We start from the raw sequence: 71,668 nt of genomic DNA on the forward strand, positions 1-71,668 counted from the left end.
TCCCACTTTCGGTTCCCAATCTCTTCTCTTTAAGTCAGCGTAACTCTTCTGACGACTCTGAGCTATTTTGAGTCTATCCCGGATCACCTCGATGACGTCTTGTCTCTCCTTGATGTAGTCCGGTGTAAACTCCTTGTTTTCTCCGATTTCAAACCAACAAATTGGTGATCAACACTTCCTTCCGTACAATGCTTCGTACGGTGCCATCTGGATGCTACTCTGATAACTATTGTTATATGAGAACTCTGCTAGAGGTAAATGATCCTCCCATGAGCCTCCAAAGTTCAGAGCACAAGCTCTAAGCATGTCCTCAAGTATTTGATTGGTCCTTTCGGTTTGTCCTCCGGTTTGTGGATGGTATCTTTGTCTTTGAAATCCAACTTGGATCCTAAAGATTCTTGTAGTTGTTTCCAGAATGCTGATGTGAAAATTGAACCTCTATCTGAGACTATCTTCTTTGGTACTCCATGCTTACTCACAATTTCCTTCACATAAATATCCACAAGCTTTTCTGCAGTACCTTTGTGTTTACGGCTATGAAATGAGCACTCTTGGTAAGTCTGTCCACTATTACCCATATCATATCCTTCCTCTTACTAGTCATTGGTAAACCAGTAACAAAATCCATTCCTATTTCATCCCATTTCCATTCCGGTATCTCTAGTGGTTTGAGTAATCCCGCAGGACTACGATGCTCGCCTTCACTCGTTGACATGTATGACATTCCGAGACATATTGTGCTATTTCTCTTTTCATGTTGTTCCACCAGAACATCTCCTTCAAATCCATATACATCTTAGTACTTCCCGGATGTATGGAATAAGGGGTTTCATGTGCTTCTTTTAATATGATTGACTTCACTTCTGGATCATCTGGTACACAGATCCTTTTCTGGAAGTATAATGAATCAAAATCCCCTAGATGGAATTCCGATGGTCTTCCTTCGCCAATCCTCTTGATTTCCTCTTGGATGAACAAATCATCCGCTTGCTTTCGGATAATCTCATATTTCAAGTCTGAGTACATCTCATCCATAATCCTCATGGTTGCTATACTTCCTTTGACGTCACCTTGAATAAACAAAATCTGAGCATCTTCTAACTCTTTCCGAAGTTCCTTTGGAATCTCCCATTCCGTAGGTTGATTCTCCGTACTCTTCCTACTTAGGGCATCTGCTACTACATTAGCTTTGCCTGGTGTATAGTTGATCTGAAGGTCGTAATCCTTAATCAACTCCAACCATCTCTTCTGTCTCATGTTTAATTACTTCTGGGTGAAGAAATATTTCAAACTTTTGTGATCGGTGTATAACTCACACTTGGATCCATATAGAAATTGTCTCCAACTCTTCAAAGCATACACAACTGCCGCTAACTCGAGATCATGTACTGGGTAGTTGTGTTCATGTGGTTTTAACTGCCTTGATCCATAAGCTATTACCTTCCGATCTTGCATAAGAACACATCCAAGTCCATTCTTGGAAGCATCACAATACGCCGTGTAATCCTTTCCAGGTTCCGGAACTGCTAACACCGGTGCTGTGGTTAACTTATCTTTGAGTGTTTGGAAGCTGACTTCACACTCATCAGTCCACACAAATGGAGTATTTTTCTTGAGTAACTTGGTCATTGGTCCTGCAATCTTCGAAAATCCCTCTATGAATCTCCGATAATAACCTGCCATACCAAGAAATCCTCGTATCTCCTTAGCATTTTTAGGTGATTTCCATTCCAATACGGACTGAACCTTGCTTGGATTCACCGCTATGCCTTCTTTGGTTATAACATGTCCAAGAAATTCAACACTATCTAACCAAAATTTGCACTTGCTAAACTTCGCATATAGCTGATGTTCCCTCAAAGTTTGCAGAACTATCTTCAAATGCTTGGCATGTTCTTCTTTATCTTTGGAATAGATTAGAATATCATCTATGAACACTATCACAAACTTGTCCAAGTACTTCATGAATATCTTGTTCATCAAATTCATGAAAATTGCTGGTGCATTTGTTAGTCCAAATGGTACAACCAAGTATTCATGGTGTCCATACCTTGATACAAACGCTGTTTTTGGTACATCCTCCTTCTTGATCTTGATTTGATGGTATCCTGACCTTAAATCTATCTTTGAGAAGACTCCTGCTCCTTGAACTTGATCAAAAAGATCTTGAATTCTAGGTAAAGGATACTTGTTCTTCATAGTTACATTGTTCAAATTTCTATAATCTCCACACATTCTCTTTCCTCCATCTCTTTTATCCACAAAAATAACTGGTGTACCCCATGGTGACACACTTTCTTGAATAAATCCCTTCTGTTCCAGTTCATCTATCTGAGCTTTCAGTTCCACTAACTCCTTTGGCCCCATCTTATATGGTGGTTGTGCTATTGGTGCTGTGCCTGGAATCAGATCGATTGTGAATTCTATCTCTCTATCGGGTGGCATTCCCGGTAGTTCCTTAGGAAATACATCCTTAAACTCATTCACTACAGGAATATCTTCAATTCTTACTTCCTTCAGGCTATTTAGTTCCAATCCGATTTCCAACTCACTGTACTTATCTCCTTGGAACACTATTCGACCTCCGATGGAGTTGCGAAGTGATACTGTTTTGTCTCCACAGTTAATCACCGCTCCATTTTCTGTCAACCAATCCATCCCTAAGATGACTGATATGTTCTTCATGGGTATGATGAATAGGTCCGCGAAATACACACAGTCACATATGGTTAGGACTTGTGCTTCTTTCACGTGGGTTACTAAGATCGTTCCCCCCGCGGATAGAACAGTTATAGGGGTTTCTAACTTAGAACATCTAAGCCCGAATTTTTCCACAAATTCCAATGCAAGAAATGATGTGGTTGCTCCAGTATCAAATAATACTTTGCCAGGATGAGTAAGAATGCTTAGCGTACCTAAGACTGTTTGATCCGACTCTTCCGCTTGTTCCAAAGATGTGCAATTCAGCTTTCCATAAGGCTTTCCCCTCTTATTGTTGTTGTTGTTGTAGTTGCGGTTGTTGTTGTTGTTGTTGTTGTTGTTGCGGTTGTTGTTGTTGTTGTTTCCACCTCGTCCTCCAGAGCTCTGTCCGCTCCAGGACGCCTTGTTTGGACAATCCGGCTTGATGTGTCCATCCTTCCCACAACCATAGCAGATGATTCTGGGTTTCTGACAATCCTTCTGCAAATGACCTCTCAGGCCACAATTGTTGCAGATGATCTGGTTAATTGGGTTCTGACTCTGACCTCCCCGGTTGTATTGATTACCAGTAGTAGGTCGGTATCGGGGTTTGAAACTCCGATCAGGTGTTGGTTTACTGATTGGGTACTTCCTTGGCTCTATACGAGCCCTCTTCCTCCTGTCCTCCTGGACTTGCCTGTAGTCATCCTCGAAAGTGATTGCCGAGTCAATCAGTTCCTGGAATTCGGCAGTCCTTGCCAACCTTAGTTGCATCTTCATGTATGGATTCATGCCTTTCATGAACCGCTTCTTCCGCTTCTCCTCGGTATCTACATCCTCAGGTGCATACCTGGATAACCTATTGAAATCCCGAACATACTGCATGATTGGTGCAGTATTCTGTCTTAGTTCTTCAAATTCCCTCTTCTTCAACTCCACCACGCTGTCCGGAACATGAGCATCCCGAAACTTCTTCTTGAACTCTTCCCATGTGAATACCTTATCTGGAGGGTGTACTGCTACAAGGTTCTCCCACCATGATGCTGCTGGTCCTGACAACAGATAAGTGGTATATCTGATCTTCTCCTCATCGTTGCAACCAACGGTCTTCAATTTTCGTTCCGTATCCATGAGCCAATCTTCAGCGTCCATTGGTTCTGGAGCTGATGTAAATGGTAGTGGTCTTGCATTTTGGAAGTCCGATAGAGTTACTCCCTTGCCTTCATTACCCCTATCATTAATGACATGGGTAAAGAAATCCTGCGTGTTTTTGCTCTGGCTTTCCTGGTAACGCCTCCTATCCTCCTCCATTGACCTCATATACTGTTGGAAGTCTGGGTGCAACATTGGGTGTGGTGGTGGTGGTGCGTTCTCTGCTCTAGCTGCTGCATCTGCCTCCTCTTTCTCTCTGGCTTCCCGCTCTCTGCGAGCCTCTTCGGTTTCTACTAACGCCATTTCCCCCTAGTCCTGTAACAAAGAGCGATTACTCATAATTACACCATGCAAATGTTTTCTGAGCTCAACTCATTGCCCAGAACTAGTCACACAATGAAATCAAGAAGCAAATCCAAAACAAACATTTATTATGTATATACACCGTATAATACATAACACACTCACAAACTTATATTACATGTGGTACATATAAACCACTTATTTGGCTCAAAGCCCAAGCCAACGGAAATCTAAAATACGTTCTAATACAATACCACCTAGATTACTTTATTCTTCATTGGAGCTCTACTCCTCCTCATCATAGCTCGCCTCCGCGTACATCCCTGGGGTCCATCCGGTACAACGGTTTGTCCTCCGAAGACCGTCCGGAATGAAAGTTCTTCCCGTAGGTATGTAATCTGAATCGGACGAAGTGCCGAGACAGAGATCTGTCATGCCAAAGTAACTAGATAAAGACTCATACATATCCCCAGTGGAATACAGCTCCTCCTCTCCAGTCATCCATGGAGGATTCCTATTCACTTGACCCCTCATCTTCTTCTTCTTCTTTTTCTTTGTTCCAGAACTCTCACCTACGACGTACTGGGATGTTTTGGGTAACCCCATCTCCAAATCTAAAGAAATGGAGTTGGTGTCTTTCTCTTTCTGCCCATAGCTTTGGTTAACATTCTGATTAACCGCATCACTCTCATCTCCTGTATCACATGGAATTAGCTCCTCCTCATCACCGAAAGGTTCCCCGAAACGCCAACCCATCGAGTTCTCGATCGGTGACTCCGAGCAGTTTATGTTCCATGAATGGTCTCCCCCATATCCGGTATCATACGATGCTGACACGTGTGGATAGTGCGGAACAAAGTTAGGTGTAAGTGGATCTCTTGTAAGTGGATTTCTCTTGGACCACTGGTCACTCAAATCTACATCGCTGTCTGGGTTAAAGAAAGGTGTAGTATGTTGTGGTTGTGCCCTCAAATCACGCATCCGAGTTTGGACTTTATCAGGGTCCGTGAACTCAGCTAGCATGTGGTCAATCTCACCTCTCATCTTCATGTGTAGAAGATACATCGTGGTCAATAAAGACTTACAGCTATCCATATGCTGTGTCTTTCTTCAGGACTTCTGTGTGCTAACACCAAATGATTCAGAGTAGGATCCTCATCTTCCTCGGCATGAGGTATATGAGAAAATTCTGAACATAGGAGTTCTACTGACTTATGCTGCCTTATCTCAAGGATTGCCTTGAATAGGCCCATATGGTAGGCTGTGGTGATAGTTTTGGCTTCTCCGTATGGCATTATACGACTCATCAGCAGTTTTTCCGGTAGTTGGACCGATACTCTGCACTTGGCTAGGATTTCCCCATCATAGTAGGTATACGTGATAACAGGTATCCGTGGATCACAATGAAGTTCCTTCAAAGATCCCACACAGGAGAGCTGTTATTGGTCCATCATAATCACCGAGCCAACCCTCAACCTTCCTCAAAGTCCTCTTAGGAAAAGTGTTCGCCATTATGGCTGTATACAAAAGCAAAATATTAGTAGTGATAATGCATCATAATAGCTATAATAAAGAATTATCGCACTAAAATATATGGTTTTGCTATTCTCAAGTGAATAGTCACCATATTTCTAGAGAATCCTTTACTATTTCTACTAGACTCCTACAGGTTTCTTCCCTATACTAGGTTTTTCCAACCTAAGGTTGCAACATTTGCTCTGATACCAGCTGCGGTGACCCAGCATACCACTGCATGTTGTAGTATACAAGTCGTTGATATGATCTTTGCGAAGGGACTTCTTCACAATTTTCCATATCCCTCAGAGTGGTACAACAGAAACATTGCAGGTCATAACACTCCATACTTTATTACAAACATTGCCTTAACAAGTTGGTATTCTCACAGGTCCTATGAGAACACCCTAAGATACTACTTAAGTACGATTACAACTCATAACAAATATAAAGAGCTCAACAACTTATTTAGGTAAGTTCTACGTTGCTCGGCTCTATGATGCTAAGGTATGTCACTACTCCTCCACCTCCGTGTCATCTGGTCCGTAGACTATCCCATAGTCTACGCCTTCCACTCCGCCTGTAAGATCAGGTTCTTCGTAGACCAGCTCGTAGCTTCCTTCTGGTGCTCCATCGTTGATAGCCTCCACATCCGGATCACAGTCTAGCAAGGGTGTCGAAAGAAAGTGAGTACAGAGGTACTCAGCAAGTTCTAAAAGAATAAAAGGTGTTTGATGCACTAGCTACGACCATTGATCAGGAAATCGCAGGTTAATGCATGTTTTGAAAACATTTCTTCAAAAGGTTGCTTTTATTATGAAAACTATGCCCGTCGGTCTTCACGGAGTTGACCAGAACTTCGTGGAGTTCCTTTCTGCGCGTTCAGCGATTCCCTTCCGGAACAAGGAGTGACAGCCACAATTTGATACACTCTGCAGAGGTGCGTTACTTTTCCCACAAGAGATCTCACCCTTTTTGCCATCCGCAGGGACTTGCCCCCGTTCACACTTCCTTTGGTGTGAGGCCAGGTATAAAGATCCAAGCCCACACCGCCTTCTCCGCGATTGCAAACCCACCCTTTTGTCCAACCGTACACCTCCAGTAGACTTCCCCCGATAATACGGCTTTACTCATGGTGTACTCCGGACAATCCCTCATAGATCGTAGAGCTTATCATCACTAATGGATGGGGATTTAAAAGGATTTCCCAACCTATTGCGGCAGTGCCTCCAGCACCCCACCGTCTCTCCGATTCGTTGGCGTGCAGAAGGGAAAAGATACATCTGGCTTTTCCAGAGCCATTATAGATCTCATGGTCAACGCGGTTTGTACGGCGCTAGAATCAACTGACGGCATTGGTAATTAATCCTAGGGTGATATAACCCATTGCAATGGAACCTCCACCATATCAACACATACCATGGTTCCATTGCCAGCCACATAGTCATATTCATAGTTGGAAAATAACATTTCATTTGCGATGCAGGAATGATAAGTATATAGCTTTGCATTAAAGTAGTAGAAAATAATCAAGTTGACATGAGCAAGGGTGAACTTGCCTGTGGACTGCGAGATAGTGCAGTTCAATGCAGTTGATGGAACCTGGACCTCGGGTTCTGTAAGAAGCATCATTGTCCGGTAAGGACAATGTTATAAAAATCCAAATAATGCAATCATGGATGGATTATTTTATGTTGAATCCCTTTACCCCAATGAGTTATTACAATTTAGGGTTGTATTTAAGATTTATGTCTTTGACGGTAATTTTACAATTGATTTAAAAGTATTAATCATTGTGATTCACACAAAGTACAACAATTCAAAGTAAAATGATTTTACTTGATGATTACCTTAGTCATTCCAAAATAATTTGAAATTATAGAGTGAACTCTATAGTTTTTGGAATAAAAAGGAGTATAGTATTTTTCTTGGAAAAATACCCTTTTTCAAAAGAAATGATTTGGAATAGTAGAATTTCATTTTGAAATGTTTGAAAATAAGTATTTAAACTTATTTGAGATTTTTCCTTGAATTTTAATTACAAGGAAATAATAATCTTTAATTCCAAGTTATTATTTAAATTCTGAAAATTCATAATTTTGAATTTGTTTCATAACTTCCATTTCATATTTTATTCTGGTTAAGATTTATTTTTCATTCATAAATCCAATTTTTATTGGATTTTTAGAGTTGTTTATGATTTATTAAAATTTGGTAAAGTTTTGGTCTTTTATTAAATGTAAAAAGACCAAAATACCCCCCTGGACCCATATTGGGCCCAGCCCAATAACTTAACCCAGGGACGGCCCAATAAGGCTGGCCCCCTTTTGGGTTCGGTGGCGCCGAAGCGGCCCACCTCACTCACTCTCACTCGGCCCTCTCACTCGCTCGTCTAACCCTAACCGCTGGCGACTCCCGTGGCGATGTCGTCGCCGCCATGGCCGCCGCCTCGCTCCGGCCATCGCCGTGCTACTCCGCCATAGCCACCTACCGATCCTGAACCGCCGCGTGCAGATCTATCGATCTGTCCGTGCAGTTTTCCCCTTCTCGTCCTCTCCTGGCGAATCGCCTCCGATCTGGATCCCGTGGAGAATCGCCACGACGAACTCCGGCGAGATTTCATCCTCGCCGATGATGGTACGCGCCTGGGGTTGACCTGGCGCGGTGCTGCTTGCAGTATTCGTGCCGTCACCTCAGGTGCTGCTACGGTGGTGCTGGTTCGTGTCTGGTTCGCCGGCGTAACGTCGGCGCCTACCCTGGATTTGCAGCTATTAGGGCCGCGCGAGCACTGCCTCGCCATGCCCTAGCCTCTGCTTTCAGGCGCAAGTAAGTGTTGCATCTCCTCTTCTCTTCTGTGCGCCTCCCCTTGTTACTGTTCTTCTTCCTCCTCATGCTCTGCTGCTCTCTGGTGATCCTGTGATCACACAGAGCCATGCTATTCCTATGCAATTTGTCTGTGCTTTGATTAATTGCAAGTTCATGACACAGTTACCATTTACTGGTACTGGCACATGCTGCTTTGCTTGCTGTTCATGTTGTGCTTGCTTCTCTGCTGCTCCTAGCTTGCTCTACACTTGCCATGATCTACTGTGCTTGCTTAAGAGCTATCTATGTCATGCTATGACTTGCTTGTGCTTACTGGTATATCATGCTTGCTTGTCTAGGTGTACTTGTGTTGCATCTGTGACACTTGTGTGTGTGCCAGAGGTGCCTGTGATATGCTCCAGTACTACCTCTGCAAGCCAATGATCCATTGAATCATTCCTTGCTTGTTGGCTAACTTCCCTGTCTAGCTTGGCTTGCTATAATTGATCCATTTGATCAATTGATTGTCAGTGATTGCTTACTGGCTAATACTGTGGCTATATGAGTTAATTATCTGGTGATGCTGATGCTCAAGCATCACTTTGTCTTTGTTAACTTACTTGTGTTGTTGCTTATCTTAGCTACCTAGACTTGTTCTAGTGGCTATAGATTAACTGTGTTGCTTAACAGTGTGCTACTGTCATGCTTAGCATGGATCTGTGATAAATTCATGCTTGTATTACTTAAATTATGATGAACTGCTTATGCAGTGATGATTAAGTTACTTGCTTGCAAATGATTTGACTGTTCATGATTATCTAGCAAGCAAAATAGAATCTGAATCCATTTCTGGATAGTGATGTGATATATTTGGCTTTCTCTTATTTGATGCTAAGTGTGATGTGACCTCAGTAGCCTTGCTACTGACTGGTTGCTCACCTGGTTGGTTGGATCTTGTTGGCTACTCATCTTTGCTTGCATATTTGGGGATCATAGTAACTATGAATGCCAATATGCTTGCCTGTGAAGAAACCTAGGGTTTCTGATGGTTGTATGCTTAGGATTCTTGTATAGTCTTAGCTGCTAATCTTTGCCATCTCTTGGTGCTATCTATGCATCAATTTCGGCTAGTGTATGCCTCTCGTGCATATATGCTAGTTTCGTGTATAAGATCTGTACCTAGATGCTTTCTATTTTAGTGGCTTTTGAGCGGCAATAATCCTTGGTGAAAACCAAGTGATGATCTACCCATATGAGCATCTGCTCATCCCATGCTTATTCATGCATATGATGGATTAGATCCATTGGATCTTTTCCAGGAACTAGGTATACCTTGTTCCAGCTCCTAGAAAGTAATGCTTTGTTGATGCAGACTTGGGTTTGTGTCACAGCCCTTCACCTCCAGGTCTTGGATGATCTTCTCAGTGTCACCATGATTTACGGTGGTTGAGTGGGTGTGTGTGTTGGTTCTGTTCTTGCTCAAGAAGCTGGATGAACTGAGCTTGTTCTTGCTTCACCCTTACCTGGTGAATCTTTATCTGGTCGACTGGTTATGATTTCTAGGGTTTGTGCCCCTTTTATATGAACCCTGCTTCTATCCTTGCATTGACACACAAGCCTGGCTTGCTTGGTGACTAAGCTGATGCATGGCCTTGCTGCTACTGCCCAGCACACTTGAGCTGTGTGCTCTCATATGCTGAAACTTGAGCCCCTGGTGTGTGCTCAGGTTTGGTCTGCTGCTGCCCTTATCTTGTGCTGTCCATGGTTTTGGACAAGCACAAGTGTGCATGACACTTGGTTCTGTCCAAACTGAATCTTGCGTTATTTGCTAACTGTCCAAACTGAATCTTTGGCTAACACTAACATTCTGGCTAGTGTTGATTCTTTGTTTTGCAGGTTTTGAAGATGGACATGACCATGAAGAAATACTTCAAGTCATATAGTCTAGGTTTTAGTTTAGGAATCATATTGTAATCTTCATTTTTATTTCTGTTTATTATTCATCAATTCTTGTATCAAGAATTTTGTAAAGACAATGTAATTTGTGTTGTGATATCAATAAAGCCCAAGTTTTTGTTTATGAGCTTTTGATTTATGTAATATTTATATTCTGGAATATACATTGTATTTATGATTCACTTTGAAATTCAAAGTTGTTTGAATTCATAAGTTGTGTTTAAATTATGCATTCCTTTTATATTGTTCAATGCTTATTGTTAAATGTATTAACACTTGTCAAATGAAATCAATTCCCCAAATCAACAAGATACAAAAGAGATCATGTCGAAATTTCCCTAACTCACATTGCCTAACCCTAAGTGCAAAATGAGAGAGAACCTCGATCCCTCTTAGGTTTAGTTGCAATAAAGCGCGAAAATTTCCCCCGTTTTGCGATGAAATGCACATCCCAATTCTAAATCTACCCTTCGTTGTTCCTATGTTCTGGGTTATTACATGCATTAAGTATGGTGCGTAATGTAATCAACAACAACATCCTTAGACATAGCATCAATGTTTTATCCCTAGTGGCAACAGCACAACACAACCTTAGAACTTTCATCACACTGTCCTGTGTCAATGCAGGCATGAACCCACTATCGAGCATAAATACTCCCTCTTGGAGTTACAAGCATCTACTTGGCCAGAGCATCTACTAGTAACGGAGAGCATGCAAGATCATAAACAACACATAGATATAACTTTGATAATCAACATAACAAGTATTCTCTATTCATCGGATCCCAACAAACGCAACATATAGAATTACAGATAGATGATCTTGATCATGTTAGGCAGCTCACAAGATCCGACAATGATAGCACAATGGGGAGAAGACAACCATCTAGCTACTGCTATGGACCCATAGTCCAGGGGTAGACTACTCACACATCACACCGGAGGCGACCATGGCGGCGTAGAGTCCTCCGGGAGATGAATCCCCTCTCCGGCAGGGTGCCGGAGGCGATCTCCTGGATCCCCCGAGATGGGATCGGCGGCGGCGGCGTCTCTGGAAGGTTTTCCGTATCGTGGCTCTCGGTACTGGGGGTTTCGCGACGGAGGCTATTTGTAGGCGGAAGGGCAGGTCAAGAGGCGGCACGGGGGCCCCACACCACAGGGCCGCGCGGCCAAGGGGGGGCCGCGCCGCCCTAGGGTGTGGCCCCCTCGTGGCCCCTCTTCGTCTCCTCTTCGGACTTCTGGAAGCTTCGTGGCAAAATAGGACCCTGGGCGTTGATTTCGTCCAATTCCGAGAATATTTCGTTACTAGGATTTCTGAAACCAAAAACAGCGTAAAACAAAGAATCGGCACTTCGGCATCTTGTTAATAGGTTAGTTCCAGAAAATGCACGAATATGACATAAAGTGTGCATAAAACATGTAGATAACATCAATAATGTGGCATAGAACATAAGAAATTATCGATACGTCGGAGACGTATCAGTATGATTCTTAACCTCAACTTATTCATCCAATGTTTGCACATATGTTTATCGTTGTTGTCTCACTTTGCTCTAGGTGTGGCAAGCTTTGGAATGGTACAAAAGCAACAATGGAGAAAATACCTTTGCCTTCCCTCATTGTTGGAAGGAACTCCAAGGCACCCCCAAGTTCCAGGAGGGGTACGAGGGGTACATGGCGACCTTAACTGGCCACAAGACCGCCAAAGATCCCACGGTCATTGACCTTGATGGTGGGCAGCCTTGCGGTAGCTCCGCTTCTCGTGCAAGTCGTCCACGCGGCCACAAGGCAACCAAAGCCGACATGAAGCGTGATGCTTCATCCATGCTATTGTTTGGCACTTTGAAGGAGATGCATGCGGACAGAGAGGTGTCCACGGACAAGAGGGATGAGAGGAGGCGCCAGGAGAAAGAAGAGGACAGGAAGAACTACTTCGATGTCCAAAAGAAGAAGCTTGAGATTGAAGAGGTCAAGGCCAAGACCAAAGCTAGAGAAATTGAGCTCAAAGAAAGAGAAATTGAGCTCCTAGCAATGGCAAGGGCCAAAGAGGTGGAGTTGAAGGCGAAGGAAGTGGAGCTCAAACGGCAAGCCGAGGACAACCTGATCATGAACGCCGACTTGACCAACATGAGCAAGGAGAAGAGAGCTTGGTTCAAGAAGAGGCAGAAGGAGATCCTAGAGCGCCCAAATTGAGTTGACAATCTCAATTTGTAATTTTTATATTTGTTCGAACTATGGTACATTTCATTTCTTCATCATGCAACATTTTATTTGATATTATTTTATGCTATTTGATATTATTCTATAATTGTTACATATTATTCTACATTTGTTGATATTATTTATAAGTATGTGTGGCCAGATGGCCTATTTCCCAAAGAAATATGTCAAATGGCCAAATGGGTGGCCGCTGCGTTGGGCGCACCGTGCGACCCAAACGGACACGCCGACGTGGGGCGCTGTCCGGGTATCCGCGCGGCCAACCAAACGGCTCATAACGGACGGCCGGACGGCCCAGCGCGTCCATTTGGATCGCCGGGCATCTCCAACGGGGCGACCCATCCCGCGCCCGTGCGTCCGGATGGGTCGAGCCGGACAAAATCCCGACCCAACGCGGGGACGTACCGCAAAATCGGACGGCCGCTGATACGTCTCCAACGTATCGATAATTTCTTATGTTCCATGCCACTTTATTGATGATATCTACATGTTTTATGCATACTTTATGTCATATTTATGCATTTTCCGGCACTAACCTATTAACAAGATGCCGAAGAGCCGATTCTTGTTTCTGCTGTTTTTGGTTTCAGAAATCCTAGTAAGGAAATATTCTCGGAATTGGACAAAATCAACGCCCAGGATCTTATTTTTCCACGAAGCTTCCAGAAGTCCGGGGAGGAAACGAAGTGGGGCGACGAGGCGGCCAGACGCTAGGGCGGCGCGGCCCAAGCCCTGGCCGCGCCGGCCTAGTGTGTGGGCCCCTCGCGTCGCCCCTAAACCTACCTCCTCCGCCTACTTAAGCCTTCGTCGATAATAACTCCAGTACCGAGAGCCACGATACGGAAAACCTTCCAGCGCCGCCGCCGCCAATCCCATCTCGGGGGATTCAGGAGATCGCCTCCGGCACCCTGTCGGAGAGGGGAATCATCTCCCGGAGGACTCTTCACCGCCATGGTCGCCTCCGGAGTGATGAGTGAGTAGTTCACCCCTGGACTATGGGTCCATAGCAGTAGCTAGATGGTCGTCTTCTCCTAATTGTGCTTCATTGTTGGATCTTGTGAGCTGCCTAACATGATCAAGATCATCTATCTGTAATGCTACATGTTGTGTTTGTTGGGATCCGATGAATATGGAATACTATGCTATGTTGATTATCAATCTATTATCTATGTGTTGTTTATGATCTTGCATGCTCTCCGTTACTAGTAGAGGCTCTGGCCAAGTTTTTGCTTGTAACTCCAAGAGGGAGTATTTATGCTCGATAGTGGGTTCATGCCTCCATTAAATCTGGGACAGTGACAGAAAGTTCTAAGGTTGTGGATGTGCTGTTGCCACTAGGGATAAAACATCGATGCTATGTCTAAGGATGTACGTGTTGATTACATTACGCACCATACTTAATGCAATTGTCTGTTGTTTACAACTTAATACTGGAAGGGGTTCGGATGATAACCTGAAGGTGGACTTTTTAGGCATAGATGCATGCTGGATAGCGGTCTATGTATTTTGTCGTAATGCCCAATTAAATCTCACAATTAATACTCATCATAACATGTATGTGCATGGTCATGCCCTCTTTATTTGTCAATTGCCCAACTGTAATTTGTTCACCCAACATGCTTATTCTTATGGGAGAGACACCACTAGTGAACTGTGGACCCCGGTCCATTCTTTTACATCGAATACAATCTACTGCAATACTTGTTCTACTATTTTCTGCAAACAATCATCATCCACACACTACATCTAATCCTTTGTTACAGCAAGCCGGTGAGATTGACAACCACACTGTCACGTTGGGGCAAAGTAATTTGGTTGTGTTGTGCAGGTTCCACGTTGGCGCCGGAATCCCTGGTGTTGCGCCGCACTACACTTCGCCGCCATCAACCTTCAACGTGCTTCTTGACTCCTACTGGTTCGATAAACCTTGGTTTCTTACTGAGGGAAACTTACTGCTGTACGCATCACACCTTCCACTTGGGGTTCCCAACGGTCGCGTGCTGTACGCGTGTCAAGCATAAATTTCTGGCGCCGTTCCCGGGGAGATCAAGACACGCTGCAAGGGGAGTCTCCACCTCCAATCTCTTTAATTTGTTTTTGTCTTGCTTTATTTTATTTAGTACTTTGTTTGCTGCGTTATATCAAAACACAAAAAAATTAGTTGCTACATTTACTTTATTTACTATCTTGTTTGCATTCTCCATATTTAAAAACACAAAAAAATTAGTTACTTGCATTTTACTTTTGTTACCATGTCTAGCTCTGCACCTGTTACTTCTTCACCTGAGGAATTAGTCTTCACTTTTAAACAAGGGGATGAGGAGAGTTTTAAAGATGCTTGGTCCAGAATTTTTGATTCTTATCGTAAAGCTGAACCTCAAATGACTCTAAGTTTGCTCCTTAGTAACTTTTATTTTGGGCTTATGATTCGCTATAGATATGCCTTGGATGCTGCAGTGGGAGGAGATTTCCTTCATTGCAATGAGGATCAAGCTTTTAATGCCATAAAGAAATTGGTTGCATCACATAATTCAGCTAATAACTTTGATTCAGCTCTTACTAGCATTTATAATAGGTTAAACACTCTTGAGACAAGTGCATCTTGCTTGAAAGAAAATTATAGCTATGTTCGTAACCGTCTTGATCAAGTTTTAGTGAACTCTGAACCTTCAATATGGGACCCTACTATTAAAGTTGTTATCGGTGGTGAAACTTTTCATGCCAATTGTGATATTATGTCTGAATTTTGCCTTATGCCTAAGAGTATTTATGAATCTTTGACACTTTGGGGACTCGTTGAAAGGGGAGAAGGAATAACTCTTATTGATAACTCTGTTATAATTCCTAAGGGAATAGCCGCGGGTGTGCATACAACCATTCTTGGAAGAACAGTATCCACTGATTATCTTGTTATTGAATTTGTAGGAACAGGACAAATCACACTCGGAAGATCCCTGCTGAAACTATTGGGAGCAGTCATAAATGTGGGAGAAGGCACCCTAAAATTCACCTCTACACCGGGGGGTAGACATGTATTCCCTAAATCAAAGATTAAGAAAAAGAATAAGAAGGGTAGGAGTAAAGCCCGAGGTAATGTTGATGCTTCATCTCTTGATAATACTTGATACACACTTTCTGCGCCTAGCTGAAAGGCGTTAAAGAAAAGCGCTTATGAGAGACAACCCATGATTTTACTACTGCACTTTTATTTTATATTTGAGTCTTGGAAATTGTTACTACTGTAGCAACCTCTCCTTATATTTATTTTATTGCATTGTTGTGCCAAGTAAAGTCTTTGATATCAAGGTTGATACTAGATTTGAATTACTGCGCAGAAACAGATTTCTTTGCTGTCACGAATTTGGGCCTAATTCTCTGTAGGTAACTCAGAAAATTATGCCAATTTACGTGAGTGATCCTTAGATATGTACGCAACTTTCATTCAATTTGAGCATTTTCATTTGAGCAAGTCTGGTGCCTCTTAGAAATTCATCTTTACGAACTGTTCTGTTTTGACAGATTCTGCCTTTTATTTCGCATTGCCTGTTTTGCTATGCTTGATCGATTTTTCTATTCCATTAACTTTCAGTAGCTTTGTGCAATGTCCAGAAGTGTTAAGAATGATTATTTCACCTCTGAACATGTGAATTTTGATTATGCACTAACCCTCTAATGAGTTGTTTTGAGTTTGGTGTGGAGGAAGTTTTCAAGGATCAAGAGAGGAGGATGATACAATATGATCAAGGAGAGTGAAAGCTCTAAGCTTGGGGGTGCCCCGGTGGTTCACCCCTGCATATTTCAAGAAGACTCAAGCGTCTAAGCTTGGGGATGCCCAAGGCATCCCCTTCTTCATCGACAACATTATCAGGTTCCTCTAGTGAAACTACATTTTTATTCCATCACATCTTATGCACTTTGCTTGGAGCGTCGGTTTGTTTTTCTTTTTATTTTGTTTGAATAAGGTGGATCCTAGCATTCATTGTGTGGGAGAGAGACACGCTCCGTTGTTGCATATGGACAAATATGTCCTTAGGCTTTACTCATAATATTCATGGCGAAGGTTGAATCTGCTTCGTTAAATTGTTATATGGTTGGAAACGGGAAATGCTACATGTAGTAATTGGAATAATAACTTGGATAATGTGATACTTGGCCATTGTTGTGCTCATGTTTAAGCTCTTGCATCATATACTTTGCACCTATTAATGAAGAAATACATAGAGCTTGCTAAAATTTGGTTTGCATAATTGGTCTCTCTAAGGTCTAGATAATTTCTAGTAAGGGTCGAACAACAAGGAAGACGGTGTAGAGTCTTATAATATTTACAATATGTCTTTTATGTGAGTTTTGTTGCACCGGTTCATACTTGTGTTTGTTTCAAATAACCTTGCTAGCCTAAACCTTGTATCGAGAGGGAATACTTCTCATGCATCCAAAATCCTTGAGCCAACCACTATGCCATTTGCGTTTACCATACCTACCTACTACATGTTATTTCTCCGCCATTCCAAAGTAAATTGCTTGAGTGCTACCTTTAAAATTTCCATTCTTTATCTTTACAATATATAGCTCATGGGACAAATAGCCTAAAAACTATTGTGGTATTGAATATCTACTTATGCACTTTATCTCTTATTAAGTTGCTTGTTGTGCGATAACCATGTTCCTGGGGACTGATACGCGTACAACACGCGACCGTTGGGAACCCCAAGAGGAAGGTGTGATGCGTACAGCGGCAAGTTTTCCCTCAGTAAGAAACCAAGGTTTATCGAACCAGTAGGAGCCAAGAAGCACGTTGAAAGTTGATGGCGGCGGAGTGTAGTGCGGCGCAACACCAGCGATTCTGGCGCCAACGTGGAACCTGCACAACACAACCAAATTACTTTGCCCCAACGAAACAGTGAGGTTGTCAATCTCACCGGCTTGCTGTAACAAAGGATTAGATGTATAGTGTGGATGGTGATTGTTTGCAGAGAACAGTAGAACGAGTATTGCAGTAGATTGTATTCGATGTAAAAGAATGGACCGGGGTCCACAGTTCACTAGAGGCGTCTCTCCCATAAGATAAATAGCATGTTGGGTGAACAAATTACAGTTGGGCAATTGACAAATAGAGAGGGCATGACCATGCACATACATGATATGATGAATATTGTGAGATTTAATTGGGCATTACGACAAAGTACATAGACCGCTATCCAGCATGCATCTATGCCTAAAAAGTCCACCTTCAGGTTATCATCCGAACCCCTTCCAGTATTAAGTTGCAAACAACAGACAATTGCATTAAGTATGGTGCGTAATGTAATCAATAACTACATCCTCGGACATAGCATCAATGTTTTATCCCTAGTGGCAACAGCACATCCACAACCTTAGAACTTTCTCACATCGTCCTGCATTTAATGGAGGCATGAACCCACTATCGAGCATAAATACTCCCTCTTGGAGTTAAGAGTAAAAACTTGGCCAGAGCCTCTACTAATAACGGAGAGCATGCAAGATCATAAACAACACATAGGTAATAGATTGATAATCAACATAACATAGTATTCTCTATCCATCGGATCCCAACAAACACAACATATAGCATTACAGATAGATGATCTTGATCATGTTAGGCAGCTCACAAGACCCGACAATGAAGCATAATGAGGAGAAGACGACCATCTAGCTACTGCTATGGACCCATAGTCCAGGGGTGAACTACTCACTCATCACTCCGGAGGCGACCATGGCGGTGAAGAGTCCTCCGGGAGATGATTCCCCTCTCCGGCAGGGTGCCGGAGGCGATCTCCTGAATCCCCCGAGATGGGATTGGCGGCGGCGGCGTCTCTGGAAGGTTTTCTGTATCGTGGCTCTCGGTACTAGGGGTTTCGCGACGAAGGCTATAAGTAGGCGGAGGAGATAGGTCAGGGGGCCACACGAGGGCCCCACACAACAGGCCGGCGCGGCCAAGGGCCAGGCCGCGCCGCCCTAGTGTCTGGCCACCTCGTGGCCCCACTTCGTATCCTCTTCGGTCTTCTGGAAGCTTCGTGTGAAAATAGGCCCCTGGGCGTTGATTTCGTCCAATTCCGAGAATATTTCCTTACTAGGATTTCTGAAACCAAAAACAGCAGAAAACAGCAACTAGCTCTTCGGCATCTCGTTAATAGGTTAGTGCCGGAAAATGCATAAATATGACATAAAGTATGCATAAAACATGTAGATATCATCAATAATGTGGCATGGAACATAAGAAATTATCGATACGTCGGAGACGTATCAGGGACGCCATCAACTCTTTGTTGAATATCATGTGAGTTGCTATGCATGTTCGTCTTGTCTGAAGTAAGGGCGATTTACCATGAGTTGAATGGTTAGAGCATGCATACTGTTAGAGAAGAACATTGGGCCGCTAACTAAAGCCATGATTCATGGTGGAAGTTTCAGTTTTGGACAAATATCCTCAATCTCATATGAGAACATTAATTGTTGCTAAATGCTTATGCATTAAAGAGGAGTCCATTATCTGTTGTCTATGTTGTCCCGGTATGGATGTCTAAGTTGAGAATAATCAAAAGCGAGAAATCCAATGCGAGCTTTCTCCTTAGACCTTTGTACAGGCGGCATAGAGGTACCCCTTTGTGACACTTGGTTAAAACATATGTATTGCGATGATAATCCAGGTAATCCGAGCTAATTAGGACAAGGTGCGGGCACTATTAGTATACTATGCATGAGGCTTGCAACTTGTAGGATATAATTTACATAATGCATATGCTTTATTACTACCGTTGACAAAATTGTTTCTTGTTTTCAAAACCAAAGCTCTAGCACAAATATAGCAATCAATGCTTCCCTCTGCGAAGGGCCTTTCTTCTACTTTTATGTTGAGTCAGTTCACCTATCTCTCTCCACCTCAAGAAGCAAACACTTGTGTTAACTGTGCATTGATTCCTACATACTTGCATATTGCACTTGTTATATTACTTTACATTGACAATATCCATGAGATATACATGTTACAAGTTGAAAGCAACCGCTGAAACTTAATCTTCCTTTGTGTTGCTTCAATGCCTTTACTTTGAATTTATTGCTTTATGAGTTAACTCTTATGCAAGACTTATTGATGCTTGTCTTGAAAGTACTATTCATGAAAAGTCTTTGCTATATGATTCATTTGTTTACTCATTGCATTACCATTGTCTCGAATCGCTGCATTCATTACATGTGCTTACAATAGTATTGATCAAGATTATGATGGCATGTCACTTCAGAAATTATCTTTGTTATCGTTTACCTACTCGGGACGAGCAGGAACTAAGCTTGGGGATGCTGATACGTCTCCAATGTATCGATAATTTTTTATGTTCCATGCCACTTTATTGATGATACCTACATGATTTATGCATACTTTATGTCATATTTATGCATTTTCCGGCACTAACCTATTAACAAGATGCCGAAGAGCCGATTCTTTGTTTCTGCTGTTTTTGGTTTCAGAAATCCTAGTAAGGAAATATTCTCGGAATTGGAAGAAATCAACGCCCAGGATCTTATTTTTCCACGAAGCTTCCAGAAGTCCGGGGAGGAAACGAAGTGGGGCGACGAGGCGGCCAGACGCTAGGGCGGCGCGGCCCAAGCCCTGGCCGCGCCGGCCTAGTGTGTAGGCCCCTCGCGTCGCCCCTAAACCTACCTCCTCCGCCTACTTAATCCTTCGTCGATAATAACTCCAGTACCGAGAGCCACGATACGGAAAACCTTCCAGAGACGCCGCCGCCGCCAATCCCATCTCGGGGGATTCAGGAGATTGCCTCCGGCACCCTGCCGGAGAGGGAAATCATCTCCCGGAGGACTCTTCACCACCATGGTCGCCTCCGGAGTGATGAGTGAGTAGTTCACCCCTGGACTATGGGTCCATAGCAGTAGCTAGATGGTCGTCTTCTCCTAATTGTGCTTCATTGTTGGATCTTGTGAGCTGCCTAACATGATCAAGATCATCTATCTGTAATGCTACATGTTGTGTTTGTTGGGATCCGATGAATATGGAATACTATGCTATGTTGATTATCAATCTATTATCTATGTGTTGTTTATGATCTTGCATGCTCTCCGTTACTAGTAGAGGCTCTGACCAAGTTTTTGCTTGTAACTCCAAGAGGGAGTATTTATGCTCGATAGTGGGTTCATGCCTCCATTAAATCTGGGACTGATGTGAAAGTTCTAAGATTGTGGATGTGCTGTTGCCACTAGGGATAAAACATCGATGCTATGTCTAAGGATGTACGTGTTGATTACATTACGCACCATACTTAATGCAATTGTCTGTTGTTTACAACTTAATACTGGAAGGGGTTCGGATGATAACCTGAATGTGGACTTTTTAGGCATAGATGCATGCTGGATAGCGGTCTATGTACTTTGTCGTAATGCCTAATTAAATCTCACAATACTCATCATAACATGTATGTGCATGGTCATGCCCTCTTTATTTGTCAATTGCCCAACTGTAATTTGTTCACCCAACATGCTTATTCTTATGGGAGAGACACCACTAGTAAATTGTGGACCCCGGTCCATTCTTTTACATCGAATACAATCTACTGCAATACTTGTTCTACTGTTTTCTGCAAACAATCATCATCCACACTATACATCTAATCCTTTGTTACAGCAAGCCGGTGAGATTGACAACCTCACTGTCACGTTGGGTCAAAGTAATTTGGTTGTGTTGTGCAGGTTCCACGTTGGCGCCGAAATCCCTGGTGTTGCGCCGCACTACACTTCGCCGCCATCAACCTTCAACGTGCTCCTTGACTCCTACTGGTTCGATAAACCTTGGTTTCTTGCTGAGGGAAACTTACTGCTGTACGCATCACACCTTCCACTTGGGGTTCCCAACGGTCGCGTGCTGTACGCGTGTCAAGCAGCCGCAGCGTTCGGAACGACGCAAACCCGGCCCAAATCTGGGCTAGGTTTGCGGGGCCGCGGATGACACGCGTCGTCCGCTCGCGTCCGGGCGCTGGTCGCCTCGTCTCCCTTGGGCCCACCTGTCGGTGACTCGGGAGGCTATTAAATGGGGACTGGAGGGGATCTGACCCTCCACTCCAGTCCCCACTCCACTCCCGCAGCGAAACCGCCACCATGGCCCCAAAGCGACGGTTCGCTTCCGGAGCCAACGACGACGAGGTGAGCAGCAGCCGTCGTCGTCCGTCGGCGCTGCGGCCATCCGGAGGAAACCGATGCGGCCTCCACATCGAAAAGGTCACCCAAACGACCCAAAACGGATGGCCCAACGCGCCCATTTGGGTCGCGCGGTTGGAGATGCCCTTAGAGCATCTCCAGCCGCGTCCCCCAAAGCATCCCCCAAACCGCGCCGGGTTGAGCATTTGGGGGACGTGTTTTGTTCGTGCCGCCTTTGGGGGACGTCGCTCCCCAGCCGCGTCCCCCAAACGCCGCCCCCAATCAAGAATTCAAATTTTGCATTCAAAAGAGATCGTTCCCGCCGATCAGAGTAGCGGCAATCTGAGTAGCGGCGATCATATTACAGACCATATAGTGCATGCTAAATTAGAAGAAGGGGTTGGTCGACGGCGACGTATCCTGAGTTGACGCAGGCCCGTCGATCACGACGACCTCGTCGCGATCTGGCTGGTACTGTGCATGCTCCGTCTCCTCCGCCGCCGTCGCGTAGGCCGACGATGGTGTAGCAGTCGAAGACGCGGCAGCCGGCTCTTGCGCCGCAGTTGCTGCCGCTGCCGCTTCCTGGGCCGCCGCGTCGGCCACCGCCATTTTGGCTTCGATGTCGTCGAGGATCTGGCCTTTGAAGAAGTTGTGCGCTGCCCGCGTCCGGGGAGACATTCTCTCTGTCGACGCTCTCAGGAGGGACATGTCGTCCCTGCGTTTCTTGAGCTCCAACTTCTCCTCTTGCCTCTTGAGCAGCTCCGCCCACCTTTCGTCGTTCTTTTTGGCGCAGGAGAGAAAGGTCGAGGAGACGTCCGTGAGGCATTTCGTGATCGACGCCTGCGTCTTCTCACACGACGCGGCGTCGGCCAAGGCGGCCTTGGTAGCCAGTAGGACGCCCTGCCGACGTTGCCGACGCCGCGTCCAGATCAATGGCGTCCTTCCCCTTGGACAGCGACAGGCGCGTCAACCGCCATTTCTCATTCCCTTTGAGCTTGCTATAGTAATGCATCAGCGCGAACGGCTTATGCCCATCCGAGTTCCTCGCGTAAACCTCCATGGCCCTATCAAACTAGCCAAAGGAAGCGGAATCATTTCATCGAACACAATGTAGGCGCTACAGATTATGGAAGAAAGAGTCGTACCATTTGGGAGAGGTCGGCGCCGCTCTCGGCTCTGGTCAGTAATTCCTGATGGTATCCATGGAAGGAGCTCACCGACGCCTGGATGATGGCCCATCGCGCCGACATTGCCTTTTGGCTCCTCTTCATTGTCACTTTGTTGTAGTCGCCCTTGATGAGCTTGCGCTCATCGAACTCGGCCTTGATTCTCGCCCAATACTTCCCGTGTTTTTGGTTGGCGCCGATGATGGAGTCATGGCTCACCGTCGCCCACGACTCGCACAGACAAAGATCCTCCAAAGCCGTCCACTTGGGGCCTCGTGTGCCCGACGCCTTCTTCTTGTTTTTCTTCTTCACACCGTCCGCGTCGACCTCCACGAGATCATCATCACCGGCACCCTCCTCGTCTTCTTCCTCGCCGCCCTCTTCGTCCTCGTCGTCGTCCTCGTCCTCCACCCCCTCCTCTTCATCGTTCTCCTCTTCCTCAGCACCGGCGCTGTCGAATTCGAGCGGCCCCCTGCGGCCAGCGAAAGGGTCGTCGTCCGCACCGGGTCCTGGCTCGCGCTGCTCGTACGCCGTGGAGTAGAGGTTGTTGGGGTTGAAGCCGCCATGCGGCAGCGCATCCGGGTAGTGCGGCGACAAGTTAGGCGTCACGCACCCGGGAGTGCCGGAGGGGCCGTCGTTGTAGAAGGCGGATGACGACAGAGAGAAGACTCCCGGAACGTACACCGGCACGTTCGTACTATATGGGCTCGCGTTGGTGGCGGCGAGACACCCGGCCATTAAGTGATGGTGCTGGCGCGCCGCCAGAGCCTTCTTCTCCTGCTCCGCCGCCCTCCGTCCTTTCCGCTCCGCCGTCGACATCTTCCGGCGCAGACAGTCTTCATGCCACTGATCATCGGTCAATCCTTCCGTCCTCTTCTTCGGGGCCGGCGCCTTCCGCGCCTTTGCGAACGGCGCTTTCGCCCCTTTCGTCGCATTGCCCGGCGGCTTCTTGGCCGCTTTCTTGGCCATATTCTTGGGGGCTACCGGCGGCGCCATGGAATGGGGAGAAGGTAGCGGTGGCGGGTGGACGGCGGGAGGGAGAAACAAATCGGCGGGGAAATGAGAAATGAATCGGCGGCGGGGAAAGGAGAAATGAATCGGCAGCGGGGGAGGCCAGAAATGCGCGGCGGGATAGGCGCGATATGGCGGGAGGGGCGGGATTTGGTAGGAGTGGGAGACGATTTTTCACTGAGCCGCTGACGCGCCGGGCCCGCGTCGGTTCGCCTCGCTTTTCGGTGTGTCCGGCGTCCCCGGTGCGTCCCCTGTGGGACGGGGACGGGCTCGGGACGCCGGACACTGTATCGAGTCACGCCGGACAAAAATGGGATTTGGGGGACGCGGCTGGAACGCATTTTTTGTCCGGCGCGCCCCAAAATCCCTTTAGGGGACGCTTTGGGGGACGCGGCTGGACTGGAGATGCTCTTAATGACCCAAACCCAAAAACGTGTTTGCCTCACGCGAGAAACATTGAGGATGGTTCGAATATCGGATGAAGTTTGTGGTACGTACATGAAGACTCTAAGAGCATCTCCACTCGTCTCCCCACAGAGCCCCTACGGCCACTTTTTTTCATCCGGACGGCGAAAAACGGCCCAGTCAGACCCCTGGTTCCTCGTTTTGGTCCGGATTTGAGCCTATTTTCGTCCGGACTCCCCATGCCATCCTCGGTTTCCCGGGGGTCTCCCGGGGACTCCGAATGAAGCTAAACCAACCGCCCACGCCTACGTGTCTCCTCTTTCGTCCGGATTCCCCGAGCCATCCTCTTTTTCCCCGAGAAACGCCGTTTGGGGAGCACACAACTGGGAAACTACTCCTCCCTACGCCAAATCTTCCTCCAATCCGGACGAAAATTTCGCCGGATTGGTGCGTGGGGAGCGCCAACGAGTGGGGATGCTCTAATAAAGACGCGTATGCGAGCGAGAGAGATGACAAGACCAGAGTAGCAGACCAGGCAGCCATCGCCAGGCGCTGTTCAGACAGACCCTACGCCTGCACTGCACTGGCGGCTCTGCGACGACTTGACCCCATCAATCCAATCCAATCCGTCGATGGCGAAAGAAAGAAGAAGCTGCGCCGGGCCCGCCTCCCGAGGCCCTGCTGACCGCGCGGGCCCAGCCCAGGCCGGCCGAGCTCTCGTCAAACCCATACTAACCAGCTTTCGTCAGGCCCGTTGCCGTTCGTACGTGCCCCCGTTTCAAACGCTGATCCCGCCGAAGGCCTCCGTGCCGTTTCACACCTGCTTCCTCCGTTTCTTCATCTGAAGGTACACTTGTCTCCCTGATGAATTCGCCGTGTCCTTTAAAAGGCATCCAAAAAGCGTATCCCCATTTAATTATCCATGCCTTTCCCGGTTCTCTTTTGTGTTTTCAAATTTTGAAGGAGGATCTCTAGGCGCGTTCTCAAACGATGCCCTAAAAAGATTTGAGACGTCTCGAATAATTGACGTGTCCAGCGGTCCAGCCGCGTGCTTCAAATAGTGTCCGTCGCCCTAAGACCATCCATGCTACACATCGATCGTTTCGGGCGTGCCGGACCCAACACGGAGAGGCGCGGCGAGCGATGGGCCAGTCACGTCAATGACCGAACGGCTCGTTCATCTTCCGAAATTTCCATCTCATCTCGACAAGGACTACACCGTGATGCAAATGAAGAGGAGCCAAAAAGACATGTCGACCCGGTGGAGCACCATACATGCGACGGTGAACACATTCCATGGATATCATGCCGACATTGAACAAAGGCTAGACATCGACCTACAAAATGCATTGGTATGGACGCGTCGCTCGCAACCATGGCGGGGCGGCGTGTCGGCAACAAGCGTCACCCGACAGTGTCCAAACAACTATTAACAAGTGCCTGGCCGATATCTCGGCAAACCTGCTCATCCACGGTGCCAAGAACGACGAGAGGGGGAATGGCTTGTTGATGAAGCAAGAAGACCGCTAGCGAGTACACTAGCGACGGCAACTGTATTGTCGACGACAACAACATCGACGCCGACGTAGCGGTCCAAGGTCGTCCTGCAGTTTGGGCCAACAACGACTCGATCAAGAGCCGCCAGTGATCGGTGGAGACAACCCCTTCTTTTAGCCTTCTTCTGCTCTGGTTTGTAATGTTGAGCACGGTGACTTTGGCGGGAAATTTGAAGCGATTCTTTCAAACACGATGATGCTTTTTGATTTATCTTTATTTTCGCTGAAATTTTTGTTTGGCGATGCTGCCGGTTTTTAATATTGCTTGTCTCTGTTTGTGGAAAGATTAGAGGAACATCAGGCATGTGGAAGCTGGCATGGTTTTGGAATTTCAGGAAACATGAACCGGCTATATATGGAACTTGTTCAAAACAAAACCAGCCTAGGAGCTCATTCATGGCAGACACCTTAATAGCTCATTCATGGCAGACACCTTTGAAATGGCCTATGGCGGTGAAACTATCACAGTACTGTATAGCAATATTTTCGCACCTGCTGCCTTTCCCGTTACATGCACAAAAGTAGTTACTAAAAGTGAAAGTAAAAGGTGTACATAGTGCAGCAAGTAAAACAGTAGAGTACAATAACTACTACTAGGACTGACTAGACGCATTTACGTCACTGAACTCAAAGCTTCCATTAATCCGCTCCCCGATGCTCTGAGCTTTCCATCCCATTTCGTTCTCCTTCTCCTTCCCTCCGCTCGCAATTCAAACCGACAAGACAAACACCGCCCGACATTCCCCTCTCTTCCTCCCACCATGCCGTGCCGGACCGAGCTCTGACTAGCCTGTGTCCGTCACTCCGTCGCATGGCGAAGCTCCCGCACTCCTCCTTCGCGCTCGACTTCCTGCGCCGCCTCCTCTGCGCCGACAGCGCTCGCGGCGGCGACATTGCGCTGCGGCGCGGCGACGATGCCGCTGCCGCGGCGCTCCGGGAGAAACAGGAGGAGGTGGCGTCGCCGGCGAGGAGCCCCTGCATTGTGGCCAGGCTGATGGGGCTCGACGCGATGCCGACGCCGCCGCAGTCGCCCCTGCTGCGGCGGAGCCGGTCGGCGAGCTCCGCGGAGGGCGTGTCGCCGCCGCCGCCCACGCCGTGCTGCTCGCCGCGGCCGAGGGTGGCCAGGGCGACGTCGGCGTCCTTCAGCGACAGGCCCACGTACCTGCGGCGCGAGAACGACGAGTTCCTGCTCCTCAGCTTCAGCCCCGACGACGCAGGCGACGACGATGGCCTGTCAGCGGAGTACTCGCCCCCTTCGAGGAGAGGCGCCGACGAGAGGAAACAGAGGCGGGAGCGCCGGAGGCGGCGGCATGGGGAGCCTGGCCGGAGCAGGAGGCTGGCCGCCGCGGCGGAGGAGTGCGGCATGGAGAACTCGAGCCCGGTCTCGGTGCTGGAGGCGCAAGAAGAGTCGTCGACCACCACCACCACTTCGTCGTCTTCCATGGAAGAAGTGGACCAAGCAGAGCAGTGCTCGCCCACCCCAGGTTCGTCCTGTTCACACTCCCTGTAGACTGTAGCACATTAATTCTCTCGTCAGTTTCTCACTCCACCGGCTCACCCAACTTGTAGCAAAGTCGTGTTGACTAAAACTAGCAAATTTAAACTTGGAGAGGGATTCACCTTCAGTGGAAAACAACGAGCGCTTAATTTCCAATCACCATTGATTTGAAACATCCATCTTAAAATTGGATTGAAGTCCACCTTCAGAAAAGGAAACTCACCTTCTGAAGAAAAACCACCTTCATCAGAGCAAAAAAGACACAGAGAACAGTCTAATTCTGTCTGTCAGTTTCTCACTCCACCGGAATAGCAAAGTCGCGTTGAATTTAAACTTGGAGATGGAGTAAAACTGGCAAATTTAAACTTGGAGAGGGATTAACCTTCAACTAGAGCTGAATTTTTTAGAAACACAAAAGAGAACCAAGAAGAGGAGCCGCGTGCGGCGCCTTTTTTGAACTGGCAGGTTTAAATTTGAACTGAAGCATCCATCTTTCTTTCTTTTTTGAACAAGAGGAGGCGCGTGCGGCGCCTTCTCACTGATTAAGAGCAAAGTACATACAGTAGTGGATTTATGTAAATCAACTAGTGACCCGCAAAAAGTATTTAGGCGCACAGTTGCAACAAGGACAATTATGTGGTCTTTATGTAATGCGGTTATGCTATGCAAGTGTACTCACGGTTTGGAAGTCTTTGCTAGTGTACTGAGCTTCTGGAACCCAGTCTTCCTGTTCCCTAATCATTTGTCCCTCTCCACTCTGCAAATTGCTCAAGTCTGGAGCCTATTGTAAGAGCAGGTCTAACAGGCACCGTAAAAGGGGCAAACCCGTATAATAACCGCCGATTTGAGGGTTTCGGCTCTACCCGGCCGTCTAGCACGCCCCGTAAAAATGGCCCCCCGCATCATTTTTCCTGTTTTCAAGTACGGGGCGGGTCGTCGCCCCCTACTTGTGCGGGGTGGGAGCGGGGATAGTGGGTGAAACCAGTATCGCCCACTCCACTGCGCGGGAAGCATTTCGCTGAAGCCAACCGCCGCCGCCGCCGCCCGATCTCCTCCCCCGCGCCCTTCCCGGCCGGATCCGGCCGCCAAGGACCGTCCGCAAGAGCCACCTACCGCCGGCGGTACACCTCCTTCGGGCGCGGTGGTTGATGTCCCCGTCGGAGGTCCGCCGGCCGCCGGCGTCGTGTCGGCCATGATCGCCTCCACCATCCCGTCGAAGAGGAAGAGGATCCCGAAGCAATTTTTCGAAGCACCTGCGGTGGCCCCCGATTCACCGGGCGAAGCGCCGCCGGCTGCCAAGAAGACGGGCCGGGTGAAGACCAAGGCGGCCGGGCCGAGGGGCGCGGCGCCGGCCAAGGTGCGGACAAAGGCAATCAGCCGCATCGGCCTCGCGCCTCCACCGCCCTCCAAGGTCACGACCCCTCCTCCTTCCGTTCCGGCCGTTGCGCCGCCCGCGCCGCCCGCGCCGCCGCCACCCACCATCGACGTAGACAAGGTGTTCGATGTTGAGTCCACAACATCCTACTTGGACATGCTCAACGATTCCGCGGTGAATTTGGACGCCGGTATCGGTGCATTCGATGGGGAGTGCAATGTTGAAGACTTTGATGACGAGGAGGAGGATGAGGGTGACGAGGAGGAGGTGGTTGAGGTTGATCCGGCTGCCGCCGGTTCTTCGTCGACGCCGAAGCCACGCACGGCGAACTACAGCGAGATCGAAGACGCCATCTTGGTCCGTGCTTGGAGCAAGGTGGGGATGGATGCGTGCACCGGAGTGGAACAAGGCGGCAAGCGCTATTGGCAGCGCATTGAGGATCTGTACCACCAGCTGAAGCCTCGCACGAAGAGTATGGCGGACAGATCCTACCGCTCCCTTGAAGGCCGATGGAACATCATCAAGCCGGCTTGTTCTCGTTGGAGTGCTGCCATGGATCAAGTGGCCGACAACCCTCCTAGTGGATGCGTGCCGGAGGACTATGTAAGTTTTCCTTATGTTGATGATGTGGAAACATCACAAGCTATCCATATTATGTGTTGATGATGTGGAAACATCTCATACTATTGTTGTGCAGCCCAAGTATGCTCAACAACGGTACAAGGACATGGCCGGCTCAAAGAACAAGGAATTTCAATTTCAACATTGCTTTTCCATCCTTCAACATCTTCCTAAATGGAAGTTGCGGGACAACGAGCCAAAGTGCAAGAAGGAGGCACTTCTCACCATGGATGATGAAGCAGAGGACATGAGTGGGAGAAACACCGGCAAGCCCGAGGGCAACAAGAAGGCCAAGGAGAGGGTCAAGGTAGAACTTGAAGCAGCTAGCTTCCGGGAGAAGTTGGATCAACTCATGAAGTCCAAGGAGGCATTGACGATGAAGATGTTGGAGACCAAGCTCCTCATCACCGACAAGAAGAGTGAGGTGAAGCTTGCCAAGGTGCAAGCAAGGAGGGAAGATGCCAAGTTGAAGGCCGAGCTTGACATGAAGATGATCGCAGCCAAAGAAGCCAAGGCCATGAAGGAGCTCATGGCTGAGGAGAGGGAAATCATGATGATGCGCACCGACGGCATGGACGAGGATCAGCTGGCGTGGTGGAACGAGACCAAGGCGGACATCATTGCGAGGAAGAAGGCTGCGCGTCAAGCTCGTGCTCAAGGTGAGTCTCCGGCGAGCGGTGGCGCCGGTGGCGATGGATCCCTTGATGCTTGATCACATTTGGGAACTTCCGTGGCTTGAACATTGCCTATGATCGCGTTGTGATGTTAAAACTATGAATTATGCATCACATATTTTGGATGTGCTATGTTTGATGTGAAATTGTTGAGCAAATTGCTGTCTAAAACCCTGTTTTGAGGGGCAGGAAACTCGGACGAGCTAGCAGAACCCGTATCCCCACCCCTGTTTTACGGGGTGGGGATACGGGTTCTGCTAGCTCGTCCGAGTTTTCGGCCGGTGAAAACCGGATACAGGGCCTCTACTCGGGTTTTACGGGGCGAAAAAATACGGGACCTGTTAGACATGCTCTAACACAGCTAGATGCACATAAACCTACAAAGTAACATAGATGAATTTGGAGTCATCTCGCAATTTGATTAACAAGAGGAGCCGCCTGCAGCACCCTTTCATTGATTAAGAGGAAAGTACATAGTGGATTACAAAGCCCTGGTATGAAAGGACCTGTAATCTAGTAACTACAGGCACTGACGATGGACATGTGATGTATTGATACAACTGAAAGAAGGAAAAGCCCGGGGGTTTCTAAGAGCATCTCCATCTCCAGCCGCGTCCCCAAATCGTTCCCCAAACCGCGTCGGATTGAACGTTTGGGGGATGTGTTTTGTTCGTGTCGCCTTCGGGGGAAGTCGTTCCCCAGCCGCGTCCCCCAAACGCCTCCCCCAAACATTTAAAATATTTTTTTTGGTATTTTTATTTCAATTTCCACAAACTAATACATAATTGGGCAGGAAGACATAATTTGGAACATGGTTTTCCACAAACTAATACATAATTTGAATCATGGTGGACACAAATATAAAATTTTGCAAAAAAAACTAAACCTAACTAGACCGTGCATCGAAGGTTTCCTGCTAAGAAAGAACACTCGAGGGCACACCCAGTCACCCAAACTGGAAAATCCAGCGGGAGGATGGTGCCCTTGTTGGTTCTACCGATGAGGCGAACATCCAGAAACTTTTGTGCACGTATTCGCTGAGAAGAAACAACACTCTTCATCATCAATCGTCCTCCTCGTCGGTGTTGTCGCCGTGGTAGTCCCGGCGGCAGCGCGTCTCGTCGAAGACCTTGACGCTCATGTCCCTGTCGCCGAAGTAGGAGACCAGGAGGATGAAGCCGGCTTCGAGGCTGTGGTGCCGCGCGAACTTCTCCCAGCCGATGTTGAGGTACATCTTGCCGCGCGCGTCGTAGATCACGTCGATGATCCACCGGTAGTAGCCGCACGCAGCCTCCCGCAGATGCATCGTGCGCGGGCGGTCGTCGCCGGCGACGTAGTCGGCGAAGGAGTTCGGCAGCCTCTGGATGCCGCGCGGGTCGCCCTTGAGGACGAGGACGAACTCGAACAGCACGTCCGGCTCCACGTCCATCTCTGACGATGAAGCCGACGGCGTGGGAGGCGACGGCGAGCGTTCAGCTCTGCCGCGGCCACGACCACGGCCACGAGGTCGGCCTCCGCCTCTACTAGACATAGCGTCGAGTCTTGTTGAGATGGTGGCGGCTAGGGTTTGGGAGAGGCGCTAGGGTTTGTGTGTGAGAGGGACGATGAGAGACGACCCTTTTATAGGCCGGAGGGAAGCGGAGGAGCGGTGGCGCTCATTAACGCCAGCACGCAGAGCTAGGCGCAACAGGACGCGTCGCTGCGCCTCTGCGGGAACTGCACCGTCGCTGCAAAGCCAATAACTTTCGTCGCGAGGTAGGCGACGGGTAGGTTAAAATTTATTGTGCCGCTGACGGGTCGGTCCTGCCACTCTCCGTCTCGCTTTTCGGAGCGTCCGGCGCCCCCGGAGCGTCCCCTGTGGGATGGGGACGGGCTCGGGGCGCCGGACACCGTATCGGGACGCACCGGACAAAATTCGGGTTTGGGGGACGCGACTGGAACGTTTTTTTCGTCCGGCGCGCCCCAAAGCTTTGGGGGACGCGGCTGGAGATGCTCTAAGAGCTTGGTGGGCACAATTGTGTGCTACTCCGTTGATGTCCCTAGAAATATGATATATTTGGCTCCATCGTAGCAGAATTGTGGAAGAATTCAGACATGGAGGCTCTTATATCCCAGTTTAGATAGTTCACCGAAGAACAGCGATCCGCTGCTGCTTTGGCTAGCTGCAACTTATCCATCTTAAATTTGGATTGGAGTTCACTTTCAGAAAAGGAAACACCTTTAGAGCAAAAAAAACACACAGAAAACAATCAAAATAAGAGTGCAATTTACCTTCAGAAAGAAAGCCAACTTCAGAGAAGAAAGCCAGGTGATTGCACTGCTTAGTTCATGAGAATGACAGCTTTTGCGTACAAGGCACCGACAAGAAGTGATTGTTGCTGAGTGTTTTATGTAAATCAACTAGTGACCCACGAAAAGTATTTAGGCACCAACAGTTGCAACACGGACAATTCTGTAGTCTTTGTCTAATGCTTGGTTATGCAATGCAAGTGTACTCGCTGTTTGGAAGTCTTTGCTAGTATACTGAGCTTCTGTAACCCAGTCTTCCTGTGCCCTAATCACTCCACTCTGCAAACTGCACAAGTCTGGAGCCAATTGTAACACGGCTAGATGAACCTACAAAATAACATAGATGAATTTGGACTTAACATGTGACCCATATGAATTACTAGCAAAACAAGTCAGTAACTATGAATTCAGGTGACTTGCACTGCAAAGTGCAAACTTCATGACAATGACAGGTCATTTTCTCACCTGTTTGTGGATAGGACACCAGCTAAAAGCCATTGTTTCTGAGAGTTTGTCCTAGATATTACCCAGGAATTCTTCATTTTCCAACTTGGTGCATCGACAAAAATTATGTGGTCCATGTCTAAAGCTTGGCAGCGCGAACTTCTGAAACATCGCCTTCTTGTGCCCTAATCACTTGTCCCTTTCCACTCCACAAAACTGCACAGGCTCTGGAACCGTCTCTCTGTGATTGTAACACAGCACTGTGACCTCTAGATGCACATACTGTAGCTAATAGTCACTTTGTTTTTTTTTTGAAACGGAGGCAAAAGCTTTGCCCCATCTATTAATTAAGAAGAAGTTGCTCAGTTTTTAGGAGAAAATCGAGCGAAAACCTACAACAATAAGGCTAAGCCCATACCAACAACACACCCACAAAAGGAAAACATCGAAAGAATGCAACCTCTAAAACCAACTAGAACCGACACACAAGAGCACAACGTCCCACTCAACCGGCCCTCTTCCTTCTTATGCTCCTGATAGATACTCTCTTGAGAGACTTCTGCACCCTCCTGAACATATCCTCCGAGGCCTTCCCCGCCAAGACGCAGTCAATGTCCTTGCCATATCCAGGGCTAGCCGCCTCCAAACTAGCGAGCAAGCCGCAAAGCTCTTTTGCAAAAAGAGCCTCAGAACTAGGCGCCAACACTGCTTCACAGTCCAAAGAGGAGAGGGGATGGCAAGGCTCCAACTGTGGTGGTGGGGGTGTCATGGCCACCTCCAAGGTCTCAAAAGAGCATAACGCCAGCGGAAGCACCGCAGGAGAATCACCAAGCAACTCATGCCGCTCTGGCGTGATCTGCAACACCGGAGCCAAGGTCTCATCTATGCCCTCGCTCTCCGAGGCAACCGACACAACATGTTGCAGCGACTGGCCGGGGCTGCCACGAGGAGAGAAACAGCTGTAGAGATATTCTTCCTCGACCACAGATGACTTCTCCTCAACAGAGCCAAGTGCAAGTGAAACCTGCACGGTGGCGAGCTCATGTCCACCTGAAGAACATGCCTCCGTCGGCTCCAACGAATCACCAACATGTGCCAACAACAACTTGAGGCTTGCCACCTCCTCACGGAGGGGGCGAGTCGCCTCCTCGACGCGCGTAGCAACCAACTGGATGAGCTCCATGCGAAGCAAGGAAAGCTGGCACTGAGAGCGGGAGTCCAAACCGGCGTTGACATTGAACTCCTCACAACACCTTGGAGTGGGCCTTGGCGGCGATGTTGCAGGAGACGACGAGTGGCACACGACATCGACCCAACTCCGGGATGCCGATGGACGACGTGGCTGTGCGGGCGGAGAGCGGCGCCGCGAACAAGGAGCACGTGCGTCCGGAGAACGTGCACGACCGTCCGGAGAGCAAGAACGGGCGGCGGGAAACCGCGCACGGCAGAAACGCTCCCGATGACCAGGACGGCGACATCGGATGCATCTGAAGGGCGCACGACATGAGCTGACCTGGTGGTCACGCTCGAGGCACCGAAAGCATCTCCCCCGAGCCCAACGCTTGAAGGCGAGGCTACGCTCGAGGCCCTCCTTTCGAAGCAAAGACGATGGCTCACGGCAAGGGTGGCTGCCACGACCCACCAGCACCCAGTCATTGTCGTTACCAAGAGTGTCAGAAGAAGCAGGGAGACCGCCGCAAGGAACCGCAACCACCTCCACAACGTGCACCGAGCCGGCCAACGGCGACTGCGGAACCAACTCTTCATCGTCGTCATCCTCGTCGGAGTCCAAAGAAGCAACCCGAAGCAAGCTCGAGGCCTTCAGCGCCTCATCGGCACGGGGCACCTCGGCAGGGCCATCCGAGGCAACAGGCGACAACGACAATGAGCCGAGCCCCTCGACCAACACGGCAGGGTCACTGGCCAGCGAGGAGTTGCAGGTAGCACTGGCCATGGCAGTGTCGGACACGAGGCTAGAGGGCGACAGCAGAAGGCCCGAGGCAGTCGACAATGCTGCGACGGTCAGCATCTGGCCCAGAGCAGTGGCCGCTGCTGGAGTCTCGGGGAGGTCCGACGCAGCGAGCCGGGGCTCAGACCTCATGCCTGCGGGGAGCAGCTGCACGGCCGTCGGCCGCTGACCAGAGGAACCGCCGGCGAGGGCGGCGGAGGCGACAGACGATGGAGCCGGAGAAGGTGCCTTTGCGGCCTCGGAGAGGAGCGAGCGCTTCGTCAACCGCCCTTGAACGGCCGCACCGGATTTGCGGGCGGCAAGGGCAGCCGCGGCGAGCACAGCAGCGGATGGCGGCGAAGCTGCGGCCATGGCGGGCGCAGGGGGCATCAGCGCCCTGACAACCGTCGACTCGGCAACTACATGCCGCGCCCGACGAGGATGGTTGGCGGCCGCCTGGGCCCTCAGCTCCGGACTTCGGAGGGGAAGGGAAGAGCACGGGAAGGAGATGCCGGATCTGGTCGCTGCAGCGGAAGAGGGCACCGGTGGAAGGAGATCAGGCCGCCGGCGGCGGCAGCACGCTCCTCATCGCCATGGTCGCGAGAGCCTTTTTCCTGGCTGAATTCGTCTGAGTTCGTAGCTCCATTTTGCTAATAGTCACTTTGACTTGGTCATCGAACTCATTTAAGAAAAAGGGAAGAAAAATGGGGCTACCATTCCATGGAAGAAATGGAGCAAGCAGGGTAGTGGTCACCTAGCTCTGCCCATTAGTGCTTTCTTCAGTTGCTCACTACACGGGCTCACTGAATCTTAGACCTAACTTAATATTGGAGTGAGGTTCCCTTCAGAAAAGGAAAATCACCTTCAGAGGAAGAGGAGAAAGAGAACACTTCAAAATTGGAGAGGAATGGTAATTCAGAACAAGAAAACCTGCTACAATAGTGTACTAAAATTCAGATGATTGCCCTTCTAAGTTCGTGAGAACAACAGTGATTGTTTGTGAGAGTTCATATACCAAAAATGAACTAACATCCTAGGAAAAGTATTTCTTTCAATTTAGGGAATCAATCGTCTCAACAACGACAAGTTTGTGGTCCATGCCTAAAGCTTGGTTATGCAATACTATACTAGCTGTTTAAAAGTCTTAATTAGTAGTTCTGAGCTTCTTTCTTGTGCCCTACTCGCTTGTCCCTCTCCAGTCTGCAACTCTTGCACAGTCTGTAGCTTAGGTCTCTGATTGCAACACGTCACTAAGGCAGCTATATGCACATACTGTACAATAATACTAGTCACTTTGACTTGGTCATCAAACTCATTTCAGAAACCGTAAAGAAAAGAAATGTTCAAAGTTTATTTGTTCATCTTTACTGACAAGGCAGCAATGCCACTGCATGTAACAGATGGAGGAGAAATCCGGCTGGCACTGAGTCAGGTGCAAGGCTCAAGAAGGAACCTGCCGCAATCCCCCCTCGATGATCATGGTGGCCACCTGCCTCCCGAGGCACCAAACACCAGTCGTGCCTCCAATTGTTCAGGCAGGGAGAGGAGGGACAGGAGAGCCGTGAACAAGGCCGAGGCGATCGCCCCAGCTGCGACTGGGATGTGGCGAATCATCTGCAGACTTGTCGAGGACGATGTCTGTGGCGTGAAATGGGGAGGTAGGGATGAGAGCAACATTGCGGATGAGATGGAGTCAGCGATCCTTGATCAGCTCATATGTGAGGAAACAGATGAGCTAATGCAGCAAGCTGTGGTATGAAAAACTGTGCATGGTTACTTGCTGAAAAGGGACCAAGTAGACTAGTTGAGTGTAATCAATCATAAAGATCGAAGCTGGCACTTTAGATTCCTTGCAGCTAACTGTGGTCTGAAAAAAGTCATCTGCAAGAAGCACGCATGATGCCAAAATGTTCAGAATACTGGACTGGGATGAAACGATCGCTTGCCCCAGGTGTGAAAATTTTCTTGTTGGAGACGGTGGTGACCCCAACATGAGGTGAATATCCAAGCATTACAGTGGAGATATATATGTTCAGAAACTCTTGAGGTTGAAGGTCTCAAAGATCTGAATTCTGCTCCTCTCCATACAGCCCATGAAACTGTACATGATTTTCCTCCCTATTTTGGCTCCATGTACTAGCCCATGAATAACCTAACAATATATTATGAATTAGTTGACATGATCTTGTGTAAAGCTTGCCCCAAGGTGCTTACTACTTACTTCAGTAAACCGAGTCTTGAACTATTGTTCAGATATCTAAGTAATCTATTTCTTAATACTGTAAGATGTGTTGGAGACTCGGTGAATCAGAACAAATCAGATTCCGAACAGCCTGTTGATAAGATGCCGGGCGTTCTTGGAATGAAACATTCTGTGAGGTTGGACGGTCTGATTTTTTCTTCTTCAGACAAACAAAAGCAGAAAATGATTTGTCGGAAAGTTTCGCAAAGATGAAGTCAATGATGTAGCCATTTCACAAGAAAGGTCTCACCACGTCAACATCGACGACAAGGGCGATGCCCCTATGATCAGCCCCATGGACAGGAAATTTTCAATTTTCTAACTCTGGGGGAAAGATACTCCATTTCTTAATCAAGATTTGGGGATAAGAACTCTACGTTTGATGGATGGGACATCGTGTGGCAATCTAAAACCTATCTGGAACAGGATTTGTCGCCATTCGTCGAACCGATAAAATAAGTTTCAGATTGCTTTCAGAAGAAGGTTTGAATGTCTCACATGGAAAAGGAGACCAAATTACAACCAATCCTCCTTGTGACGCAAGTAGGTTTAGTTTATCCAATTATTTATCATCATATGTGCATGTTAGCCAAGTTAGTGCCTTAGTCTTGCAGACAATTGTTTGACTGCATCCACATTAACCCCTTAAGCAAGCATGATCAGGACTAATCTTATAGATTACTTGGATGCTTGAATTATAGAGATTGCTTGAATCATTAACTCATCAGTATGTTCCATGTGTGTTTTTCTCCTAGTTACAATGTAGAATTGTAGCCTAAGAGAACAGTGAAAAAAATAGATAATGAACACTCTTTAAAAAATACATATAGGAAGCAAGAAAACTAATAGAGAAGTAGATTGGATGCACAAGAACATATCAAAAAGTAAAGCTAAGACATTCTGAGACTTTTCTTATGTTTGTTAATTAATTGGATAAAAGGTTATAGTAAGTTTATTACGATTGTAAATCGAATTAAATGTAGATATTTGTCATTCGATAACGGTTGTCCCACCTTTCATTTTATAAAATTTAAGTAAATATATCTGTTCTGCAACTTGGATAAGGAATAAGTAGATATCAACATGTTTAATTATTTTAAAGCATCTCCTAATATGCTGTTTTTAGAGAACTGACATGAATATTATAACACACTGCAACGCCAAATAAAGCCTAAGCACATAGATGTACTTAAACCTTTTTTAAACCGCTGCACAAGGATGATCCACAGCCATACAGATATAAACACGTTACGGAATGGACAAATAAATATGAGCACCAACAACAGAGAGAGGTTGGAGATTACATTGCTAATGGCTCAAATATCTGGATGGGCATAGAGTTAGAGTAGTCCAAAATCTGCTCCAACTGCAATAACAATACTTAGCATGGTTAGGGATTGAAAATAATACAGCTGCAATAATTGGGAATGTCCAAACACAACAGCTACACTTGAATACAAAAATAAACAAGAGATGGAATGGACATCAATACTTGTTTCATCATATTCAACCAAAAAGACAAAAAGAAAAAAACAAGGAAAAGCAATGCTCCAGGTCCAGTGTTCTAGAAGAAAATGCTCTTGTCAAAGAAAAAATCAACATTGGCAACATTAAGAAAAATACTAGTTGATATTTGAAGCTTATCATGGTGACACTAGCACCCAGATTTTTGGGCCTGATTTCTGTGTTATGTGCCTAACCCACAATCAGGACAATAGTTAATTTAATCTAGTACGTGCTTGCTTTAGTTGTATAGCTCTTTCCTTTCCGATAAAATATTTTCAGCACTAATAATAATTGGTGCATGACGCCTCCATCTCCACTAAACTAACCTGTGATTGCTCAGCAGTTTACATCCTATGACCCACCAACCACTTCGGGAGAAGCTAGTATATCAAATTGTGCAAATGGTTTATGATCCACCCATTTGGAGAATGGAATCACAATAAAGGAAGATGTGCTCACGGAAGAACCAAGAATATATACACAGACAAAAAAAAAATCATCAAGTGATGTACTTGGCTCAAGAAGAATACAACTTTTCATATTGAACTGGGAAGAAGAACATGAAACAGATCTTGCTGGTCTCAGAATATGTATAAATATCAAGTAAATAAACTCTCGTTGGAATTTTGTATACAGCTATTTATAAACCGAAGGGAAGAAAAAAAGTAATATCGGCTGTTCTTCATGAATCTAAGGCTGCCTTTGGGCATCCAAGCTTGTTGTTGATGAACAACATTATTTTCCTGTGAACAGCCTATGTACTAAAGAACCATCTCATATGAATCAAATTAAGCAAATAGAAAGGGGAAACAATTGAAGGAAAGAACTTTGGTCAGCTAGGTGCTATGAGCCAACGGAATTAGGCCACCATCTGCTCCTGCTCCAGCCACTGCGAAAAATGGTCGCCTGCGTGGCCATCCTTGACAAGAGAGTTCACCCATGAGACATCTGGTTCAGCCTGGGTGGCTGGGGAGTTCACCGGCATGGGTGATTGCCCGCGGAATCCAAAAGACGCGGACTTGCGGAACTTGTGCAGCTCGTCGCCCTGGACGCCCCAGTCCAGCTTGCCGCTGGGCGAGCCCCAGTCCAGATTGCCGCTGGGGGAACCCCAGTCAGTGAGCATCGCCGGCTCGCCCATCGACATGAGAGAGCGCGTGGCCGGGGCGCGGGCGCCACGGTCGATGAAGCTCTGGCTGCGCTTGGCGAAGGCCGAGGCGCGGGAGGTCATGATGGCCTTGGCCATGGAGTGGTCGAGGTTGAAGGAGCTGTTCGCGCCCCCCACCATGGGGGATGTCGGCATGTGCTGCAGCTGCTGCGAGTCGGGCAGCGAGCTGTAGGCCGACATGTCGCCTGCCTGCTTGAGCGAGAGCGCGTGGAGCTGGGACAGCATGGCCGTGTCCATGGAGCCGAGCAGGTCGTTGTAGTCCGGCGGCATGTTCCTGGCGGCGGGCGATCCAGCGGCAGCGTGCGGCGAGCCGAGGCCAGCGTTGGGCGGGCCGCCCCAGTTGGCCCTGGGCGAGTGCGCGTTGGTTGACACCTTGTCGAAGAGCTTCTGCTGGTACTGGTCGAGCGCGAGCATCTCGAGGTCGAAATCCAGCTCGCGCGCGGTCTTGAGCCTGCCGGCGGGCGAGGAGGGCCACGCCATCCCTCCGTTGGGAGGCGAGGAGCGCGGGGAGACGGGCTGCATCATGCCGACGGAGACGGCGGAGGGGTTGACGGAGCGCAGCTCGTCGCGCCTGTGCGCGAAGAAGCAGATGCGGCGCGCGCATCCGACCTCGTCCTTGCATAGGCGCGTGCGGTACTGCGCCGGGTGCAGCCAGCACTCGAAGACGCCGTGCGCGTACTCGCAGCCGTCGCCCTTGCGGCACGCCCCGCCCTTGCGGAACTCCGGGCAGGGCACGCAGGAGTAGGAGTAGCGGCGCGGGTCGCGGCGGCGCGCGTTCTCGCCCGGGTGCACGAAGGGGCACTCGGTCCAGTCGTGCGAGTAGGCGCGCGAGCAGGGCTTCACCTTGAAGCTGTACATGCGGAAGTCGTCGGTGCTGAAGAGCCCGCTCTTGAGGTCGGGCAGGGTGAGGTCCGGCGGGTACTCCTTGCGGGGCTCGTGGGGAGGGGAGGCGGACTTCTGGGGGGAGGAGGATGGGGAGGGGGCCGGGGAGTTTAGGAGGAGGCGGAGCGGCGCGGTGGCGGCGCGCGGGAGGAGGTCGCCGGCGCGGAGGGCGGAGGCGGAGAGGGCTTCGGTGGACGCGCCGGCGGCGAGGAGCAGGTGCGTGGCGGCGACGGCGTGCGCGGCGCCGCCGGCCGCCGCGAGGTGGAGCGCGGTGGCGCCGTCGGTGGGCGAGGCGCGGGTGGCCTCGGCGGGCGCGGCGGAGAGCGCGTACGCGAGGACGGACGTGCTGCCGTAGAGCGCGGCGACCATGGCCGGCGTGCGGGTCTCGGTGGCCAGCCGGCCCTGGCCGGCCGCCGAGGGGCCGTACCAAGAAGCCTCGGCGTCCAGGCAGGCCTTGTGCTCCTCCACGGCGCGCCTGAACTCCGCGACGTCGTCCGCCGCCGCCAGCTCGAGGAGAAGCGAGGCGTCTATGGCCGCGGAATCCTTGGGCGTGGCCGGAGGCGGCGGGACGGAGGGCTTGCGCGGGCCAGAGCACATGACGGCGGCGCAAGTGGAAGAAAGACCTTCGTTTGTTACCAAGATTCTTGCGTTCTCGCTACACACGATTCTCTTCTTCTTCCAGTAGGTTCTTGATCGGGACAAGAGGAGGTGGGAGAGAGGTGGTGGGTAGTGGGGAAGCGGGGAGGCGGGGTATATGTAGAGGGAGATGGAGACGCGAGGTTGGGGATGAATAATGGAGGTGGAGAAAAGGAGGAGATGGTGGGGATGGATGGATCGAAAGAGATAAGTTGGAGACGAAGCAGCTGTGATGGTCTCTCTCTATGTATGTTGTGCCTTTCGCTCTCGTGCGCAATACTTTTACACACAAAATGTTTTTTTATTTCCTGCTTTCGATCGGTTTTTTTTTTTTGTTTATTTGTGTTGCTGCGGTCAAAAGGAGGAGGAGCAGCGAACGCGCACAAGTCGTAGCTACCTTCTCCCTCCTTTCCTTTCTTTAATTCATTTTGGGGTTTTCTGCATTGGAACAATGCAATGGAGCTGTGGGTACAATTGTTCCGGATTTGGGTACACACGTTCCTTCTCTTCGCAGCAGAATTCTATGTGGTTATTATCCCTTGAGGTAGTATTTTCCGCTTAATTACTATATTGGAGATTATGATGAAAAAACAGGTGAATATCTGATATTGTGGTTGGAATAGATTGACCTCGTTACCATGGTGGTGGTCGATTCGGAGAAGAAAGTAGTGAACTCGATTCTGTGGTGCGTGCGATAGGTTGTTTCCACGGATTCAGGTACACATGTTCTTTTCTAGCATTTGTGGCTATCTCAATAGTTTTCTCCCCTGTAAAAAAAAGTGTTTTTTTCCTACTTAATTATCCATATGGTGGGTTCAGGATAAAGGCATATGTAATATTGAGGTCGGAATCGGTCGACCATGTACCATGGTGATAGATTCTAAGGACAAAAAAAAGTGGTGAACCCAATTCCATCTGACTGGAGGTGTGGTTACCCGCCTTTGAGGTGGACACGAAACACCCGTCGACAACATGGAGAAGAGGATAGCTTATCTGGGGTAAGATGGACATCCTTTGCGAGAGGGAAAGGGGGATGTATGAGCAAAGTGGTTAATGCACATGCTTATTTGATTGCTCCGCTGTGATGGAGAAGGCAAGTTCATAAATTATAGGTAAGTGCCTAATTTTAATTGGAAAGCGCTTGAAAGATCGCTGGTTTGATACGGTACAAATGATTTAGGTCAACTCGAGCAAAATGACGCAGACAAATGTTCAATGATAACCTTATTTGTAAAATCCATACGCATTCAAGAAATACACTAATGTCCTAAAGAAATAAATTCAAGCAATACACTAATGTCCATCTAAACTGCGCATCCAACAAACATGCCATACTTGATATGGTTTTCGTATCATGTAAGATTAACTAAGAGATGAAAATTGAGGCACATCTCTCACATCTCTAATCAATGATTCTTTATGATTTTGTTTCGAACATATGAGATTCATCTAAACATTGCGACTTGAATATGAGATCAGAGCATGAACCAAACCATTGAGATGTAAATTATATGTTTGGGAGAAATTCTAACATGAAGTGTAGCTGATTTTTCTTTACTCTATCGGGAGCTCCACTACTTTCTCACTTACTAAATCTCCCATACATTTGTCATCTAATTAACGTACATATCCAAGAAACATGTCATATTGGATATGGCATTTGTATAATGTAACATTAATTAAGACACTGAAATAGAGATGCATCATTCGTAGCTCTCTCCCACCCATTAGTAAGGTGTCATTAAGATTTTTTTTTCAACATATAAAATATATGGATCTCACTTAAACATTTCAATCCGCACAGCTTAAATGTTAGCCCGACGTATCTGTAATTTGGTATGTGCTCTTGCAAGCCCAAATTTCTTGGAGCATGTTACATTGTTTTGAAAAGAATATTTGAACCATCTTTTTTTTTCTCTAGTTCTATTCAATTTTCTAATTAGGGTGAAATGGAAAGAAGGAATAGTAAAAATCACAGATTTCTCGATGATGACTTACTCAAATCCAACAAACTCCCCATCAATCAAAGTTGTTCATATCGCGATAATCTTGTATGTACCCTTGCAAGGCCAAACTTTGAGGCCGTACACTATTTGTCAAAGAGAAATTTGGAGCCATCATTAATTGTCTCAATTTCCATCTTGTGATTGATTAGGCTGGCACGGCAAGCAGAAATAGTCAAAACAGGAAGAAAAATCTCGATAACACGAGCGAAATCATAGATTGTTTGACGATGACTTACTTAAACCTAATGTCAATACATGAACACCACATCAAAGTTGCTAACGCGAGCACTTTGACCATTCGTGATGCCACCGACTAACGATCACTTGATCAAACCCCCCAAAAAAAGGACAGTTGTTTTTTATTTTCTCCTGATAGCCAGTTTGATGTCCAAACCACGGTTTATATAAACCACATCACATGAAATTGTCAATCAAGCATAAAGGTGCCAAGTGATCCATTAAACCTTGAGCGCACTTAAACCTTCAACAATTGACAAGTAGTGTACTACTCATCGGAGGAGAACCAACTATTTCATGCCTAGTGTCCCCTGCTGTGTGCAGGAGCGTGTGTGGCCATACCCAAGAAACAAGAGACCGTGGTAGGAAATAGGAGTACAATCTGGACTGGCAGATGTGCCCCACGGGCGGGCGGCAGACGCGAGGAGGATATTGGCCTCTCACCCTGCTGCACGGGCCCCAGCAGGAACCGAAAGGCAACGAGGTTCACGCGTGTACTCCTACGTGTGATGCAAACCCGACGGTAACGACGTCGTTTACTCCGTGTGCGTGGCAGACTGTCAGCGGTTTTAACGCCGTCTGTACAAAAGTTCCGTTACGGGTGACGTGTCCTGGAGGACTTATTCAAAGCCACGGTTGCGGTGGGGCCCACGGCGGATGACTCGCGTAGGCGCGCATGTCACCGTCCCGGCTGCCGGAAACGAGCGGGCGTGGCCGCGACACGTGGCGGCCTCGTGCCTTGACCTGGAAACGCTGCCCGGTCGTCGCGCTCGCGCACCCAGTATTTGGCTCACTGACAGGTGGTGTCCTGTGACGCTGGGTCCATATGTCAGTGGCTTCTGCTGGACTTATGGCGAGTGTGGTTCTGCGCCCGGCGCGGTTTGGGGCTTTCCGAGTCAGTCTTCCACCACGATCTATCGGCCTTTCCGGTCCGGTTTGCTGACCGGGTTTCGCCCGCCGGCGGGACGACCCGGTCCACGCCTTCTTTTCTGGGTATTCGCTTGCTGATTCTTTAACTGTAGCTTATCCGATGCTGATCCACTGGTCGGGCTTAAACAAAGCTTGCTGTTTAGTGCTACTAATTGGATAATTGGACCCCTCAAAAAAAAAATTTGGATAATTGGATTAAAGACATTCTCCTATTCCCTACAGAGCTTTAGAGAGGAAGAATATTTTGGGATTTTAGGAATCTGCAAACGTGCCAGACGGAGAAAAGTGGATCCCAAGTTTCCTGTGTTGCCCAAGTGACTATGAATTTTGTGAGCTCAGTGTTAAGAACAAGACATATAAAGAAAAAACTGTTGGATTATTAGGCAATTTCCGTGTGAGATTAATTACCGAAAGCAACATTACAGAGGCACAAACATACTTAACCGCACACATCAGACTAAGCACATGCATTAGATCTGAACATGAAACAAGTAGCAGTGCAAGGTAGGAGAGAAAAATCACGTACATCGCGACCGGGAAGGTCGCACCAGCAGCAGCACCACCACCACCATGGGTATTGTTGATGTCGCCCATGGTGTAGTCGGATCTGTCGATGAAGCAGCCGAACCGTCGAAGAAGAAGACGAACAGCAGCGAGCAGTCGCGCCGAGACGCTCCCCAAAAACCTTATCGCCCGTCTCCCGGTGCAGGATCTCGACGGATGGATTTTCGGAGGCCTGCTCTCCGGGACGGCTGTGCATGCAGTCGCCGGGATGGGGAAGACTAGAGAGTAGCGCAGCAAAAGGAACTTCGCGAGAGAGATGAACTAGAGAGTTCTGAGAACTGTGTATTTCTCTAGATCTGATCTATCTCCTTGTATAGCCTGGGAAGCCGACCCGACCGCGTTGTCATAGGCTTCCTTGAGTGTGTCTCGAACTCGACTCACGAAACGCGGCGTGCGTGCGTGACAAGGCGAGGCGGGGCGGGCGGAGGAGGAGGAGTGCGCGAGGGCTCCTTCTATTCTCACTCACTTGGAATGACTAGAACAGCAGCCCTTATATACCACTCCAACTCTCTCCCAACTAGCAATGTGGGACTAAACTTTGTCCCCCAAGGCTGTCCCAAGCTGTCAACGTGATGGGCCTTGAGATTTCAGGAATTGTAGACTATATGGGCTGCCTTACTGGGCTGGAGCCCATCTACATTCAACAAAAACAAGCTGAGGCGTAAATTGAGAACAATTAGATAGCATAGTGTACTAGTTAATACAAAATCATAGCATATCATAATAGTTCATACAAATTCATCATAGTTAATACAAACCATAGCATAATCTCATACAAATTCATAGCGTATTCCCATACAAATTCACTGCATATTCTCATGTAAATCCATGGCTTCTCCACTTGATCAAATCGAGCTGGCGTTGGACCGGATAACTCAAATATGCCACCTATCCATGACCGACGGTAGTGAGCTCTCTAGCCTCTAACCTAGTGTCGGAATTGGCAAAGCGCTCGTAGTTGTGGCTCCAAAACATTTTGTGTGTGTGCTTAACTCCACTCGGAGACTGAAGAGGGGTTTGATCACTCCATGCGATGTACAACGAATTAGCCTCATTATCTATCCATTTGGGTTCTCTTTTCTTCCACTTCTCTTCGCCGGATAAATGGGTTCCTCTTCAGAACATGAAATTTCAAATAAAAATTTGCGAACATATCGACAAAACCTTCCACCTCATTTACATAAACAAAAAAGGGCTAAACTTGCATTGTTCCCATTGTGTCGAACACCTCGAGTACGCCGTGGGGATGGGTAGGGAAGGAAGCAACCGCTGCCGGGTTGATGCTCCAGGAGGCCAAGGAGGTCGGTGTCAATGCTGCCAAACTAATGCCACATTGTGGAAGAGCTTAGGACGTGTCCGCGGAGGTGAGGCCGAGCAAAAATAGGTGGGCTGAGATGCGATTATCCATCGCCGTGGGGATGGTTCGAACGCCAGTAAAAACCCTACTAGGGCGAGAGGGAGGGCCGGCGGGAAACTTCCGTGTGCGACAATTGGCTTTCCCGCGTTGCGTTTCGGTTTTTGGGAGTGACAAAACGGAGGACAATACCTAGGGAGGCAAGGGGGTGTTTTTTCTCCCTCCGGAAAATATAAGGATTCAGACCCTTTTTGGGACTCTGCTGGAGCCAACCTTTTTGATCTTTTTGGCATCCGTGGTAGTTTTTAGGGATTGAGACTCACTTTATTTATTCTTGAGGTGGAGATACTCTTATCTTCTGGGTTCATGGAGTTCCTGCCTTGCAGAAAAAAGAAGATATCGGTATATCTTTTCAGTATTTGTGTGATCCTCCACCATTTGTCATCTGAATTTCCCGGAGTATGTCTCATGGGAATTTGAGGCACGGCTGTCAAGTGCTGAGCAATTCAGTTATTACTGGAATCTTACCGTGAGTGAGAATGAGAACGATTCGTGCTGCTTGTGTTGAAGATGTTGGAGAGTGGAAGAGGACGTTAGCTATACACGCACGGAGAGTGGGGTTTATGATTATCCCCCCTGTGTCGTCACTGAGTGGAATCCAAGTGGTGATCCACCGATCCTACTGTCTCTACTGGCTGCCAAAACCGAGCTGTGCGAGGCAAAAACTGTGAAGCAGCTAGGGTTGCAACTTGGGAGCAGTGTGCCGACCGCAAATGGAACAGTCTCCTCTTGGCTCTTGGTCAGCCACTGGTGGAATCATGCCGAACACAAGGTACAGACAGATGAACCGTATTACCGATGACCTGCATCACGCACGGCAACTTGTTTCAACTTGGGGGCTAGGCCCGCCGCCCGTTTCATTTTCCATGTTGTACTGAATTTGCTGGCCAGAAATGTCTCATTTTCCATGTTATCCCGTGAATAAGAGAGCTACTGTTAATGCTATGTGCTTAATTTATCTGCCGAAAAAGATTTCCATACAGAGCGGTGTGGACTTTCAACAGCAACAGCAATAATGCAAAGCTCGGGCTCGACAGGAAAATTAAAAGGCGCCCTGGATGCACGGCAAAACGCGGCCGTCGCGATCGCCGGCGGCTGGATTACAAGCGTGAACACACTTGGATAGATGGATTATAGATGGATGCATTAGCTAGCACGCATGCTAAGTCAGCGTCTCATAATAAATTGTCTCGCAGGCGTACTGACACGGACGTAGCACTCGACCTGACCTCTCCTTGTCCCCTCCCACTCCCAGGGACGATGCACTTGCGCCGCATGAATGCGGCCGTCACCGCCGTGGCAGTTTCAGGAATCAGGCTGGTAAGTGATAGTTGTAAGGTGCAACCTATTTCCTCCGATTCACAGTTATTAAGGCTTGTTTAATTCAAAGTGTTTGAAAGGAGCATGAATAGGAAAAATGTATGAAAGTATATCATGGCATATGAAAATACAGGAACAAAAACAGAGGAATTAGTTGCAGACATCGTTTGGTCACACCACAAGAAAAACACAGAAAATTTCTATAGAGATCGAGTACATGTCATAGTCGTTGTAGACACATAATTTTTTTTTTTTCCAAGAGGTCTAACCTCTTGTTAGAATTTCTATATGGGGTTGTAATGTAGAAAATCCATCCATAGAAATTTTAAAGGGTCCGGTCCTTTAAATCAAATAGATAATACAAGAAAAATTCCTATGTGCAAGAATTCTACAAATTTTCTTTAAAATCCCTATGAGTCAAACATGCCCCTAGGCAAGATATCTAAAGCATGCTCCTCCGGACTCATCTGATCAGATAACCATGTTTGTACACTTCGGAGCGTGTCAATCAAGCATTGAACAGATCTTTGAATTCCTTGCAGCTGAAATGTGTTTGGTCGTAGAGATGGACCACCTTTCTTTTTCTCCTTTCCTTGTGGGGCGATCGCTCTTATGCAGGACTGTATTACAATAATATGCCAAGAAATGGGTTATGTAACCATCTGCACTAAAAGTGGAATGTTATTTCCAGGACAAGTCAGATTCGATTGGCATCAGTCAGGTGCTCCTCTATGCGAACTTTCACCATGTGCTAAGGCTCTGAACTGCAAAAAAATCAACCGAGCCATCGGATGTACTTAAGTGAGCAAATCCCACATGTTCAATCATGTAGCAAAAATGTTTCGCATGTAGCACTTATTTATGTTCAAAACAAACCAATGTATGCAACAAATCCCCATTTGGTTCTGCCAAAACGTGGGGAAAAAAAGCATGTCAAGTTTGGTACATTTTCATCAGTCATGTAGCAAAACGTGTATGTGCTTGTAGCATGTGGAAGCATGATATGCAACATCTACATACCTTGGGAAAATCCTTATGTCACATATGTCTAAACATTGTATCATTTTGCCCATGCTTACACGATAAAAACTATAGTCCTTTCCCGCGATCCGAAACACCTTCTACAACATGAAATGAAAATCCCAAACAACTAACCTCTACCATCACCTAGCTCGTCATCCTCGAGCTCGCTGACGTTGAATTAGACTCGTCGGAGACAGATCCGGCAACCCTAGAGCCACCGCCTCAGTATCACCATGTTCCAGAGCAAGGAGCACGCAGAGAAACGGGGATTGGAGTCTCTGCATCCACATCAATGGCGACAGGTGCTGAACCCCTGGGATGTCGACGTTCAACGGGTCTGTGCGTGAAGCGGTGGTCAACCTTGCTGGAACGCAGAACGAACACCACTAGCACATAGAGTAGTTGCCGCATCGGCGATGTTGTAGGAGGACACGACCTAGACTCGGAGCTCACTTGCGAGTGGAGGAGGACATCCAGAGGAGCGACGCCAAAGGGAGGATCAGTTGTCGACACACATCTTGCACGAATCAAGAGGAGAGACAGAGTGAGAGGGTCCATGCGATGCAGCAAAGAAGGCGTGCGATGCAAAAAAGCCAATTGATGCAATAGCCGGTTGCCTTTAAGCCTTTTACTAATTTGTGTCATAATTTTATTTTAAATTTAAGCTAAAATCATGACAGCAATTACGGATCAGATGGAGTGGCAGGTTTCACAAAATTGCAAATCATTTCGTAGCTGTTGTAATTATCGTGCTTTGAGTGGAGCCCCCATTCACAACTTTAATTAGATATGCATATCGAGCAAACTACAGACTAAAACGCGTTAAATATTGTATGTGTATCTAAATAAAGTTAAGTCATAGAGGGAGCACCTCCGTCCCATTAGCACCACACATTTGCTAAAGTTAGTCCAAATTCATTCACGCGCGGTCAGCGGTGTGCGCCAGTGAACGGATCTTGGATGGCCGGATAGACTAATCCACGCTCAGGAGCCAATGATTCCTCGCCATTAGTTTCTCCGACTGTAGACAATACTACGAGCAGTTTCACTAAGTGAGCTCAAAGGTGGAGGAGATTAGTCGAAATAAAAGGTGGAGAGATCAAAATGAGTACCTGCACACGTTGTGCGGCCAGCGGGCCCTATCAGCGGGACGTCTTCCGCCGCTTAGGTGCTAAAAATAACGGTCATGGTATAAACTTCATTTATTTAATTAACTGAACTCGGATGCTTCTTGTTTCTGTTCTGTTAGTTCTAGGTTGATTTGGAATTAAGTTCGAGCTCTCCAGAATCATTAGATTTGAATCGTGAATTGTGATTCATGCACCTGAGGATTGCACATGAGGTTGCAATTACATACGCAATTGCACACAATATTTTCAAGTTGCACATAAATTGCACATGGATTTAGATGATATCATCTGATCGCTAATTACCTTGATTATAGGTCAATCGAGAATTTGTCACATTCTTTACACGTTAGACATATCTTAGGGTCTAAAAAGGGCGATGACAGAGCAACACACACTACCCTCTCTGAATGGTGCCGGACCCAATGAGGATGTGGACACAAGGAGAGCTCTCGCATTTGGAGGCGGGCTCTCAAAATCCAACATCATAGATTTTCGAGTAAACCCTTGTATATGGTCGTTATTAAGTTTATCTTTTGAAAATATAGATCTCCCTAACATATCCAAGTTTACTGATGATTTTTATTTCCATTAGGTTGAATGCAAGGATTTGGATCGGTTTTGGCATCTTTTCAGAAAAAAAAATGAGATAAGTTTGGGCTGAAGCTTTTGTAAAAATACGATTGCAACATAATGTATAAAACTACTATTTATTACTCTATTTCTCTTTCACAGAATGTTCATGTTTTATGCTCATAGTCACTAGAAAGTAAGTATCAAACTTTTGTGCCAAAAATTCTAGATTGATTGTTTTACGAGCTTGTCCTTCAGTTGACGAGCACGTGTGAATTTGTTATCTTCCTTTCTAAGGACTCCAATCCCCCAGGGTCGTGTATCAACAAGTGAATTTGTATTTTCAATCTCCTTTGACTGTGGATAGCCTATTTTCGGGTGATGTTCGCAAAAAGAACAAAGCACATTCCGACTTGGATTTTTCAGTGTATGCACCATGTATATTTGAGACTTTTTGAATGGTTGTGTGCATCTTAACTAAGCAGAGCTTGGGTGTAATTATTTTTTATGAGTAATAAAGCGCCTATTATAAAAAACCATTATTGAGCGAGGAAGGAAATCTGTCTGCCAGATTGTCAAGAAATAGCAAGACTGAATAACTTCATATACAGAAACAAACAGAAGAAACGAATGGGAACTTATGCCGAACATTCTTGGGACATTTTCTTATGTTGGCTTTTCTACAGGTAGTTTGTAATCGTTGCTTTCCTTTGAATCATTGGAAGTACTCAATAATTGACGGGTGTAGTCAGCTACTGACCCCACGCATGAATGAGAGTCGACCTATGCGCCGCGTGATCTTGGGCGTTTTCTATGCAAAGACATAAAGCGAATTCCATGGTTAGGATTGGTCCCCTTCTTCAATCATTAACCTTGCTATTTCAGTGCCTGGCCCGGTACGGCTTCATTTCTATCATAATTCATAAGCAACAAATGGAAAGCTTGAGTTATGCACTAATTTGTGCCATGGTGAGGATCGAAGCAAACACTCAAAACAAGCAAATCATCATACTACAAGATAGTCAAGACAGCCTCCTCTCTTTATACTACTAGCTTGGACATGCTAGCATTTGATTATGGTACAAATTATAAAACACTGTTCACTCATTTAAGCCCGCGTGTACTTATATATCTAAAACATTTTATAATTTATAACGGAGGGAGTATAATATAAGGGTTCCCTCGACTCGCGTTAGTTATCAGAAACTACACTTACTGGCTAGCTTGAGTAGATGATTTCTTTGGTGCGTCAGAAATTCCGCTTCCGGCTAGTGATATAATGACATATCCATGAATACAAATAAATATTATGTGTTCTCTAAAATGTACTGTATTCTCTCGGTTTTTATATGTAAGGCGACTTCATATTTGAAGAAAAAACTTTGACCAATAATTTAGCTCATAAAATATAAGTTATATGACAGCAAAAATGTATTATTGGAAATATTTTTCAAATATGAATCCAATGTTAACTTTTGGTGACACATAACTCATATTTTGTTGTTTAAATTGTTAGTCAAAATCCCACCTTGAAATGTGTGGTTGCCTTATATTTTGGGATGGAGTTAAGTATTACATCCGTGTCTGCATGATGGTCCATTATCAGACCATAATCCAGCAACTGTCCACAAGTACCATTATATCCCGCAACAAACTGGGAGGCTCCACAGAGCACAATCCGATATGATGGTGCTACTCATTATTTTGTTCGTCTCATGCATGGATTCGTTGGACTGACCGATCGTGATTTGGGTGCAGGGAAAAAGAAGAGAGAGGGGAACAAGCCAAGCCATACCTAACACAACTTGGATTTTGCAGGCGAAACCGGCGCCCGTGTTGCGCTGTGTTCTGCTCTGTGGCTCGGTTGCCTTTTTGTTTTCTGGTCGCATGAGATGAGCCAACCCCACTCTGGCTACATTCATGGTGCTGATAGAGCGATAGTGGTAGTGGATTCAACCATGGATCGATCGTGGTTCCGTTGGATGTGGCTCTCCATTAATTCGCCCTGTATATTCCAGTTCCACCTTTTAAACAGACGCATCATTATAGAATCATGGTTATGATCAATTGATCATGTTATATGAACTTGCATAAGAGTACTTCCGTCACCCAAAAAGAAACTTTCTTAAGAGTTGATACCAGCTGCTGTCTAGCACCTCAGGCGGTGTGCCATCGGACATTGGTTTAAACTCTCACTGTACAAATACTTTGTGCCGGACCAGGTTTCTTCAGAAAGATCACATAACCTTTATCTCATATTCATATACTTTCACGAGAATGGCTAACTACCAGTAAAGGTTCATGGAGGATTGAAGGGGCTACTGTCCACTGTCCACACTGTCCACCCAAGCGTAGAGGGATGGTACATCCACTTAATTCTATAAAGAAACAAAAGGTTAGCAATTTAGAAAATGTCAAATAAATACAATAAAATATGGTCCTTGTTTAAATAAAAAGTTTTAGTAAACATGCTTTCCAATTTTATCCGATTACTTCAGTTTTACAGGATATATATAGGTGTTATGCATTTTGAAAAAACCTATCATCCCCGATAACATTTTTGCAACAATTTCTTACGGTTCATTGTTTTTATAAGTTAGTTATAGTTGCGCCGAGATGTGAAAATTCATAGTATCTCTGATAATATTGAGCGATAATTTTAGGTTTTCCATGTTCGTACATCGCTTATTTAACATGGATGTCATGCTAGCACAACCCCAGCCAAGTCATCATCAACACCGATTTTCATTGTCACAGAGACCAAATATATACGATTGTCGTGCTTGATAATCCAAGAATTAATACCAGATACGGGAAACGAGAGACCAAGTCAGAATTTCATTTCAATAGCCGAAAGATAGAAAAATGCATTCCTAGCTAGTATTAGCCACAGGCTAGGACTCGAACAAGAACCTCCAGCGAGCATAAGCGAACCTAATGGCCAGCCATACTAGTTTCGATCAGATCGAAGGAGGCACCTTTATCATTTTCCAATCATATGCATTTTCTCAAAGGAATTTCTCCTTGGCCATGAGAGATGCGTGCGCTAGGCATTAAAGCCAAGCCAGCAAACTCCACCTAGCTAAGTCGTTACTCGAGATCGCATCAGAGCGTGTCTTATAGGATGGCTAGAGAGAAATTGCATATTAGTTAGTGGTCAGGGAATCAGTGTTAACGACTTCAATAATGTAGTGCATGCGTTAATTTCAGTGACCCATCGTTAATTCCCGGTGCCTACTGTGCCCAATGACAAGAAAATTCATCTTCCTAGTAAGCAGAGGTTAACAAATAATACACACAGTGGGCGTGGGTAGGATGAAGAGGAATAAGCTATTCATCTTTTGCTTAGGAAAACCTTGCTACTTATAGAAAATTCGGATGGTAAGCACGGATCTGAACTCACACTCCTCCGGTAGATCAATAGATAAAAATCACATTTGTTAATGAATTTGGTACTTGGGTAGGTGAGGGGCTATGAGAGCGTTATTCATCAGTCATCACTTATAGGTCACTTGTTATAGGGTTGTGTTAGGGTGCCAGAGTTGCAACAGACTTTGCCTAGCACTTCTGAATAATGAATTTCCTCTTTTTTCTAGAAAAAAAAATCGAGTGAGCTAAAGGACATACTTTCTAATTTTATCCGATTCCATGTTTTTACAAGATATTTCCCTTTCTAGGTGTTAGGGCATGTACAATGGTAGAGAAGGCATGCCTTCCCTTACCCCGCCACATCAGTTAGAGAAGGCATTAGATATAAGTCATACAATGCATTATCTCTTACGACCATCTCTGCCAATTAATATTAATAATTAAATTTTGGTAGGAAATTTGTTGCTAAGGGAAGACATATGTGATACAATAAAGAAAACAGTCTTTCCTTATTTCGTAAGAGATGACCCCTTAGCTAAGGGAAGACAGCCTTCTCTCACTTCATTCTCTCTCCTCCAACTAAGCAAAAAATTGACGTGGCATCCCTATGGGAAAGCTGACATCACCCCATTGTACGTGCCCTTATGCATTTGAAAAATCCTTATCATTTACAATACCATTTTTTGCAACAATTCCTTATGCTTCCTTGTTTTTACGAGATAGTTATAGTTGCCATGAAATGTGAAAAATCATACCATCTCTAATAATATTGTGCAATAATTTTAGGTTTTCCATGTTCGTGCATCGCTTATTTAACATGGATGTCATGCTAGCAAAACCCCATCCACGCCATCATCCACGCAGAGGTGATGGTCAGGGAGACCAGATATATATGGTTTCCGTGCTTGATAATCCAAGAATTAATACCAGATACTGAAACCGGAGGCCAAATTCGGACTTTCATTTCAACAATCGAAAGAGAGAAAAATGCATTCCTAGCTAGTATTAGCCATAGGCTAGGGCTAGGGCAACAACCTCTGGCGAGCATAAACGAACCTGATGGCTAGCTCCAATCAGATGGAAGGAGGCACCTTTATCATTTTCCAAGCACATATACATTTTCTCAGAAGGAATTTCTCCTTGGCCAGGAGAGCGACGTGCACTAGGCATCCAAGCGCGTGCGAACAAGGCACAGCCTCAGCCTCACCCTCAGCGCACCGGCATCTACCCTAGCTAGCGATGGACGTCCGCATCGGCGAACGTACGTGCGTACGCGTGTGATGTGACGACGGCGATGGCAACGATTATTTGCGGTGTTGGGCGGAGGCTCGTCAACGTCAACGTCGCCACCGGCCTGCCGGCGAGCGACGGAGCGAGTGAGCCGTCTCTTCCATGAGACCCGATCCATCCATCTTTACCATACAGCTAGCCAGATGCCCTGCTCCTCTGGTTGGCATCTGCTGTCCGCCACAAAATTCTTTAAAATTACTGGCTAATTCTTTACTGTTGAATATTTGTGGACTTTGGGGAAACAAGCTCTTCCATTTGCTTAAAACAAAAGTTTCAAAGAGCACTCAGGGGTGCAATCCCCGTGTTAGCACACTCGATTCTGTCTTGTCCACTTGAAGCACATCAACATGTCCAAAAGACCTAGATTTTCAGGAACCTATTCCGAGAGCCAGAGAGATCTGGATTCTAGAGCAAAGTGCGTAAGATCGCCTTGCCTACCTATTTGTGATCGAAACATTATGGACGCGAGTGGATGGACGTGCGCGCGTATGCAATTGGTCGGTTTTCTCTTTTGATTGCTTCAAAGCAAGAAACTGAATTTACTTTCTCTCCACATATATGCAACTATGCAAGAATTAGCTGCAAGTGGTGTTATAATTCTGTGGCCACTCTCTCGCCAGGATACTCTAGAAGGAATTGGTTCCAGCCAAAAACGTCCCTTTCGGAACAAAGAAGAAAATGTATAGTATTATTACCTTCAGGTCAAATTTCCACAATAGGTGCACACTGTTTCTGATGAGATCTGCCCCTATTTAATCCACGGACTTTGCTCACGAGATCGCAAGGTCCTTAATATTTTAAATTAATGGCTCTAGAAAACAGTACCTGCTTGAATGGCTTTCGGTGATGCTAAATTGTTATTTTTTCTGTCCGCGGTCGGCTGGTGTTTGTTATAGAAGTGGAGAAAGAAATAGCTGTTGCATTGCTGGGCGTTAGAGAGACAGAGACCGATGCTTCTGTGGAAGCAGGAAACAGATTGGATTGGATCCTGCATGCATGGATGGATCCAAACTCATCATCCTCTGCCTACCTGCCCGCCCTCCTCCTACTTTGATCATGCTGTTGTCCATATGGCAACATCTGCTGGTAAGTACTTCAGTTGATAAGTGGTGGTAATAGTGGAGCTCAGCCTGCTACACCAATATAGGCCTAGCCCACCGCACCACCTGTACCGAAACTGTTCTCTGTCTTTTGGTGGATGCCTATATTCAACAACTATGAGAAATGTTTTGCTGAACCTTGAAATATAGCTGAACTTACGTTCAGAAAGTTATCTCATATTTTTTTAGTTGCCTGATCTATTCTATTGTTTTATTTATTTGATATAGTCAGTTTGTCAAATACCTAGCATAATTAATAGTTCAGAGGTTAAGTTGGAAAATCATAATCTGAGAAAACAACACACTAAATATTATGCAAAGTTGATCTCAACTTGTTGGTCTAAAAAAATTTGACTTCTCTCACAAGGAATTTGAAATTGTTGTAATCTGGTTATTTTATCAATAAAATGGGATTGTTTCCTTCTAAAAAGGAAGAAATACAATGTGTCTACCATTTAACATTTTTCGAGTGAGAAAAAGGACTGGAATTTGTGTCTTTTGAGTGGAGCGGTGATTTGGTATCAACAATTAAGCGTGCATGTACAAGGCATGTCTCAATCGACATGTTCATGTGCAAATTTGTAAAGCCTGCATTCAAAACTAAAGAGTAACAAAACACGAAGTAGAATACATGTCGATTCCAGCTTTCTTGTAGAATCTAATTAAATTACTCCTCATGATGTTAGCAAATTCTGTTCGGAAAATATAAGTCTGCCTCAGTTTGTTCATTGTTAGTTAGGAAATGCTTAAATACTGTCATGAAGGTAGCAGCGGCGATCAAGTATGCTCATTACCTAAGATGAATTCTAAAAGTTTGCAGCGCATCTATGAACATGACGGTGAGTTCTGTTTATATTGGTTCGTGCAGCTGAACCTAGATTTCGGAGAGTTCTCTCGCTTTTTTTTTCACAGAAAGTTTCCAGTAAGTTTAACATGTTTTCCTATAAAGGTTCACCACCATTTGCCTCGAATAAATATTTGAGAACACTAGAGTGAGAAGCAATGCACTGGTGTATTATGTATTCTGATCACTGAATAAGTTTACTGGTCCATTCCCTTGGAGAAAAAAAAAGCTCCGCGTTTCTGATCTTTTGATATTACTTCACGGTTGGAATATCTTCATTCTGAGTTGCGCCCGGATAAAAAACGTACGCTTCGGTGTAGGATTTTCCGTTCTTGTCTTTTTCTTGATCTTGAGCTGGAATGCTAGATCTTACCGTCCGCTGCATCCCCTCGCCGTCTAAGGCTCCATGGATGCTAGTTCTGAAGTATTGGCGTCCTCCTCACTTCCTCAGCGTTGGGCTGCACGACCGTCGGGATCACCGCACAGAGCTACACATTCGTGCACCACTATGAAGTTAAAAAACAGCAACAAAATCAGAGTGCCTGGGTGTATGCCTGTATGGGCCAGTGTTGACAGTTACACCCACCTAAACAATGAAGTAGGAGATGTCTCCGGTGTCGGCGGACGAGCCAGGACCCTCGCTCAGCTCCAGTGGCAGCGCGTGAAGACAGGGCCCTTGCCAAAGGAGCTTTGCCCTGAGACACAGAGCAATTACGGTTATGACTCTCCGGTCTGAAGGACCTACCTAGTGCATGTTGTAATTCTGGTCATGGATCGGTAATTCCTGATGTCTTCTATGCCCATATTTATCTTGTGCTAAAAAACATGACAAACGATGTATGAAATGGGATAGGATAGTTCTAAGACAGAGTGAGGAATGAGCTATTAATTTTTTCTACAAGTAAGCCTTGCTTAACATAAGAGACTTGAGTTTATATATAGGCGGTGACATGAAGCCATTGGTCCTCCAGTAGGTCCACAGTTACTAATCCCGTTATTAATTCAGTCCTCGGGTAGGTCGAAGGCTTCAATATCTTTATCAATTGTTTAATTTCCTTATCCTTTTACTTTTGAAATACAATCATATCATGGTTTAGCTGCGTGGATAGCAAGTTTCAGATAGATCGATAGCCTTTTTTTTTTGGCTTGTCGTCTCTGTCAGCTGTTATTCTCAAGCAACTTTCATTTCGTAAACTCGTTTTCTTCTCAATAATAAAAAAAAAATACACAGTGGGGAAAATGTATGGTCATTACCTCGTAACCCATGTCACCTGCCATCTCCTCTATTAATCGTTCATGTAGCCAATAGCTGCCACAACAGTACAAAACTTTGTTTTTCTTCTTTTGTGTTTATATAAGCCTGCGATTTGACCCTGCGGTTAAACATGCTAAAGCATACAAAACGCCTGCACGTAACACAGAGCACAAGAAATTTCAAGGATATAACTTCAGTAATAAGAAAAGAAAACATAGACTAGGTTGTAAACCAAACATTGCCCGAAGATCAAGCTGCCGATGTAAGAAATTTTAAATGAATCGCTTTTTAGCTGTACGAATGGTTGAAAAGTTCAGAAAATCCAGTCAAACATGTAAGTGATCCGGCAATAAGGAGTTTCAGAGCTCAACTATACATTAAACCAATATCACTCAAGGTAGATGATATATGTAGTCGTTTTGCTCGTAGTCCACAATTACGTTTCAGTGATAGAACTGGAAATACACAAGTCATGACTCAATTCTTACGGCCTGAATGAAAGAATGCATCATGTGACAACAAGAAGGGCCACCAGAGTCTGAGTGCAGTCAAAATGCCTTCAACAAAATGGCTATCCGGCCAAACCCTCCACTAATTTACAAATCTATCTATACAAAAGGATATGCTACTTCAGGTATTTTAAATTACGCATTGGCCTGTTAAGCCACGTGCTGTGCTGGGCCTTCGCAGGCCGGGCTCGCGTGCTTCGGGCCTTCGCACGCCGGAAACACGGCCCGTTGGTCAGAACCCAGCGTGACTTGCAAATGTAAAGGTAGCCGCCGCTCAGCCGCAAAACCTCGGACCGAACCCTAGCGAGCTCCATCCATGGCGACCTCCCCCGCCGCACCCGCACCGGCAGCACCCGCCGCCGCGGACGCCCCCGCGAACCCCCACAAGCGCAAGAACAAGGGGAAGGGAGGCGGCAACCCCAACAAGAAGAAGAAGCTGCTGAAAGGGCCGGACGACCGCCGCCGCCGCAACAAGCCGAGCGCCAAGTTCCTCAAGCTGCTCGAGAAGCGCGCCCGCGACTACAACTCCGACGACGAAGACGACGTCAAAGTCCAGCGCCAGCCGCGGAGATTGCAGCCACGGCCACCGAAGCGGCGGGACGGTGCCGGCGCCGGCGACGCTGCTCCCGATGAGGCCGAGGCCGACGCCCCCTCGTCGGAGGAGGAGGCCTCCAGCTCCGGAGGGGAGTCCGACGACGGCGAGAAGGTGGTCACGAGGTTCGAGGAAGGCTGCAGGGCTTTCCGGGTCGCCTTCACCAAGATCATGTCCAAGAGGCTCGCCGACGACCCATTGGTTAGTTACTGCTCCCCCCTGAATTCCCCATGCTTTCACATTTCTGTCACGCTGCATAGCGCAATGTCGGGACCTGACACTTGTATTCTCTTGCTATCAGGGTCCAATCCTGTCGGCGCACAAGAAATTGGTCGCCGCCAAGCTGGCCGAGGAGGCGGACGAGCACAGGTCCAAGGGAGACGCCCGCAAGGAGAAGCGCATTGTATGATTTTGCACCTCCTTTGCCTGCTCGCTAATTCGCCACGCCCTTGAATCGTGTTTGTGTTCGAGGCGTGACCTCTTGTTTTGGTGACAATGTAGGCTGCGCAGAAGGGCCATGTCATGCCCGCAAATCATGTTGACAACAAGGAGAAGATGCTAATCAAGGTTGCAACCCAAGGGGGTAATGCTCTTCTGTTCAGAGACTGTCCTGCTTTCTGCCATGTCATTTTGCATGTGATTTGTCTAATATCAAATTTCTCTAACTAATGCATTGCCCTCCCCACATTTTTTCATGGACCCTGTTGGCGATTCAGTTGTCAGGTTGTTCAATGAGGTGAGCACACTTATCTTAATTGCTAGGAATACGTGTTGCTTTTATGTTATGAATATGATTAGCCTTTCTAGGGAGCTTCAGTTGACTCTCTATCCTAAAGGAAAAGTTCATGGTTTCCTAAATTTTTTTGGGCACTCAGCAAATTATGCTCTGGAACTCTAGTTATTTTCTTCACCTCTCCCATCCGTGTCTAATGGACATCACATGGCATGCCCTTTGGGTGTATGCTCTGTTTGATTGCTGTGTTTATGCAACAAAGAGACTTGCTTAGTTCAAGCTGCAGTTAGGTCTATACTTAGTTACTTACCTACTAAGGTCCTCATTGATTCAAACGAATCCCATAGCATTTTTTTTGGAGGACATGAATCTGTAGGAGTTCTTCCTGTGTAGGTGGTTTGATTAGCAGGACTGAAATCCGTGTTTATTTTTTCTGAGGAGTCCTTTGCATTCTTTTCTGTATATGCTTTATAAAAATATTTTGTTAATGAGCTAATAAGTTGTAAAATTTGTTTTTTTTTCCTTTCCAGGTGAGCAAGCGGCAGGCTCGTAAAGGTTTGAATCCATCAAGAAGTAAAGGTGTGCCCATTTCCTTTGCGTGCTATGGACTTCCTCCATAACACTTTTAATATTCCTTTAGCTCTTTCATCTAATTGTTTGAACTTCTAAATTGTGGCTGGCTAACTTTGTAGCGTCATCATTATATCGAAAAGCAAAGCATCAGTGGGTGTGGACAACTCAAACAATTTATTGACTTGATGATAAAACATGTATAAATGAAACAGTAGTGTAGAACACATACCATGTAAAATGCCAGTTAGTCAACATCATTGCAATCATGCTATGTTTATCCAGTTAGTTCCTATTTGAGCTGGATTGGTTGCAAGGATTATGAGTCTAACGAGTCTATGAGTCTTAACTTGATTGTTCAACTAGCTTGTTCGATTTGACTAGTTCGTAGAGCTGAGTGGTCGAGCGATCAGTCATGGACTAATCTAGATTAGTCGTGGTATTTGAGTCGACCGATTCAATTTGGGCATGAATAAGTGAGGTGCTCAGCCCGCGGGATGGAAAGGTCGAACAATAGCTATTTCCAGGCTTGCCGCCTCGCCATCCACTGACCATCCGCTGCCGGCGGTGACCATAAGCATTGCGACGCCCTCCTTTCGCTGGTTCTGCTCCTATATGTTTGCCATATATGTACTAGATACTGCTTAAGTACATTTCGACTAGTCGAGCAGTAATATAGACTAGTCATGAGTTGGTACCCTGATGACTCGGCTCGATTCTCTGACTCGTACTCCTTGATTGATTGTAAACAGCGTGTGCAAATGCTTGTTAGTGAGTGAGCAGAACAGCTTATAACTTTCAGTTAAATTGTGTGGAGCGTTTTTCTCTCTTTTCTGCTTGCACTCTGTATACACCAGCGTGCACCATTGTTATGTCAATATGACATAAATTGGTGTGCAGGTCTTGTTATTTTTTAAGACTTGTAGGATAGCTGTTACTTCAATGAAGCTTGAATTTTTTTATATGAACTCTGCTATCTACCCTATAAACACCGCAATATTTCATTGGCCTCTGAATGAACAAGTAGGCATAAAGCTGCTAACATACTTAGTGGATTTGAATTTGACAACTGGACGTTTGACTTTTGTTTGAATTTTGCACACGTACTTGGAATTTAAGCAGAACTGAGAACAGTTTGAGATGTCACATCTAGTCCTTAAATGCCCTATAATTGTGCACATCATCCTTATTTTCTACATTCAGTTTTGATTCTTTACCATTTGTATACTGATATCCAAATGGGCTGATCAATTTTTTGTTCATCCTAGCAGCTTTGGCAAAAGAAGGGACACACTCTGTACCATCTAGCCAAGGACAAAAGGGCCAGGCATCTTCCAAGTTCTCTAAGGTAGTTATACCTAGTTCTTTCTTTACTAAAATATCTGTCTTCACTTTATGGGCTTATGGTACTAAGTATTAATGTTGTGTCTTCCGATTCAGGTTAGTGGATGTGCAAGTCCTTGTTGCAAAATAGTGTATCAAGCACTTGCACTAAACTTCACACAAGACTCAATTTTGAAATTAGTTTATAGGAGATAATGAATAATATGTATAGCTGAAACATGTTAGCTAGTAAATGGAAAATACTGCCATAGTGCAACTTGACATGAGCCATTAATGCAAAGCACATTGTGCAACCCTGTTTTTTTTACTGCATTATGAATCTGCGCCTGTAGTAAAGTGCAGTTTGAACACGTTATGTCTTATCTTCTTTGTTGAAGTTAGTAACTTTTAAAATTGAGGATTTGCCATCAGACCTAAGACAATAGGAGCTGCAGGATACATTGACTAGTTGAGGGATAAATAGCAGTATACCATAATTACCAGGTGAAGAGGGGATCCTAACAGTAGCCATAGTAGCATTGATTGAGTCAACTAGCAACTTAGTTAAACGGCTGGTTTAGTTAAGTAGCTGAACTATCGGTTTCTAGATATTTAGCAACGCATTTGTACTCTAATGTCGCATATATAATTGAAACCGAACCCGTGGATTTCTGTGCTTGTAATTTCTCATAATATCTGCTTATTAGCATATTGGCAAAGACGAAGATGAGCCAGGGTGGGCACCTCTACGCGACACATACATGCTTGGTACCAAATTGAAGGACTGGGATAAAGCACAGGTAAAATCTTCCTGAATTTCTTTTGTGTCACTGCAACACAGTACCTGTCGAAGTAACTAATATCTGTTTATGGTGCAGGATTCTGATGTGGCTCAACAAACTGAGGTCCCTCTGGACAACTTTTCTGATGATGAATAGGAAACATAATTCTGTTGTACTGCTGGCTGGTTGATGGGCTACAATTGAGAGGGGAAAAGCAGTGTGGGTCGATGTTTCTTGAAAGCAGGAGAAGAATGGTGCTTCTGATGGTTTTCTGTTACTAGGTTTTATTGCACCCAAGAGCGCAAGAATTCATCAGAAGGCTCTACTTTTGTTTTTCTTTCGTCGTGTATGGCTGTATGCGTGCCATGTATACGTTGCATACTTTGTATCAACAACAGAATTATTGCGAACTTTTTGTCACAGATGCTAATTGAGTGTACATTGCAAACATTGCAACTATCCCAAACCTGATGTTTCGACGCTGCAATGGTTTTGATTGCAGTATTTTATTCCATGCCGTTCCAGCATGAAAATCAAGTAAGTGTGGCTACTTGAGGTCAGAAATAAAGATAGACTGAAGGCGGATTTGGCTGGGTTGAGTCACATGAGACGGAGACGATGGTGGAGTGGTGTGCATTGGGTGCTGGGTTCGGATATACGAAGGATGGTGTGGAAGATGAACGAAACTGATGTTATATTTTTTTTTTGAAACGGGGGCAAAAGTTTTGCCCCAATCCATTAATTAAGAGAGAGTGTTTGGGCAAGATAGCCCTTACAAAACGAACCAAGGAGGGAAGACCTCACTCTTCCGGCATGATTTCACCCAAGCGTTTAGCACCCGCCAACACCCACAAGCGGACTTCTCTCTTAATCTTATCTAACAACACAAAAAAGGGGGTATGCTTGTTGCGGAAAACGCATGCATTCCACTCATTCCAAATTTCCCAAGTAACAAGAAGTGTGAGGGAGGCAACGGCTTTGCGGTTAGTCATGGAAGACCACCATTGCTTGACCGAGAGGCCCACCCATTGCGAAGGTTGAATGCCGTTGATGCCAAGCCATGTCCTTAACGAGATCCAAAGCCGAGTAGTGAACCGGCACTCCACAAAGAGATGATGCACCGACTCCAAAGATTGCTTGCAAAGGGGGCACACGCCACAATTTGACCAACCCCTTTTTTGAAGCCGGTCGGCGGTCCAAATCAAGTTTTGGAGAAAAAGCCATGCAAAGAACTTCGCTTTCGGGGTGGCCCAAACCTTTCACACCGTCTTATGCATGATGGAGAGGGTGGAACCAAGGAATTGCACCTCATAAGCGGACTTAGCCGAGTATTGCCTGTTCGCCGTGAGGTTCCAAGAGATGGAGTCCTCCACTTGGTCATCAAGGTGCACATGAAGGAGTAAGGACCAAAGCTCGACAAATTGGAGAAGGTGGTCCATAGAGAAGTCTTCATCCAAGGTGATCTTGTGCACCCAAGCATTCCCATTGAGAGCATCGCAAACCTTCCAACTTTTTCTCTTGGAGATGTTGTAGATAAGAGGCGCGACATCAATGGGCTTCCGACCTTCAAGCCAAGGGGCAGCCCAAAAGGGGGTCTTACGCCCGTTGCCAAGGGTGATGGAGGTGGCGGCATAGAAGATGTACATGTCGTCTTTGGTACAAGGGTTTGCGGCGCCCCTCCAAATCTTGGTGTTGTCGTCTGGCATTTCAGCATTCAAAAATATACTGGCATTTCATATCACAGCCTACTTCGTTGTCACAAAAGGCTTTCCAATTTTTCTCAATTCTTCAGTATCTCTATCCTGCGTACATGGCTACAAAAGAACAATTCGGGCCTACAAAACATTCGCAAACCGGCTGAGCAGAGGCTGCCTACAAAATTTTCCCTCAACCAATGTCTCTGGATTCTCATTCCATCCAAACCATGCAAGAGAAATCCACTCGACTGGTTGCTCGAGATCGCATGTTAGCCTAGCGGACCAGGTGATGCGCATTCGGCAGATCCTTTTCAAATCAGTAAATAAATGCAAAATTTCAACGTAAATCAACTACTACAAGGATGAATACTTTGTAGACTGTGGAAATGCGGCCCGATTGGGCGAACTGGTTGGCGTGCGGCGTGCCGACATTGGCTCCGGCGATCTCTAACAGCTAGGATGTTGCTTCCATCTAAAAATTTCTAACTTTTTTTCTTAGTTTTTTTTATCTTTTTGGATGTGTGCATCTGTACTGTCATTAGCATGTTGCGTTGTTGCAGAGGCTAAGTGTAATTGGTATCTTTTGATATTAATATATTCTTTTTATCGAAAAAAATATCATTTCAACAGACTAAGGATGCCGCCGCAAACCGGCAAAATGGTCGCTGGCATTTAGATGGATCGATACAGCCCTGGCTGACCAGCCGAAACGCTAATTTGCCATAATTTTGTTACTGGTGTGCATTATTAGGGTGGTTATAATGCCCCCTCGAAATTTGGGCTCCACTTTGACTATAAATTAAACATGTTAATTGCAAATTATATGTTATATAAATTATACGACTAGGTTCATATTTGAAGAAGCTTCCAAATGTATAATTTTATCGCAAATGAATTAGATTTTGTTAGTCAATTTTATGGTTAAAGTTGGGCTTAAATTTCGAGGGGACCTTATAGTAGTAATTCATAACTGAGGTAGTACTATTTTTCAAATTTTGTGTAAAAGTCAATTAGACTGATAGAGGTATGAAAGATTCTATTTCTAAAGTTATCGACTTGGCATAATGTGGTGCATCCAAGCGGCTGCACACACATGAATCATATGTGTCTGCTTTTAGAAAAAATATTATTGGTAATGACTAAATATATGTAGTTATGTTTAATTAAGATATGTATGTACAATACACATTACGTATTTAATTATCTTCTATTATGATGTACTACATAACATTTGTACTAGGAAGGATGAAGCAACAAACTAAGGTAAGATAATCAACATTTATCACCACTTCCGATGTCACACCGTCACTATGGTGACGAGAACATATTTTCTCCCCAAATATTTGCGCTCTTCTATGACCCATATATTTTCTTCTAGTCCGGAGCAACGCAGGAGTGTTATGCTAGTGTTTGATAAGCAACGAATGGGTGTGTTAATGAATCCTGGTCACAGAGTATTATTCCTGTTTTATTCTCCTGGAGAAGAAAAGGAGACTGTGCTAATGATCTTTTGATATCACTCTACTGTTCGAACGATATAATAGTATATACTGAATTTCTGCTAAAACCTGTCTAAAGACATGCATAGTGGTTACGTTTGGTGATGGCTTTTCCGTTCTGGTCTTCTTCTTGACCGTGAGCCAAGTCTTACTGTCGGCAATGACCATGGCGCCATGTATGCTGTTTCTGAGGCTGCCTCTCCGGCGTTAGGCTGCACACGCCCTTCAGGATCACACCACCTTCAGGAACACTCAGTTGGAGACGAGATAGACGAGCAGCATAGCGGCACTGCACGTTCGTGTGTCACCATCAAGTCAACGGCAACAAACTAGAGTGCCAGCTGGGCCAGTCTTGACAATTAAACTCGCCTGATCAGGATGAAGAAAATGCACTTCCTGGTGAGGCTTCACTCCGAGACACAGAGCAACTGCGGCTGTGGCTCTCATGTAGGTGTCACGCATAGTTCAACAACGCGCATGCTCTACCTATGGTACTCGATTGGCAATTCCTGGTGTCTCCTATGTCAAGAGTTGTCTTGTGCTTAAAAAGTACAGCAAACAAGGCATAAAACAGGATTGGAGAATTCTAAGATAGAGGAGCGAAATGAGGAAGATGAGTATTCATTTTTTTTTCCCGCTCAATACAAAACACTCGGGATATAGGCGGAGATATGAAGTCATTGGTCCTCGAGTGGGTCAATAGCTAAGAATCATTTGGTTATGATCTTCGTCCTCCGGTAGGTCAGAGGCTTCGATAGCTTTATCAAATGTTGGTTTTTTTGTCCTTTTCTTTTAGAAGAGAAGACATTATTAATTTTATGACATCTGTACTAACATAATACACCTAGACACCAGATAGAATATTGTTACAAGGTTCAACAAATAGTATAAGAAGTCATATATTTCTATTAAAGCGCAGCATCGGATTGTAGCATCCTAAATTTACACTTTTTCATGCTATTAGAATGCATATCATGGGCATATCATCATTTAATTAATGAGCTCTTTTACAGTGATTGGCACGGAACTTTGGCTCCGTCTAATCAAGTCTGGGTTCCGTCTAATGTATTTTTTCATAGCCGTTGGTTAAAATCGGTGTGTAACTTCTATAATACTTCAACAATTCTAAACGGACGTTTGAAGATCAACTCATCAAATCAAATCATAATCTATATCTAAGGTTCCTTGGTTCGGTCCGTTAGTTCTCGCCTTCGTCCGATCGCACGGGCGCTTTCGTCTGCGGATGTTCCTTCTTTGTTATTTCTTTTCCTCCATCCCCACGTTCGTTGCTGTATTGTCCGGAAACCTATCCTCTTTTGGAAATTCTTTCGTCCGTAGTGTGGAAACCGGGAAGCGATTCGTATTAGATGCAGCAACGATTTTGAGCGGCTCCAATACAAGCCACGATTTTGAGCGTCCCCGATCCGCCCCGCTGATTCGTACCTGATGCAGTCACGATTCTGAGCGCTTGTCCACGTGAGGAGCTCAGGCAGCTAGCTATGTCGTATAACAAGAACGAGGGTGATTGGTGCCGGAAGAACACGAGCTTAGGGCCTTAGGCTGCTCGAGGAGCCTGCAACATGGAGGTTCTGATCGCATAGTACCTGAGGACAGGCCGGGAGCAGTCGGGGCACGTAGGTGGGGAAAACGGGTGCCTGATTTCCCCGCGGCAACGCGACGCCCGCCATTACCAACCGCCGTGTTTGTGAGCTAGGACGCGTTCATGGAATCACGGTCCAGGTAATGACGAGGGGAAATCGGCGTCTACGGGCGCAGACAGCCTCGCGACCGAGACCAAGGATCTATTCTGACAATAAACACCTACTTCTCTATCTGGCAGACTACCGTACGTCCTGATTGTAATAATTGATCTATGGAGAATCAGCCTCTACATATCCAGGGCCTGCGCCCGTGCAATAGCGACGAACGGCTTTTCTCTGTTACCACTTGCACTCAGCCATCCACCGGCCCTCAAATACTCGCTGGCCGGAGGCAAAGAACATACATATAATCAATATTTTATTGCTTTAAGATTTGTGTACCATGAGATGATTTGTCCGCTTAAAAGGACGTTTGTCTTTTATAATATTCGCAAAATATATTTGAGGTTCCGGTCCCACCAAATTTAGTTCCGGTCCCGCAATTTTGGTTCCGTTAGTTTGGTTCCATCTAATTATCACCGTTGGATCAGGGCAGATGGACGGTTATTAAAAATGCCAATCACCCTAAAACTTGTATTAATTTATTTGAATGTCAATTGATTGTAGTGCCATTTACAGTTATGCGAACTTGATTCAAACATATATCAAGGATGGAGACATTTTTAATGTGAACCACATTGTATATTTCGATCTTCAAAAATGAAATACGATTTAATAAGCCCTAAAGAGCAATTTTAGGGATTTATTCAAGACCTAAAAACCATTTTTTATAAACAAGATAATTGGGACCGACTTGGGACCAGGATCTTTCTGCAACTCTGCCCACTGGTGGCACTTCGTAAAGACATTGCACTTGTTCGAGAACATCTGCAGTTGTGGCTCTCCGATAGGTATGCCGTAGAGTCACACAGCGTGGATGCTGTATGTGTGGTAGTCGATTGGTAATTCCTGGTGTCTCCTATGCCCAGATTTGTCTTGTAATAAAAAAATATAACAAACAAGGCATAAAATAAGACTGTAGAATTCTAAGCCAGAGGAGCCAAATGAGGAATACGATGTTCATTTTTTACATAGATCAGCCTGCTCAATATAAAAGACTTGTAATATAGGCGGAGATATCAATTCATTGTGTCAATAGCTAAGTATCCATTGGTTATGAACTTAGTCCTTGGGTAGGTTAGATGCTTCGATTGCGTTATGAAATGTTGAAAAAAGTACAACTTCCTTCAGTGAATACCATTTACGTTCTATTGCATACGGTTCTGTTTTGGCCCAATATGTGCTATGTCTTCGCGTTACGGGCCGACTAAGATTAGGCAGACAATACATTTTTTCGGTATCGGCGCTCTTCGGCGGAAACTGCTCGCTAGCGCACGCGCGCTGCCGAGTACCGGTTCGCTGAAGGCATGGTACTTATGGGCCGGCCCATATGTGGAGCGTTCACGAGGAAAAAATTAACATAAATACGGTAAAGCTGGGATTCGAACCAGGGTGCCACCGTTTGAACTGAGACTCTTGCCGCTCCGTTGAAAAGATGTTGCTGATCTAAAACGCGCACCATCTTATTAATATATCTATAGGCGTGAGATATGGTTCCTTTCCCTTTCATATATGATTTTTCTTCACGTTTTTCTTTCAATTTTTACTTTAACATTTTTCTTCTTTCTTACATTCTTTTCCACATGTATGCCTTTTTCTTCTTCTTTTTTTTCTTTTTTCTTTTATTTTTATTTTTCATGTTTTTAATAGGATTTTTTCATCTAGGTTTTACCTTTTTTTTATTGTTTCTCTAAACGTTTTTGTTCCTCACCATCTACACTCTTGTTCCTCTTTTCATAGGCTCTTGTTCCGTACCGTCTACGTTGTTGTTCCCACCGTCTAGGCTATTGTTCCCCTTCGTTCATGTTGTTGTTCCCCTCTGTTTCAGGTCGTTGTTCCTCTCCGTGTAGGTCATTTGTTCCCCTCAGTCTGGGCCGTTGTTCCTCTACATGTAGGTCGTTGTTCCCCTCTGCCTAGGACGTTGTTTCTCTCTGCGTAGGTCGTTTGTTCCCCTCGGTTTGGGTCACTGTTCCCCTCCGTCTAGTGTGTTGTTCCGCTCTGTATAGTTTGTTGTTCCCCTCCGTCTAGTGTGCTGTTCCGCTCTGTATAGTTTGTTGTTCCCCTTCGTCTAGTGTGTTGTTCCGCTCTGTATAGTTTGTTGTTCCCCTTCGTCTAGTGTGTTGTTCCACTCTGTATAGTTTGTTGTTCCCCTTCGTCTAGTGTGTTGTTCCGCTCTGTATAGTTTGTTGTTCCCCTTCGTCTAGTGTGTTGTTCCGCTCTGTTTAGTTTGTTGTTCCCCTTCGTCTAGTGTGTTGTTCCGCTCTGTATAGTTTGTTGTTCCCCTTCGTCTAGTGTGTTGTTCCGCTCTGTATAGTTTGTTGTTCCCCTTCGTCTAGTGTGTTGTTCCACTCTGTATAGTTTGTTGTTCCCCTTCGTCTAGTGTGTTGTTCCGCTCTGTATAGTTTGTTGTTCCCCTTCGTCTAGTGTGTTGTTCCGCTCTGTATAGTTTGTTGTTCCCCTTCGTCTAGTGTGTTGTTCCGCTCTGTTTAGTTTGTTGTTCCCCTTCGTCTAGTGTGTTGTTCCCCTCTGTATAGTTTGTTGTTCCCCTTCGTCTAGTGTGTTGTTCCGCTCTGTATAGTTTGTTGTTCCCCTTCGTCTAGTGTGTTGTTCCGCTCTATATAGTTTGTTGTTCCCCTTGCAATCGTGATGCGTTCCCTTGCAATCGTGATTTGTTCTGCAGAAACTAAAATAGTTACATTTTTTGCACTTTTAGATTTGATTTTGGTATTGTTTTATCTAATCAGATTATGTTTCGTTGGAACTAAATCATGTTTTTGGATGCTCTTTTTTTTTTGCTTTTTCTATGGTCCCATCCCAAGTGTAGAAGCAGACCAATTCAATTATTTATACAGATTGATACATGCATGATCACGTTAGCAAGCTTGGAACCTGGCCAGGGTCTGTACGTGGTTTTGTATGTACAGATTAGGTGACTGAAGCACACATACACATGCACACGTCGCATGCATGGATTAGGCGACCAGGAATGTCGCATGCATGAATTAAGCAGCTAGAGTACGTACACATGCATGGATTAGGCGGCCGGAAACGTCACTGCATGTACGCGACCTGACAATGCTACGTATGTATGCACTGGCTAGCGTGCCGCGTTTTCAGGCGTAGCTGCGCACTTTTTTAGTCCCACATCGGGGAGAGAAGAAGAAACACTTCAGCTTAAATACCCGCGCACGCCTGTAGTTATCAACCAGTGCTGGATGCTAGCTGGATACAGCTGTTACACAGCGACCGATTCCTGCCCGACGTAAATGGGCCGACGTAAATGGGCCGCCAAAGAATATGCCCAGCTGACTGATTCTTGTGTGAAGTGTAGGATAGAGGGCGCGCGGGCGCCAGGGAGGAGGACCCCTCTTCGGCACACCACACCGAAAGAGCCTTATGTGTGTTATGGGACGTTTTAACAGGCCCAGTCTATACTAGTGGGCTATGCTTATAATTTTCGGTTCTTTTGTCCATAAGAGCCCTCCATTTTTATCCATCTAAAGGCCTAAAATATTCATACACTCTCCAAAACTTGACAGGTATGTTACATACCTTTGCCAAATTTTGCACGGAAACACAAAAAGGCCGTCATTTGGTAGCAGGGAATGAAGGGGACGGGACAGACTTAACCTGCCAATCAGTACTCAGTAGCAGCGTCATCGGGTACGAGGAGCTCGGTCTGTTCTATGAAGGCATTAGGCATTCCGAATCACTCAATTATATTTACGGCCTCCTTTTAATATTTTTTAACTACTTCTATTTGATTCACTGGAAAGTACTCTGACAACTTATGATGTCCAGATTGGCCAAATTCAGGTTTTGGTGCATCAGATGATGATCCTGAGATCGAAACATACTAATTAGTGAAGTAGGTTATCAACATGATATTTTGTACCTGCTTGGAGCCTTGGCACACACTTTGTACTCCGAACAAGACA

At 46.1% G+C, this 71,668-nt stretch overlaps 4 protein-coding genes across 5 annotated transcripts; 3 read left to right on the plus strand and 1 right to left on the minus strand.

Annotated features, from left to right (window-relative positions):
• The first annotated feature begins 26,563 nt into the window (after positions 1 to 26,563).
• On the plus strand, positions 26,564 to 37,059 carry LOC127344923 (uncharacterized). Its single transcript, XM_051371288.2, has 2 exons — positions 26,564 to 27,417; positions 36,183 to 37,059. Exons 1-2 carry the CDS (start codon positions 26,745 to 26,747, stop codon positions 36,539 to 36,541), a joined length of 1,032 nt encoding a protein of 343 aa, XP_051227248.1. The 5' UTR covers positions 26,564 to 26,744; the 3' UTR covers positions 36,542 to 37,059.
• On the plus strand, positions 29,188 to 30,270 carry LOC139834962 (uncharacterized). The gene is made up of 3 exons (XM_071824900.1): positions 29,188 to 29,409; positions 29,504 to 30,016; positions 30,256 to 30,270. The coding sequence occupies exons 1-3, from the start codon at positions 29,188 to 29,190 to the stop codon at positions 30,268 to 30,270; spliced, it is 750 nt and encodes a 249-aa protein (XP_071681001.1).
• A 2,060-nt stretch (positions 37,060 to 39,119) lies between the features above and the next one.
• Positions 39,120 to 41,392, minus strand: LOC127344914 (zinc finger CCCH domain-containing protein 33-like). Its single transcript, XM_051371276.2, has one exon. The coding sequence runs from the start codon at positions 41,172 to 41,174 to the stop codon at positions 39,390 to 39,392; it is 1,785 nt and encodes a 594-aa protein (XP_051227236.2). The 5' UTR covers positions 41,175 to 41,392; the 3' UTR covers positions 39,120 to 39,389.
• Positions 41,393 to 59,042: 17,650 nt separating this feature from the next.
• Positions 59,043 to 63,224, plus strand: LOC127344924 (uncharacterized). 2 transcript variants are annotated; one of them, XM_051371303.2, is made up of 8 exons: positions 59,043 to 59,567; positions 59,668 to 59,769; positions 59,868 to 59,949; positions 60,083 to 60,102; positions 60,630 to 60,678; positions 61,938 to 62,017; positions 62,700 to 62,792; positions 62,871 to 63,224. In XM_051371303.2, the coding sequence occupies exons 1-8, from the start codon at positions 59,091 to 59,093 to the stop codon at positions 62,928 to 62,930; spliced, it is 963 nt and encodes a 320-aa protein (XP_051227263.1). In that variant the 5' UTR covers positions 59,043 to 59,090; the 3' UTR covers positions 62,931 to 63,224. The 2 variants fall into 2 exon arrangements, with proteins under 2 accessions (XP_051227263.1, XP_051227271.1); XM_051371311.2 differs by having other exon boundaries at positions 59,045 to 59,567; positions 61,941 to 62,017.
• Positions 63,225 to 71,668: the final 8,444 nt, after the last annotated feature.

This window comes from Lolium perenne, chromosome 1 (genome assembly GCF_019359855.2).
Source record: "Lolium perenne isolate Kyuss_39 chromosome 1, Kyuss_2.0, whole genome shotgun sequence".
NCBI lineage: Eukaryota > Viridiplantae > Streptophyta > Magnoliopsida > Poales > Poaceae > Lolium > Lolium perenne.

Coding starts and splice junctions, on each gene's coding strand:
- LOC127344923 (XM_051371288.2), top strand. CDS start 26,745: ATGGCGAAGCTCCCGCACTCCTCCTTCGCGCTCGACTTCCTGCGCCGC. Junction 27,418..36,182: donor GCAGTGCTCGCCCACCCCAG/GTTCGTCCTGTT, acceptor TGCATGTAACAG/ATGGAGGAGAAATCCGGCTG.
- LOC139834962 (XM_071824900.1), top strand. CDS start 29,188: ATGGATGCGTGCACCGGAGTGGAACAAGGCGGCAAGCGCTATTGGCAG. Junction 29,410..29,503: donor GATGCGTGCCGGAGGACTAT/GTAAGTTTTCCT, acceptor ATTGTTGTGCAG/CCCAAGTATGCTCAACAACG.
- LOC127344914 (XM_051371276.2), bottom strand. CDS start 41,174: ATGTGCTCTGGCCCGCGCAAGCCCTCCGTCCCGCCGCCTCCGGCCACG.
- LOC127344924 (XM_051371303.2), top strand. CDS start 59,091: ATGGCGACCTCCCCCGCCGCACCCGCACCGGCAGCACCCGCCGCCGCG. Junction 59,770..59,867: donor CCCGCAAGGAGAAGCGCATT/GTATGATTTTGC, acceptor GTGACAATGTAG/GCTGCGCAGAAGGGCCATGT. Junction 60,679..61,937: donor GAATCCATCAAGAAGTAAAG/GTGTGCCCATTT, acceptor TGTTCATCCTAG/CAGCTTTGGCAAAAGAAGGG.